This window comes from Gymnoscopelus microlampas (genome assembly GCF_963454915.1).
Source record: "Gymnoscopelus microlampas genome assembly, chromosome: 15".
Lineage (NCBI taxonomy): Eukaryota > Metazoa > Chordata > Actinopteri > Myctophiformes > Myctophidae > Gymnoscopelus > Gymnoscopelus microlampas.
This window is the reverse complement of record NC_139952.1, coordinates 456,292-525,000: the sequence shown is the minus strand read 5'-3', so window position 1 is coordinate 525,000 and position 68,709 is coordinate 456,292. Positions and strand designations below refer to the sequence as shown.

The 68,709-nt window shown below is 42.8% G+C and overlaps 3 protein-coding genes across 5 annotated transcripts in view; 2 read left to right on the top strand and 1 right to left on the bottom strand.

Moving 5' to 3' along the window:
- The window catches only part of smad10a (SMAD family member 10a), an 86,721-nt gene extending 85,549 nt beyond the window's left edge, over window positions 1-1,172 (top strand). For both annotated transcript variants that reach the window (XM_084080030.1, XM_084080029.1), the window contains one exon: window positions 1-1,172. This exon is cut by the window's left edge and continues 2,074 nt beyond it. The gene's annotated coding sequence lies outside the window, so the exon portion shown is untranslated.
- A 46,286-nt stretch (window positions 1,173-47,458) lies between these two features.
- Window positions 47,459-56,015, top strand: LOC311061347 (uncharacterized protein). Of its 2 annotated transcripts, XM_084079949.1 has the most exons (11): window positions 47,459-47,566; window positions 48,924-48,999; window positions 49,097-49,202; window positions 50,051-50,335; window positions 51,881-52,022; window positions 52,113-52,187; window positions 52,568-52,738; window positions 53,121-53,152; window positions 54,468-54,554; window positions 54,982-55,053; window positions 55,879-56,015. In XM_084079949.1, the coding sequence occupies exons 5-11, from the start codon at window positions 51,920-51,922 to the stop codon at window positions 55,975-55,977; spliced, it is 639 nt and encodes a 212-aa protein (XP_083936075.1). In that variant the 5' UTR covers window positions 47,459-47,566; window positions 48,924-48,999; window positions 49,097-49,202; window positions 50,051-50,335; window positions 51,881-51,919; the 3' UTR covers window positions 55,978-56,015. The 2 variants fall into 2 exon arrangements, with proteins under 2 accessions (XP_083936075.1, XP_083936074.1); XM_084079948.1 differs by lacking the exon at window positions 47,459-47,566 and having other exon boundaries at window positions 48,671-48,999.
- On the bottom strand, window positions 55,947-57,021 carry LOC311061348 (transmembrane emp24 domain-containing protein 4-like). The gene is given in 2 exon segments (XM_084079950.1): window positions 55,947-56,124; window positions 56,126-57,021. Coding segments are annotated over 2 exon segments (321 nt in total). The 5' UTR covers window positions 56,410-57,021; the 3' UTR covers window positions 55,947-56,087.
- Window positions 57,022-68,709: the final 11,688 nt, after the last annotated feature.

The window sequence follows — 68,709 nt, the reverse complement described above, 5'->3', positions numbered from 1 at the left end:
CAAAAACATTCAGCTTTAAAGTAGTGTTGTGGGTATTTGTGATGAAACAGTGCTGCCGTGTATGTAACCAAACCTTTTTGCCATACGGTGAGATCTCGCCAAAGCCAGAATACCTCATGATAACAGTGCAAAACTCACAGTTTTTTATCTTCTGATGCTAATCTTTAACGGGTTACACAATCTATACATGAACAGGCTGACGTTAGCAGTGGTGGACATAGTATATAGGCCTACTCAAGTACATACTCAAGTATTTAAAAATACAAATTAAGAGGTCATTTGTTTTTTACATGTATCAGTACACTGCTGTATTGAAATTTAGACACCCCCCCCAAAAAAGTTACCTCTTTTTTTTTTTTTTTTAATAGTGCAAATAACAGATGTGCAAGCTCACAACGCGGCAAACAGCACTTCATTTGTATTTTTAGACGTCAAGAGTAAAATTTGTTTTTATTTGAAATGTAAAAAAAGTACTCCAAAAATGTACTTAGGTACATTACTCAAGTAAATGCACTTAGTTACTGTCCACCACTGGACGTTAGAATATTAATGATTGCAGCGCTCTAGTTCTTTAGCTTTAAACTATCAAAAGTGTTTGTTAAAAGGTTTTGTCAAGGCAATCAGGCAGGTACTGAGACACTAGCAAAGTGGTCTGTAATACCTGTCGTGATGACCCTGAATATGTAATTTCACTATATCACTTCCACATTTCACACCATGGACGTACAGTAATCTACATAGCCACCACATTGGCCACTGGATCATACGTCAACATTGCCACCATATTCGTCCCAGCAATTTTACTCCACTGCAAGAAATATGCCTGAGTCGTGTGGATTTTGGGTTCCTGGAGTTTTATTCTTTTTAATTTTAAACATTTTTCATAACCATTACTGTTACTATCTATGTTAGAAATGTTATTTTGGTATGAAAATCCCCTGCTTCAACAGACATACATGCATTATGAGTTATGATGATTTTTATAGTGGAGAGACCTCCTGCTTCAATAGACATACATGCATTAGGAGGCGTGGCTTGCCCAGACCAATACGGCGGCCCGTTAATGCATAGAGCACCGAAGTCTGACGTAATTTACACATCCTAGGTTTGTCTACCTGGTTCGCGGTTTTACACCCCCATTCTAATCCCCATAGACGTATTTAATATTGTGTCAAATATGACAATATAACTGTGTTACAAAAATAAACAAATGACCCCGGCGGTTTTACTCTTATGGATATGAAGCATCAACTGACGGTGAGAAAACGCTAATGTTACTTCCGACAAATTAGTTAAATTTTCGCCAGAAACAGACTGTATCAAATATAAGTGACTGACTATCATAAACGATACAGAACCTCCTCCCTGACAATATCGCCAAGACAGTTTGTTTATTTTTGGACCACAATTCTTATATGAGACGATTCTATGATGACCCAATGTTATTCTCCATAGCAAAATTACTTTACGAACCTGGGGATGAACGAGTGACGTCAGGACTTCTGTACTCTATTGCTCCAGTGACACCCGTAATTACTCCCCTTCCTCAGGGGTGTGCACCAATTCCCACCAACCAGCATTGGTTTTCAAACGCTGTGTGGAGGCACACTGTTGTTCCATGAGACAAGTCCAGGTGTGACAACCACACAATTATTATTGTATACAACTATACAAAACGTTATGAATTATATTCGACTTTACTATATTAGTACTTTGTGCGCACTCATTTCCCAAAACAGAGACACATTAAACACGCTAAAAATATATTTGAATTACTTTCAACCTGGTGGCCCTGATTTGGGCAAAACATAAGCTCCCTCCTCCCCTTAAATAAATAAACAGTGAGTTTGTAGATCAGCAATGAATTTTCGCTATGAATACTGGTGTGCCTTGAGATTTTGACATGCACATAGGTGTGCCTTGCACACTAAACGTTTGGAAATCAGTGACATACTGTATGTATTAACATACACATTACATACAGTATTAGCATATGTAGCCTACAAAACAAATTCAAGGAAAATAAATGTACACCAATCAAACCACCAACAGGCCAATTAACAGCATGCGTGTTAAGTTTCTGTTTTCGTGTTGTTGCATTTCATTTTCACATGTCATAGATTGGCACACCTTCACAACCTTTCACGATCTGTGAGTAACTCTGTGAGTTATTTTGGGGGGGTGGTGGGGTGCCCAGATGACAGTGAAGTGACAATTTAATGACTTTTAAGAGCATTTTAATACCTAAAAAATGAAGAAAGAAATGACAAAAGACCATTACTGCATCAAAAGTAATCAACAAACTCTACTTTAAAAACTGGTCAAACATTGGCCAAATTGTCAAGTAATATAAGAAAGAGGCAATACTTGTGAAAATAGTTGATCTACAAGCTCACAATGTTGTGAGCTTGTAGATCAGCTATTTTCACAATATTTATCTGTGGAACCAAGTCAAACGAAATGTAATGCCTCAACTCCTACAATTCCAAGTGTTTGAGTGGAGGGGTCCCTAGTTCTACTATGTTTATTTTGGGAGGTTGCGGCCTGAAAAGGTTGAGAACCACTGCTCCACTGTATGACGGCATCATGCGCCAAAAATAGCTGATATACAAGTGCACAATGCTTGTTTGTGATGCATTGTGAGCGTGTAGGTCTGCTATTTTTGGCTATTTTCCGTCGTGCAATGAAGTATAGATCAGGTTTTGACCCCCCTGTACATTTGCAGTTTCCAGTGCCTTTCTGTAGTCTAGGCAGGCTGTTTAGGGTCAGGGTTGTACTGTATGTCTTCAATATAGGAGTGATTCTCTCTTTGCCGTGAGGAATTTACTACTATCGGCTTCATCTTGGCATAGAACAAGCTCTGGAGTGGCATGTTTTCAAAAGGATGAGTTGTCAAATATAAAACAAAAAATATCCCTCCCATCATTGAATCCCAAGTAGAATTAGAATGAATTCATTTCCAGGAGCATATGTTGCTGACATGCGAGCATTGTGGCATCTTGCAGTGTTGACAAAGTAACTTTAGGAAATTCTGCATACAAAGAGATTGTTGAGTCATTGGACAAATCAGCGTTGTTATACTTGGATCGCACATTCTTGCCGTGAAAGTGTGTTTTATTTGGAGCCAGGGTTTCTGGGATGACCCAGGTAAAAGGGATTATAACAAAGTGAGTAAACTGTGGTATGGCATCCCATTAAACTGCCATTAGACTGAGAGAACGAGAGGAATCCATGGTCTCGAAGGGCGGATCCAAAACCATGCGGCCGGAGCAGTGCGCGTCCTCCGATTGCTTCACCAATCTATGTCCCCGCCTCCCCTCCCCCCCCCCCCCCGTCTGTGCACGGAGCAGGCTGACGTCACCAAATTTAGAGCGACGCCCCTCTGCACTCTTGTTGGTCATCTCCATAGCATATAGGTCTTCACTAATGCTCACTATGGGCAGTTGTGGAAAAAGTATTCAAATGTTTTACTTATGTAAAAGTATCAATACTGCAATATAGAAATACTCTGTTATAAGTAAAAGTCCAGAATTCAAAATACACTTGAGTAAAAGTACAGAAGTATTGGCATCAAAATGTACTTAAAGTACCAAAAGTAAAAGTACTCATGCAGAATGTCCCATTTCAAGTTTTCAAATGTATTAAAATCTTTTGAAAATAGCCGATCTACAAGCTCACAATGCGATGCGATGCATTGTGAGCTTTTAGATCGCCTATTTTCAAATGGCCGAAATGTATATAGGGCTGAAGTGGGTGTTTTGTAATAACAATCAAAATCTACAAACGTAAGTTTTCAAATAATTGTAGTGGAGTAAAAGTACAATATTTGCCTCTGAGATGTAATGGAGTAGAAGTAAAATTATTGGAAATTGGAAATACTTAAGTAAAATGTACAAATTCCTAAAAATGTTACTTAAGTACAGTACTTGAGTACATGTAGTTACTTACCACTGACTAAGGGATGGTATTATTTCTGTCTAAACGCTCTGCGTGTCTCAGAGGTGGACTGTGGATCATTCAAACATTTGCCCACCATCTATCATCTGTGGTGATTTCAAGATATTGTTGCTGGGCAGAAAGTTTGTATCTCCATGTTTCACATTTTAATATTTTTTAGTTTGCTTACTTCATCATAAGACTGTGGCTCAAAAGTGTTGTGACGCGTTGTGAGCGTGTACATGAACTATTTTCACAATGTCTTTGTTTTGTTTGAATAGTAATAAAAAATCACACCCTGTGTGAAGGAAGCGGTGCCTTTGGGGCGGGGCTTAACTCATTTCAGTTCGTCCCTATTGGTGGTCCGAGTCCACGCATTAAATTGTTACTTGGTAGCATGCTGCAAACTGGAATGATGGCTGTTTAAAGCCCAGCCAATGGGCAGACAGAGGGGGCGGGGCTTAAGTAATTACAGTTCGTCTCTATTGGTGGTTTGAGGCCATGTACAAAATTTGAACTCCGTAGCATGCTGCGAACTTGAGTTATGGCTGTTTGAAGGCCAGCCAATGGGAAGACAGAGGGGGCGGGGCTTCAGCAATTCATGCTGGTCCCTATTGGTGGTCTAAGTCCACATACCAAATGTGGACTTGGTGGCATGCTGCAAACTGGAGTTATAGCTGTTTAAAATCCCGTGCTCATCCCGTGCTCATACGGGCGCTGGGGGTCCCTGGACCCCTCTTTGATAACTTCAGCAATTCATGCTCGTCCCTATTGGTGGTCTAAGTCCACATACCAAATTTGGCCTTGGTGGCATGCTGCAAACTGGAGTTATAGCTGTTTAAAATCCCGTGATCATCCCGTGCTTCCACGGACATAATGTGCTCATCCCGTGCTTCCACGGACATACGCTGGGGGTCCCTGCACCCCTCTTTGATAAGCAGTGGCACGTGTGGCCAATAAGAGGAGAGATGGCAGAGGCAAGCTCCATGTGTGTGTGTGTGTGTGTGTGTGTGTGTGTGTGTGTGTGTGTGTGTGTGTGTGTGCGTGTGTTTGTATGTGTTGCTTCTTTGCCGTGCTCATCCCGTGCTGATACGGACGGACGGACGGACGGACGGACGGACGGACGGACGGACGGACGGACGGACATACGGACAAAGTCAAGTGTAGAGCGGTTGGCACCGCTAAAAAAGGAACAGTTTTGGACATGCAAGGTTTCCACCCGACAGCAACGATATACAACATTTTACAGCATAGCTGTCGTCGAGAGGCTAGTCGTCCGTCTCTGAGAGTCAGTGTCAGTCTCTGTGTCCGGAGCTAATCTTGCAAACCATTGACTTTATGCACGCTGCCAGTAAGGCCACAGAAGTACCTCCACTACAGTACGTTTCATACCATAATTATTATGTAGTTAAATTTATTTAACTTCACGCTGAAAACCGTGGCCCAATTTGGAGTCATACGTCACAGCTATGTCATAGTTGACTGATGTCATTGCTGACCAACGTCACAGGTTGGTCACATGTCCGAGATCCACACCGTTCCCATGTCCATCTCGACGTCCAAATGACACATTTATTTATTTGTATTTTTTATGTTATTGACGCAAGAACAATAACTTCTATTTCAGCATGCTAACTTTCCAGGAAGAGAAAGTGTGTAGTTTCTATAAATGGATTCCCTCACAAACACAGGCAGGTTTCTGAACTGTCCACAGTCCACCAATGAGACACAGAGTGAGTAGACAGAAATGGTGCTTATAATGGATTGGTGAGGACCAATTATAAGATATAAGGTTGATTAACAACAAAGTAACAAGCTGTATAAAGTGTGGAATAAAATACAATCATCAGCATCAACATTCACACCTTTACAGACATAATAACAGACAAAAATAATTTGTTTCAATGATTCATATTATGGGATATCAGAGTGACTCCAGTTGCCCATCAGTTTGGAAATGTCATCGAAAAAGACAGAGGGGTTACAAATGGAGCCTTACAAGGCTGTAACACTGAGAATGTACAAATGGGTCTATTTGGTTCCATTTGTACACTCTGAGAGTTATGATGGTCCTTGAAATTAACCGGTGAGAACCACCGGTATAGTAATTGTATAGCAGACGTGAAGTCCACATAGCAGCTCTGACAGTGTGATAAAACCCACAGGAAACGGTTCCAAATGTGATGGAACCCATTCCGGTTCCTCAATTATTCCAATAATCTATTTACCATGCCACAATACCTGGGTCCTTGCTTCACAACACAATCCTTTTCTGTTTTATTTTATTTTATTGTATTTGATCCGCTGATCCGATGTGTCACTCTGGTGTACTCCGAGGTTACAATGAAAATATGACTTACATAAAATAATCCACTTTATTACAACAAATGTTGCCAGTTGTCCGATATGCTCCACTCCATAGGTCACTGATAAAACACATTGCATTATGATTTAAATGTGAACTGCTTCATAATTATAAACATGTAATATTTGCCATTTAAGTACATACCTGCATCAGTGGAATGCAGATCGGTAGGCTATGTACTCAAATTGTACATTTTAATGATCCATGGGCCGTTTCCGGCCCCCGGACCGAATGTTACCCATGTGTGTCCTGTAGCACTGGTCCTCAATTTCTGGTCCGGGTACCACCAGTGGTCCAAATGGATCCTTACAGGGCTGTACCTCTGAGAGTGTACAAATGGAACCAAATGGACCCTTTTACGGTCTATTTGGTTCCATTTGTACACTCTCAGAATTAAATAAACACTGAGGATTTTACAGTGTTCATTGCGGTCCCAAAGATTAAAAAAAAAAAGTATCACATTCACATGGAGGTCTGTAGCCTAATGTATATCAATGTGTGGGTCCTTGACATTAAAAATATTGAGAATCACTGCTCTATATTCTGACCCTAAGGCTCTATGCACAGCAGCCATATTGGAAAGAAATTGGGCCTCTTCTTACTTCCTTAACAGGTGTTACCAATAATACTAATTAAGGCTCTGTTCCATTCTGGTCAAACAGAGTCAGGGGGCTGATGTTGTGCATGTTGGCTGACTGGAAACACCAGTGAGTCTCAAAGTGTGGTCCAGGGACCCTCATGGTTCCTTGAGGGGGTTCCAAATGGCCCCTTACGGGTGTGTAACTCTGAGAGTGTACAAATGGAACCAAAATGGACCTGTTAGGGTCGATGTGGTTCCATTTGTACACTCTCAGAGTTATGGGGGTCCATGAAATTAAAAAGTTTGAGAACAACTGTGCTACACGAAATGGAACAGAGCCTTCATTAGTATCATTGGTAACACCTGTGAACGAAGAAAGGAAGAGGCCCAATTTCCTTCCAATATGGCTGCTGTGCATAGAGCCTATTCACTTACCACTGGAAACTGCTTTAGTCCTCTCTTGTGTTTTAGCAATGCTCTTTGGACAGCTCACCCCATACTGATGAATCTACAAACCATTCCACATGGGAAACCTTTTTCTTTTTCTGTTTGTTTCAAACATAAACTATATAGATAATATGTTATTGAGTGTGAAACCTAATCAATTTGGCTACTTTATGGGTATTGTTATTTCTATTAATGTTGTTATTCTGGTTATTTTATTGTAAAGATGTGCTGCTCTTGTAATGTTGGCTGTACATCAAAGTGAAATAAAAATACAGCATTGTCATTTTGATACAAACGTTTTGGAATGTGTTGCTGCTTTAATATATTATTGTGTATTGTTATGGAAAAAAAATATACATCTAGTCCAGGTGAAGCTGATAAGAAATATGTTTTTTTGTGGAATCCAACAGCTAACAAGCTATGGGGTGAATGATCAAACTGTGCATGCGTCAAATCCATAGACCCACTATGTTGCTGTCTGCCACAAGCACACAAAGAGAACGTGTGTGTGTGTGTGTGTGTGTGTGTGTGTGTGTGTGTGTGTGTGTGTGTGTGTGTGTGTGTGTGTGTGTGTGTGTGTGTGTGTGTGTGTGTGTGTGTGTGTGTTCGTGTGTGTGAGACTGGGCCCTTAATTTGGCTCTATATCAATAGAAAAAGAATATACAAATGATTTTTCACTTGATTGATTATATAGCTGTCATCGGAGGTTATGCGTTACAAACTCAGTCCTTTCCCTCCTGCCCTCTTTGAAGCTAGAAACGTTTTCTGCAAGGCTGAGAAACCACAACTAGCGTATGTGATCTGTGATCATGCAAGTGATGCAATCCTAGATTCTGTACCAGAAACAGAGCATTACGTGAAAAGGCTATTTTGACCCATGATTTTTTGAGTGTCAGTTTGGTCATTGTGCATTGGGGGTCAATTCATCCACTTTCAGACACCCCACACAGTCAGATTCCACTTAGAATACACTGGGAGCAAGTTACAGGGAAATGTCAAAAAAGTGCTTCTCTCAGCCTGAAAAGGCTTGTTACGACCCACCAGGTCTAGGGGAGTAGGAACGCAACAAGGTAAGATGGTTCAAGCCAAACTTAAACTTTTTTTTTTTTTAATTTATAATTTTTATCCCACGATTTTGTAACCCACATTTTTTTCACCCAGTGCCAATTGCCTATGTAATCCTGGGCACTACCTACCCTCTGCCAGCCGGTCACCAGACATGTCGACCCAAGACAGGTCGACCAGCCGCGATTTTGAGACAGCTCGACCCAGATCGACCGGGTCTGGTTGTCTGAAGTAGTAGCTCTGTGTAACCCCTAGAGGGTAGTAGAGTACAAGGTACAAGGTGACGGTGAGGGAGGTCCTGAGTATAAATATAGTATATTTAAGAGTAAATATTGTAAGCATGCTCCCCCAGTTGCATACTTTTTTTTAAGAAGTGTTATAGTATATTTAAGAGTAAATATTGTAAGCCTGTTTTGTCCTCCTCTCCTCTAAAATCATTTGAAAGTAGCAGATCTACACTAGTTGCCATCATTAAACACAACACAAGAGGTGAAATGAATTAAAGTAACTGTTCTTTTATTTGACAAAACAGGGCAGTGTGAAACAATTTCAATGATTGAAAAAAAGGTCAAAAATAGTAGTATATACAAAAAAATGTGAAATAAAATGTATATTACAAAAAGGCTGAGTCTTTGTGCACTATTTCAGTCATACTATCAAAACAATTTCAATGATTGAAAAAAAGGTCAAAAATAGTAGTATATACAAAAAAATGTGAAATAAAATGTATATTACAAAAAGGCTGAGTCTTTGTGCACTATTTCAGTCATACTATCAAAACAATTTCAATGATTGAAAAAAAGGTCAAAAATAGTAGTATATTACAAAAAGGCTGAGTCTGATCGAATGTGCACTATTTCAGTCATACTATCAAACTATCAAAAATAGTTATATACAAAAAATGGGGGAATAAAAAAGAGAAAGGAGACCAGGCTAGACCTCGCTGTCCGCTCTTGCCAGTCCGACCCCGTGTGGCATCGTGTTCACCTCAGCAACAGCTGCCAGCAGCTGGGTGATGTCCAACTCCTTCATTGCATAGGCATCCCATAGTTTCACCAGTTTGCCCTGTGTGTCCTTAGTTTTCTTTCGCTGGTAGCGTGCCACCATATCCATTGTGACGAGACGTTGTAGGTGTGAGATTGTACCAGCTTCTTTGTACAACAACGACACAAGCAGGTACAGATTCAAGCTTGGCCGCTGTGCTGCGTTGTTGAGTCTGTAGTGCCATCCCTCCACGTCGTTGTTGGTTCGGATGGCTTGTCGGTAAACGCACCACTGCTGTGGTTTCCACTGGCCATTCATCCAGGTGTCACGGATGTAGTCCACAAGAGGTTCTAGCCGTTCTGTCGACGTCGATGTGTGGCGATTGAATGCGTCTACTATCTCACCGGCCGGGATGTAGGGCAAAGCAAACAATTGCTTGATGAAACTTTTGACTTCTTCATCGTGTCTGTAGGCCACAGCTGTGTCCATTGGTATCGACTAGCAGTGGCCCCCCACGTTGCGTGCCTTGCGGTATGATCGTGTAAACAGTCTCAGTTGGTTGGCCAGCTGGCGCTGGTGGCACAAGCTCGGTTACAGGCTCGGTAGGCTCCGGTAAAGCAACGTCTGTCTCTGGAGGGGCTGCTGTGCGTGTTCTTTTCCGAGGCACAGGAACAGGTCGTGGTGGTGTAGTTAGGTCTATAATCTCCGGTAAAACAGCTTCTGTCCCTGGAGGGGCTGCTGTGCGTGTTCTTTTCCGAGGCACAGGAACAGGTCCTGGTGGTGACACCACTGCTGTAGTTACAGGCTCAGTTAAAGCAGCATCTGTCTCTGGAGGAGCTGTTGTGCGTGTTCTGTTCCGAGGCACAGGAACAGGCCCTGGTGGTCGTGGTGGTGACACCTGTGCTGTAGTTACAGGCTCAGGTGAAGCAGCATCTCTCTCTCTCCGAAGAATAGAATCAGGTGAAGTTGTAGTTGGTATAGGCACAGCTATTCTTTTCCGACCCTTCTTCTCCTTCTTCTCCTGGAGAACATAGTCATTATAGCGGCTAGGTTTTCCTGCGTTTCTCTGTCGAGACATGTTTACACCACACTGTCCAGAGATTGTGTGGCATAGCAGCAGACATGCTGTGCTTTTAAAGACGATTTCAGGAGACATTTGCATACCATTAATTGACCATTAGGTGAGAGGTGTGAGGTGTGAATCTATGTGTGTATCAAAGGTGCTGATGAAATGGGCCATTGGGGATGGTGCTGATGATGATGGCTGATAGCCTTAGGAATGTGATTGATGTTGTTGATGGCCAGTGTCTCTGTGTTTCTACATATTCACCTTGTAAACAAAATGTAAGTAAGATGAAATATGCAATAGAAATTAAATCCCAATTACTCAGTGTGAGTACTCAGTACGAAATGAAGTTGCTTTTTGGATATCTCACACAACACTATTTCAGAACAGGATTTACTTTGCAGGATTTATTCATTTGATTATGGATTTTTAGAACGAAAGAACCGTCCCACAAAGATTATTTTGGAGAGTGCTGGCAATGGCATTGGTTTGAATTCTATTCAGACATTGTGTCTTGTGAAAAACATCCCACTGTTGTTTGGTGACATTACTCCTGCAGGGAACAAAAACTGGAATTTGTTACTGTTGCTACCTCAAATAATGAACATAGTGTTTTCACCTTCTCTCACTCTAGGCATGACAACATATTTAAAGCATTTGATTTTGGAGCACCACACACTATTTAAGCATTTGTATCCACACAGAAATGTAATACTGAAGCATCACTTTATGATCCATTATCCATCTGCTATAAGGAAAATTGGCCCATTACTACATATGTGGTGTATGAGGTTTGAAGCTAAACACAAGATGTTTAAAGATTATTTTAAAAAATTCAAAAACATAACAAAATCACTGGCTAAAAAGCATCAGATGACCATTGCTCATCACTGGGAAACCTCCATTCTCAAGCACAATGAGTATGGGCCAATCAAACCTTTTTCCCTCAGTTGTGAAAATGTGGTTAACAATTCTAATCTTGAAATGATCTTGTCAAAAGAACTTTAAAGGGACATTAAGCATGTATACAAGTCTTACATCCATCAAGCTATGGGGATGAATGATGGTGCTGATGATGGCTGATAGCCTTAGGAATGTGATTGATGTTGTTGATGGCCTGTGTCTCTGTGTTTCTCTGCATATAGCTGCATTCTATATACAGTTTTAACTTTAAAGGGACATTAAGCATGTATACAAGTCTTACATCCATCAAGCTATGGGGATGAATGATGGTGCTGATGATGGGTGCTAGCCTTAGGAATATGATTGATGTTGTTGATGGCCAGTGTCTCTGTGTTTCTCTGCATATATCTGCATTCTATATACAGTTTTAACTTTAAAGGGACATTAAGCATGTATACAAGTCTTACATCCATCAGTGTTTGAGGTGATGAAAAGGAAATAGGCTGAAGCTAAACATTTATGATAGCCTATCCTTCCTTAAATGTATAGCTCTCATTATTAACATTAAAAAGATATGCCAATAATAGAAATACCAGATCCTTTAGATTGATTGAAGTTTGCACAGGAAAAGGTACCAGTACAGTACATGAGTTTACTGTTACAAGGTCAACTAAAATGATATAACCAACCAAATAATTGTCAGACAACACAGAGCTGCTGCTAATGTGTAGACTGAACGTCACTTTATGACTGAATGACAAAATAATCATTTCCATAACACATACAAATAATATAGTGTATTCAAAGCACAGCATACAATCAATAAAGGCATTACCATTATAACTATAACTTCTTATATATCAGACTTTTATACTTCATGTGATTATTCACAAAACCCCTAGGACAGGTCTTACTCTGCTATGCTGTGACAGTACAAGCATACATGTATACAAGTCTTACATCCATCAGTGTTTGAGGTGATCAAAAGGAAATAGGCTGAAGCTAAACATTTATGATAGCCTATCCTTCCTTAAACAAGGACACGGTCATATGCTGTGTAGCATACATATTCACCTTGTAAACAAAATGTAAGTAAGATGAAATATGCAATATAAATGAAATCCCAATTATAATATTTGCATCTCATATACGACAACACTGACTGAGCTGCTGCTAATGTGTAGACTGAACGTCACTTTATGATGTTCTGTAAACGGCCTCTGGGTGGCTCCCTTTAGCTTCCATTAGCCTCCATTAGCTTTGTAACGAGTGCAACAAAAACACCAACAGTCCCACACCAATACAGTCTTGAAGCTAAAGCATTCATAGAAACGTATTATAACATGGCAACTTTGCACTTTACCTGAAAAGGGGAGAATAAAGTGAGTGCAAGAATAATTGTCAGACAACACAGATTGAGGATCGCCAGGCTGAACCAATTGATAATAGACACACTGTAAGGATTTAGAGCTGAGGTAAGGAGGTGTCTAATGGCTGTGCTTGAAAGCCTTATCACATCAAGAAGACAATAGGGCTTGAGGTAAGGAGGTGTCTATCTCAATGGCTGTGCTTGCTTGAAAGCCTTGACAGACAAATAATAATTCTTTGGTAAATCAATGTACATGTGACGAGGGTGAAATGAGGGGTTCTTAAAAGTTTTGTAATTGTTTTATTGGTGGCTAATGTGTAACTATTTCCTCATTTAAACCCATCATCTTATTATTTGTGTGTCCTTATATTTGCACTGTATTATATGTTACAACCGTTTTCCCCCCGGCTCACTCATTGAGAGACATTCACTGGCCGAGCGGCAGTCACGTGGTCACGCCCAAGGCCACGGTCATGGCCAATGTCCCGAGACAGCACGTCGCCACGGGCGAATGACAGGCGAGGAGGAGTGGTTTTCCCAGGTACAAGAGAGGAGGCGGGACAGTTGAAGAGAGACGCAGAGCCCAAGAGAGAAAACAGTGTCACTAGGGAGAGGGACAGCAACGGGAGAGGTTGGGTACAGAGACACGGAGCAGTGAGACGAATAACCGAGCGTAGACACACCAGCCACCTGGGAGTTTGGAAGCCGAGGTGTGCCTACCTACGAGGAACAGAAGGAGCAGCGATTGAACCGAAGGGGAGGAAGAGAGCGAGACCAGACCATAAGCGGATGACCATATAAGGAGCGCTGAGACAAAAAGTGGCGATAACGTTGCACACGCAACCTACTCAGCGCCAGGTGTAAAAAGCCTGGCTGCTAGTAAGTACCGGTCCACGCAACGTATATCCTTGTATAAACCACTACCTGTGAACACGCGCATGTACATTGTAAATGCACAGTAAACTGGTCCAAGTTTCCATTGATTGCAGGCGGAGAGAAGAAGAACAGAAGACAAAGACGACTGGCCTCAAATCCGCTTCCCTTACCCCCATATATGGACATACAGAGTTTCCCCTGAACCAACCCGTGTTGAGTATCCCAAAAGCACTTTATGGGCACCGCACTTTACTGTGAAGTAGTTGCTGCATAGAACCCCTGGTGACCCAGCCTGCACATTTTGCACAACTTTATAATTCGTTTTATAGTTGTTGTGTAGATTGTTGTTTTGTGTTTTAGATAGGTTTTATTAGTATAGTTGTTTATTTTTGATTGTTTTTATGGCGCAGATGCCACCTGTTAGGGCTAATAAATGATTTACTTACCTTGATCCATTGTATCCGTGTCCAGTTCCTCAAGGGATTTCTAAGTGTGTGTTCTCAAAACCAAAGTATTGAACTTACCAGTAACTCGAACCTGTGAAGCCTGTGAAATAAGTAAAGTGTATTCAAAAGGGGACTTTCCCTCTATAACAAAAGTGGCGTAGTCGACAAACAAACAAATTTAGATTAGACTCACAATAATCACGCACCCAGCACTTTATTGTGTATTTATATTTTATTGTTGTGAGTTTGATTTGAATTATTTATTAAAGAGAAGAGTGCAACAGCGCAAGCTGATTGCAAGTCAAATGTGATACAATTACGGCCTTGTTCACATATTTGGCGTAGCGCGGCAGGACTGGTTGAGAACACACAGAAATTACCCTTGAGAACTGTACTGTTATTTTGTTTTTGTTTTTGCTTTTGCGGATTTAAATAATGATGATGCCTGTGTACCCTGGTGCCCCTTGGTTGCCCACTTTTGGTGGAACAGAAGGTGAGAGTAGATATAAGGAATGGAAAGAGCAGATCAAAGGATTATTAAGTACCCAGGAATTAACAGAAGCAAAAAAAGTTAACATTATAATCAAAACACTCACGAGTGAAGCTAAACGGCAAATTGGTGTGGTTGATGAGGGTGAACGCGACACAGTGGCAAAAATCTTCGCATACTTAGACACTTTATACAAAGAGACTGTTTCGGTCGCAGAAATGCGCTCTTTATTTTTTGGATGCGCCCAGCGCACAGGAGAAAATGTACAAGCTTACATCCTGAGACTTAGAGAGCTGTTTTGTGGGCTGCGGCGACACGACCCAAGCACCGCTCCCTCCGATGCCATGCTGCGTGATCAGTTTGTTATGGGCTTAGCTGAGGGCCCTCTGGGCCAAGCTCTAAAAGTATATGCTCGACGACATCCCGATGACGATTTTGCTGCTCTACGTGAAGAAGCCTGTCTGTTAGATGCTGAACATGGAAAGCCTGAAATACTATGCCACGCTGTTAATCCTATTTCTGTTCCCAAACCTTCTCAGGATCCTGCTTGGAGAGAAAAACTAAAACAGGAGATCATGGATGATGTTAAGACCCAAATGCAAGGAATCACACAGGAGCTCATGAAAGAGATCAGACCGTTCCTCCGCTCTGGCGCCGCGGACACACGACCGCGCACTCCGCCGCCACCTGAACGACGGTACACGGCCTCTCAACGATATGAATGGGACGAAGGAGGTAGGCCAATATGTAGGCAGTGTGGACAGGCTGGACATATAGCGAGGTTCTGTAGATCTGACCGCGCGCAGTTAAACTAATACACCCTGTCGCCGAGGTCCAGGGGGCAGAGGTGCAACGTTCACTGAAAAAGTTAAGGGCCAATGAAGTGTTTATTGGGGAATGTCCGGAGATTGGGATAATGATGGGAGGGGTCAAACTGAGGGGTTTATTAGATACGGGGTCCCAAGTAACGCTCATGCAGCAGAGTCTGTTTAATGAAAAGTTCTCGCAAAGAAAGATGGAAAATGGCCCTCTGTTGTTTAGCCTACGGGCAGCTAATGGACTTGATTTGCCCTACTCTGGCTATGCCATATTCGATTTAGAATTAGAAGGACTGAGGATACCTGGAAGAGGGATAGTAATTGTGAAAGATGAACATTGTATCCAGCCGTTGATCATTGGAATGAACGTGGTCCACGCAGTGTGGCACGCACTCTTTAAATTACCTGGGAGGTCTGTGTTTCCATGCCAACAGGAGAGGACGCCATGGAGAAAAGCCTTCGCCGCCTGTAGGAGAGTGGAGGCCGTAACCCACGAAGATGGAGCCTTGGGGTATGTGTGGCCTGTCGGCCGACGGAGAATCCGAGTCCCCGCCCGCAGTGAATTAGTAGTATGGGGCCGTGCCTGGAAAGGCCCAACTGGAGCAGAATACCAGGCCCTGATGGAGGCCATGCCAGAAGGGAAGGACCTGGGAGTGGCCCGAGCATTGGTCACCGTGCGTAATGGGCGAGTCCCGGTGCGCATCTGCAACCCCCATTCGTACAGCGTAGTCGTGGGCCGACATCAAAAACTAGGGAAGCTGTATGCGGTGGAGGAGGCCGACGTCCATGGGAGGCGAGACCTGAACCTGTCCCTGGGAGCCGATGGAGCAGTGGAAGTGTCCCTGGTGAGCATAGAAGACGATGGACCAGTGAAGACCTTACCTGAGGAGATGGAGGAGTTGACCCGACGTCATGACTTACCTGACCAGCAGAGGAAGGAACTGCATGCGATGATGTGTAAATGGAAAAAGGTGTTTGCAGTCCACGATGAAGACTTCGGGCAGACGGACGTTGTACAACACCAAGTACCGACTGGAGATGCGGCACCCATTCGTGAGAGGCACCGGCCGCTGCCGCCCTCCATGTATAGAGAAATGAAGACCTTATTGAGTGACATGCTGGACAAGGGAGTGATAAAAGAGAGTTGCAGTCCATGGGCGGCGCCCATTGTCCTAGTGAAGAAGAAAGATGGCAGCTGGCGGTTCTGCGTCGACTACCGCAAACTGAATGCAGTAACGCACAAAGATGCTTTCCCCTTACCTCGGATTGAAGAGACATTAACGAGCCTGACCAAGGCCCAGTGGTTCTCCACACTCGACCTGGCTAGCGGGTATTGGCAGGTGGGTATGGACCCTCGGGATCGAGAAAAGACAGCGTTTACCACCCCTTTAGGACTGTTCGAATTCCAGCGGATGCCGTTCGGATTATGTAATGCCCCCGCAACCTTTCAAAGATTAATGCAGCGCTGTTTGAGCGGTCAGGTGACGGAATCGTTATTAGTGTACCTTGATGACATTATTGTTTATTCACCTGATTTCTCCTCTCACATGCAGCACCTTGACCAGGTCTTCGAGCGGTTGTGGAGACACGGACTAAAGTTGCGCCTGGACAAATGCAAGCTCCTCCAAAAGGAGGTAAAATTCTTGGGTCATGTTGTAGACAAGGAGGGAGTGCGCCCGGACCCTGAGAAGTTGGCAGCGGTAAGAGACTGGACCCCACCCTCGACTGTTCGTGAGGTCCGCGCTTTTCTAGGGCTAGCCGGTTATTATCGCCGCTTCGTGTCCTCATTTGCTGCCATAGCCAGGCCTCTAAATAGTTTGTTAATCGGAATTCCAAATGATGTGAAGTCCCATCAGTGTAAAATAGAGTGGTCTCCTGAATGCCAAAATTCGTTTGATGCTCTTAAGACTGCCCTTACGCAGGCTCCAATACTGGCTTATGCAGACTATGATCAACCATTTGTAGTATATACCGACGCGAGTGGCCGTGGGCTCGGCGCGGTTCTGGCGCAGGTCCAAGATGGCCAGGAGCGAGTAATCGCCTACGCCAGCCGAAGTCTACACCCTACCGAACAAAATGATGCGAATTATAGCTCCTTTAAGTTAGAACTTTTGGCCCTTAAATGGGCCGTGACAGAAAAATTTAAGGACTATTTAACCGGTGCTCAGTTTACGATTTATACGGATAATAACCCCGTTGCGCATCTTCAAACAGCTCGACTGGGTGCGGTGGAACAACGCTGGGCGGCTCAGTTGGCCTCCTTCACGTATGATATAAAGTACCGACCTGGAAAAAACAATGCGAATGCAGATGCCCTGTCTAGGTTCCCTGTTCAACCTGTAGGAGTGGCCGTGGTGGAGTTGACGCCGGTGGCTAGAGAGGACGGGTGGGTTGGAGCTGAGTGGCGGGAGGCACAAGACCGGGATCCAGACATCCAAGTGGTGAGGGGTTGTGTAGAGCGGAGGCGGCTGCCTACCCTTATGGAAAAGAGAGGTTGGTCACGGGAAGCCAGACAGATGTTGCGACAGTGGGACCGGTTACGCATAAGAGACAATGTATTATATAGACAAGTGATTGATCAACATACACAAGAGCCATACTCACAACTTGTTTGTCCAGGAACACGAAGAAAGGAGGTGTGGAAAGGACTCCATGAGGCCGCGGCGCACGCCGGGTTGGACCGGACTTTGGCACAGCTTCGCCGCCGGTTCTACTGGCCGGGCATGGAGGGGGCGGTGCGACAGTTCCAGCGAGGTTGTGTCGCTTGCAGCCTACAGAGAGACAGGACAGAGCCAAGGGCCCCCTTACAGCCTTTTGAAGTATCGTATCCCATGGAGGTGGTAGCTATCGATTTTCTCACATTAGGTAGACCTAGTGACGCATGGCAGAATATTCTTGTAGCCACCGATTTATTCACCCGATATAGTTGGGCTATTCCAACGCGTGACCAAACTGCACCCACGACTGTCCGTGCACTTTGGACACATATCATTCAGCCATTTGGCTGCCCGGCTCGTTTCCATTCTGACCGAGGCCCAAATTTTGAATCCGAATTAATGCAGCAATTGTGTCATACTTACGGTATTACAAAGAGTCGCACCACCCCTTACCACCCAGCTGGAAATGGGGGGGTGGAGAGGTTTAACCAAACTCTGTTGAATATGTTGCGTTCTTTAGATACTGATCGCCAGGGGAGATGGAATGAACACCTACCTGAGTTGGTACATGCTTATAACAACACTGAACATAGTGCCACAGGCTATGCCCCTGCGTTCTTAATGTTCGGTCGTCACCTGAGGCGTCCGGTAGACGTAACATTAGGAGTACCACTGGCACAGAATCGAATGGGAGTGGGAGATTGGGTGCAGGATCACCAGAAGCGAATGGCCACAGCGTATAGGACAGCAGAGAAAAAAATGGTGAATATAGCAGCGCAGCGTAAACAGGTTTATGACCGCCGAGCTGGCATGCCGCCGCTATTACCAGGAGAGAGGGTATGGGTGCGAAACAGGAACCGTCAGGGACAAGGTAAACTGGGCCCATGGTGGGACCCAGAACCATTTGTGGTGTTGGAGAGAGTGGGGGACGCGGGGTTAGTATATAGGATCCGACCTGAAAAAGGAGGGCGAGATCGAACGATCCATAGGAATGCATTAAAAGTGTGTATAGCCCCCAGGTCCCCGATGGAGAGCCCCGCACCTGCCCCAGTGTCAGAACCGGTGGGACCAACATGGCCGCCTTATATAGGGTTTTTCCCCGGTCCTAGGGAACCTGAAGGTCCGCGACGCTCTGGGAGAGCGAACCTAGGACAGCCACCTGCGAGGTACGGGCATGACGATTAGAACCAGTTGCCAGGGACTGCCAACGAAAAAGTAGGGGGGAATGTGACGAGGGTGAAATGAGGGGTTCTTAAAAGTTTTGTAATTGTTTTATTGGTGGCTAATGTGTAACTATTTCCTCATTTAAACCCATCATCTTATTATTTGTGTGTCCTTATATTTGCACTGTATTATATGTTACAACCGTTTTCCCCCCGGCTCACTCATTGAGAGACATTCACTGGCCGAGCGGCAGTCACGTGGTCACGCCCAAGGCCACGGTCATGGCCAATGTCCCGAGACAGCACGTCGCCACGGGCGAATGACAGGCGAGGAGGAGTGGTTTTCCCAGGTACAAGAGAGGAGGCGGGACAGTTGAAGAGAGACGCAGAGCCCAAGAGAGAAAACAGTGTCACTAGGGAGAGGGACAGCAACGGGAGAGGTTGGGTACAGAGACACGGAGCAGTGAGACGAATAACCGAGCGTAGACACACCAGCCACCTGGGAGTTTGGAAGCCGAGGTGTGCCTACCTACGAGGAACAGAAGGAGCAGCGATTGAACCGAAGGGGAGGAAGAGAGCGAGACCAGACCATAAGCGGATGACCATATAAGGAGCGCTGAGACAAAAAGTGGCGATAACGTTGCACACGCAACCTACTCAGCGCCAGGTGTAAAAAGCCTGGCTGCTAGTAAGTACCGGTCCACGCAACGTATATCCTTGTATAAACCACTACCTGTGAACACGCGCATGTACATTGTAAATGCACAGTAAACTGGTCCAAGTTTCCATTGATTGCAGGCGGAGAGAAGAAGAACAGAAGACAAAGACGACTGGCCTCAAATCCGCTTCCCTTACCCCCATATATGGACATACAGAGTTTCCCCTGAACCAACCCGTGTTGAGTATCCCAAAAGCACTTTATGGGCACCGCACTTTACTGTGAAGTAGTTGCTGCATAGAACCCCTGGTGACCCAGCCTGCACATTTTGCACAACTTTATAATTCGTTTTATAGTTGTTGTGTAGATTGTTGTTTTGTGTTTTAGATAGGTTTTATTAGTATAGTTGTTTATTTTTGATTGTTTTTATGGCGCAAATGCCACCTGTTAGGGCTAATAAATGATTTACTTACCTTGATCCATTGTATCCGTGTCCAGTTCCTCAAGGGATTTCTAAGTGTGTGTTCTCAAAACCAAAGTATTGAACTTACCAGTAACTCGAACCTGTGAAGCCTGTGAAATAAGTAAAGTGTATTCAAAAGGGGACTTTCCCTCTATAACAAAAGTGGCGTAGTCGACAAACAAACAAATTTAGATTAGACTCACAATAATCACGCACCCAGCACTTTATTGTGTATTTATATTTTATTGTTGTGAGTTTGATTTGAATTATTTATTAAAGAGAAGAGTGCAACAGCGCAAGCTGATTGCAAGTCAAATGTGATACAATTACGGCCTTGTTCACATACATATTATTATTATTATGTCTCTTTCCCTCTCTCTCTCTCTCTCTCTCTCTCTGTCTCTCTCTCTCTCTCTGTCTGTCTGTCTGTCTGTCTGTGTCTGTCTGTGTCTGTCTGTGTGTCTGTCTCTGTCTGTGTCTCTCTCTCTCTCTCTCTCTCTCTCTCTCTCTCTCTCTCTCTCTCTCTCTCTCTCTCTCTCTCTCTCTCTCTCTCTCTCTCTCTCTCTCTCTCTCTCTCTCTCTCTCTCTCTCGGTCCGGGTCGAATTTGGGTCGAGTTGTCGGGTCCAAGCGGGTCGACAGCGGGTCGACCGGTCCGGGTCGACCTGTCTTGGGTCGACAGGTCTGGTGACCACTAAAAGACACCCACTTTCTTAAAAGTATCATGGGTCTAAATAGCCTTTTCAGGCTGAGAGAAGCACTTTGGTGACGTTTAACTGTAAATTGTTGCCAGTACATTCTGAGTGGCTGATGTGTGTTGTACCTAAAAGTGCCCAAATGCAATATACATGGGCCCAAATGCCTTCCTTATGACAAAACTGACACTCATTTTCTTTAAAAAATCATTGGTCAAAATAGCATTTTCAGGCTGAGAGAAGCACTTTGGTGACATTTGGCTGTAACTTGTTCCCAGTACATTCTGAGTGGCTGGTGACTGTGTGTTGTACCTAAAAGTGCCCAAATAGAATCCCAATGCACTATACATGGGCCCAAATGCCTTCCTTATGACAAAACTGACACTAATTTTCTTAAAAAAATCATTGGTCAAAATAGCATTTTCAGGCTGAGAGAAGCACTTTGGTGACGTTTAACTGTAACTTGTTCCCAGTACATTCTGAGTGGCTCTTGACTGTGTGTTGTACCTAAAAGTGCCCAAATAGAATCCCAATAAACTATACATGGGCCCAAATGCCTTCCTTATGACAATACTGACACTCATTTTCTTAAAAAAATCGTTGGTCAAAATAGCATGTTCAGGCTGAGAGAAGCACTTTGGTGACGTTTAACTGTAACTTGTTCCCATCACAGTCTAAGTGGCTGCTGACTGTGTGACTTGGCTAAAAGTGGCCAAATAGAAGCCCAATCCACAGTACATGAGCCCAAAGGCCTTCCTTATGACTAAACTGACACCCGCTTTCTTAAAAGTATCATGGGTCTAAATAGCCTTTTCAGGCTGAGAGAAGCACTTTGGTGACGTTTAACTGTAAACTTGTTCCCAGTACATTCTGAGTGGCTGGTGACTGTGTGTTGTACCTAAAAGTGCCCAAATAGAATCCCAATGCACTATACATGGGCCCAAATGCCTTCCTTATGACAGAACTGACACTCATTTTCTTAAAAAAATCATTGGTCAAAATAGCCTTTTCAGGCTGAGAGAAGCACTTTGGTGACGTTTAACTATAACTTGTTCCCAGTACAGTCTAAGTGGCTGCGAACTGTGTGACTTGGCTAAAAGTGCCCAAATAGAAGCCCAATCCACAATACATGAGCCCAGAGGCCTTCCTTATGACTGAACTGACACCCACTTTCTTAAAAGTATCATGGGTCTAAATAGCCTTTTCAGGATGAGAGAAGCACTTTGGTGACGTTTAACTGTAACTTGTTCCCAGTACATTCTGAGTGGCTGGTGACTGTGTGTTGTACCTAAAAGTGCCCAAATAGAATCCCAATAAACTATACATGGGCCCAAATGCCTTCCTTATGACAATACTGACACTCATTTTCTTTAGAAAATCGTTGGTCAAATTAGCATGTTCAGGCTGAGAGAAGCACTTTGGTGACGTTTAACTGTAACTTGTTCCCATCACAGTCTAAGTGGCTGCTGATGTGTGACTTGGCTAAAAGTGGCCAAATAGAAGCCCAATCCACAGTACATGAGCCCAAAGGCCTTCCTTATGACTAAACTGACACCCGCTTTCTTAAAAGTATCATGGGTCTAAATAGCCTTTTCAGGCTGAGAGAAGCACTTTGGTGACGTTTAACTGTAAACTTGTTCCCAGTACATTCTGAGTGGCTGGTGACTGTGTGTTGTACCTAAAAGTGCCCAAATAGAATCCCAATGCACTATACATGGGCCCAAATGCCTTCCTTATGACAGAACTGACACTCATTTTCTTAAAAAAATCATTGGTCAAAATAGCCTTTTCAGGCTGAGAGAAGCACTTTGGTGACGTTTAACTATAACTTGTTCCCAGTACAGTCTAAGTGGCTGCGAACTGTGTGACTTGGCTAAAAGTGCCCAAATAGAAGCCCAATCCACAATACATGAGCCCAGAGGCCTTCCTTATGACTGAACTGACACCCACTTTCTTAAAAGTATCATGGGTCTAAATAGCCTTTTCAGGATGAGAGAAGCACTTTGGTGACGTTTAACTGTAACTTGTTCCCAGTACATTCTGAGTGGCTGGTGACTGTGTGTTTTACCTAAAAGTGCCCAAATAGAATCCCAATGCACTATACATGGGCCCAAATGCCTTCCTTATGACAAAACTGACACTCATTTTCTTAAAAAAATCATTGGTCAAAATAGCCTTTTCAGGCTGAGAGAAGCACTTTGGTGACGTTTAACTATAACTTCTTCCCAGTACAGTCTAAGTGGCTGCTGACTGTGTGACTTGGCTAAAAGTGGCCAAATAGAAGCCCAATCCACAATACATGAGCCCAAAGGCCTTCCTTATGACTAAACTGACACCCACTTTCTTAAAAGTATCATGGGTCTAAATAGCATTTTCAGGCTGAGAGAAGCACTTTGGTGACATTTGGCTGTAAATTGTTGCCAGTACATTCTGAGTGGCTGGTGTGTGTTGTACCTAAAAGTGCCCAAATGCACTATACATGGGCCCAAATGCCTTCCTTATGACAAAACTGACACTCATTTTCTTTAAAAAATCATTGGTCAAAATAGCATTTTCAGGCTGAGAGAAGCACTTTGGTGACATTTGGCTGTAACTTGTTCCCAGTACATTCCGAGTGGCTGGTGACTGTGTGTTGTACCTAAAAGTGCCCAAATAGAATCCCAATGCACTATACATGGGCCCAAATGCCTTCCTTATGACAAAACTGATACCCATTCTCTTAAAAAAAATCATTGGTCAAGATAGGCCGAGAGAAGCACTTTGGTGACGTTTAACTGTAACTTGTTCCCAGTACATTCTGAGTGACTGTGTTTTGTACCTAAAAGTGCCCAAATAGAATCCCAATGCACTATACACTGGCCCAAATGCCTTCCTTATGACAAAACTGATACCCATTTTCTTAAAAAAATCATTGGTCAAGATAGGCCGAGAGAAGCACTTTGGTGACGTTTAACTGTAACTTGTTCCCAGTACATTCTGAGTGGCTGCTGACTGTGTGTTGTGGCTAAAAGTGCCCAAATAGAATCCCGATGCACTATACATGGGCCTATATGCCTTCCTTATGACAAAACTGACACCCATTTTCCTACAAAAAATCATTGGTCAAAATAGCCTTTTCAGGCTGAGAGAAGCACTTTGGTGACATCTGGCTGTAACTTGTTCCCAGTACATTCTGAGTGGCTCTTGACTGTGTGTTGTACCTAAAAGTGCCCAAATAGAATCCCAATAAACTATACATGGGCCCAAATGCCTTCCTTATGACAATACTGACACTCATTTTCTTAAAAAAATCATTGGTCAAAATAGCATGTTCAGGCTGAGAGAAGCACTTTGGTGACGTTTAACTGTAACTTGTTCCCATCACAGTCTAAGTGGCTGCTGATGTGTGACTTGGCTAAAAGTGGCCAAATAGAAGCCCAATCCACAGTACATGAGCCCAAAGGCCTTCCTTATGACTAAACTGACACCCGCTTTCTTAAAAGTATCATGGGTCTAAATAGCCTTTTCAGGCTGAGAGAAGCACTTTGGTGACGTTTAACTGTAAACTTGTTCCCAGTACATTCTGAGTGGCTGGTGACTGTGTGTTGTACCTAAAAGTGCCCAAATAGAATCCCAATGCACTATACATGGGCCCAAATGCCTTCCTTATGACAGAACTGACACTCATTTTCTTAAAAAAATCATTGGTCAAAATAGCCTTTTCAGGCTGAGAGAAGCACTTTGGTGACGTTTAACTATAACTTGTTCCCAGTACAGTCTAAGTGGCTGCGAACTGTGTGACTTGGCTAAAAGTGCCCAAATAGAAGCCCAATCCACAATACATGAGCCCAGAGGCCTTCCTTATGACTGAACTGACACCCACTTTCTTAAAAGTATCATGGGTCTAAATAGCCTTTTCAGGATGAGAGAAGCACTTTGGTGACGTTTAACTGTAACTTGTTCCCAGTACATTCTGAGTGGCTGGTGACTGTGTGTTTTACCTAAAAGTGCCCAAATAGAATCCCAATGCACTATACATGGGCCCAAATGCCTTCCTTATGACAAAACTGACACTCATTTTCTTAAAAAAATCATTGGTCAAAATAGCCTTTTCAGGCTGAGAGAAGCACTTTGGTGACGTTTAACTATAACTTCTTCCCAGTACAGTCTAAGTGGCTGCTGACTGTGTGACTTGGCTAAAAGTGGCCAAATAGAAGCCCAATCCACAATACATGAGCCCAAAGGCCTTCCTTATGACTAAACTGACACCCACTTTCTTTAAAGTATCATGGGTCTAAATAGCATTTTCAGGCTGAGAGAAGCACTTTGGTGACATTTGGCTGTAAATTGTTGCCAGTACATTCTGAGTGGCTGGTGTGTGTTGTACCTAAAAGTGCCCAAATGCACTATACATGGGCCCAAATGCCTTCCTTATGACAAAACTGACACTCATTTTCTTTAAAAAATCATTGGTCAAAATAGCCTTTTCAGGCTGAGAGAAGCACTTTGGTGACGTTTAACTATAACTTCTTCCCAGTACAGTCTAAGTGGCTGCTGACTGTGTGACTTGGCTAAAAGTGGCCAAATAGAAGCCCAATCCACAATACATGAGCCCAAAGGCCTTCCTTATGACTAAACTGACACCCACTTTCTTAAAAGTATCATGGGTCTAAATAGCATTTTCAGGCTGAGAGAAGCACTTTGGTGACATTTGGCTGTAACTTGTTCCCAGTACATTCCGAGTGGCTGGTGACTGTGTGTTGTACCTAAAAGTGCCCAAATAGAATCCCAATGCACTATACATGGGCCCAAATGCCTTCCTTATGACAAAACTGATACCCATTTTCTTAAAAAAAATCATTGGTCAAGATAGGCCGAGAGAAGCACTTTGGTGACGTTTAACTGTAACTTGTTCCCAGTACATTCTGAGTGGCTGCTGACTGTGTGTTGTGGCTAAAAGTGCCCAAATAGAATCCCAATGCACTATACATGGGCCTATATGCCTTCCTTATGACAAAACTGACACCCATTTTCCTAAAAAAATCATTGGTCAAAATAGCCTTTTCAGGCTGAGAGAAGCACTTTGGTGACATTTGGCTTTAACTTGTTCCCAGTACATTCTGAGTGGCTGGTGACTGTGTGTTGTACCTAAAAGTGCCCAAATAGAATCCCAATGCACTATACATGGGCCCAAATGCCTTCCTTATGACAATACTGACACTCATTTTCTTAAAAAAATCATTGGTCAAAATAGCCTTTTCAGGCTGAGAGAAGCACTTTGGTGACGTTTAACTATAACTTGTTCCCAGTACAGTCTAAGTGGCTGCTGACTGTGTGACTTGGCTAAAAGTGGCCAAATAGAAGCCCAATCCACAATACATGAGCCCAAAGGCCTTTCTTATGACTAAACTGACACCCACTTTCTTAAAAGTATCATGGGTCTAAATAGCATTTTCAGGCTGAGAGAAGCACTTTGGTGACATTTGGCTGTAAATTGTTGCCAGTACATTCTGAGTGGCTGGTGTGTGTTGTACCTAAAAGTGCCCAAATGCACTATACATGGGCCCAAATGCCTTCCTTATGACAAAACTGACACTCATTTTCTTTAAAAAATCATTGGTCAAAATAGCATTTTCAGGCTGAGAGAAGCACTTTGGTGACATTTGGCTGTAACTTGTTCCCAGTACATTCCGAGTGGCTGGTGACTGTGTGTTGTACCTAAAAGTGCCCAAATAGAATCCCAATGCACTATACATGGGCCCAAATGCCTTCCTTATGACAAAACTGACACTCATTTTCTTAAAAAAATCATTGGTCAAAATAGCCTTTTCAGGCTGAGAGAAGCACTTTGGTGACATTTGGCTGTAACTTGTTCCCAGTACATTCTGAGTGGCTGCTGACTGTGTGTTGTGGCTAAAAGTGCCCAAATAGAATCCCAATGCACTATACATGGGCCTATATGCCTTCCTTATGACAAAACTGACACCCATTTTCCTAAAAAAATCATTGGTCTAAATAGCCTTTTCAGGCTGAGAGAAGCACTTTGGTGACATTTGGCTGTAACTTGTTCCCAGTACATTCTGAGTGGCTGGTGACTGTGTGTTGTACCTAAAAGTGCCCAAATAGAATCCCAATGCACTAAACATGGGCCCAAATGCCTTCCTTATGACAAAACTGACACTCATTTTCTTTAAAAAATCATTGGTCAAACTAGCCTGTTCAGGCTGAGAGAAGCACTTTGGTGACGTTTAACTATAACTTGTTCCCAGTACAGTCTAAGTGGCGGCTGACTGTGTGACTTGGCTAAAAGTGGCCAAATAGAAGCCCAATCCACAATACATGAGCCCAAAGGCCTTCCTTATGACTAAACTGACACCCACTTTCTTAAAAGTATCATGGGTCTAAATAGCATTTTCAGGCTGAGAGAAGCACTTTGGTGACATTTGGCTGTAGATTGTTGCCAGTACATTCTGAGTGCCTGGTGTGTGTTGTACCTAAAAGTGCCCAAATGCACTATACATGGGCCCAAATGCCTTCCTTATGACAAAACTGACACTCATTTTCTTTAAAAAATCATTGGTCAAAATAGCATTTTCAGGCTGAGAGAAGCACTTTGGTGACATTTGGCTGTAACTTGTTCCCAGTACATTCCGAGTGGCTGGTGACTGTGTGTTGTACCTAAAAGTGCCCAAATAGAATCCCAATGCACTATACATGGGCCCAAATGCCTTCCTTATGACAAAACTGACACTCATTTTCTTAAAAAAATCATTGGTCAAAATAGCATTTTCAGGCTGAGAGAAGCACTTTGGCGACATTTAACTGTAACTTGTTCCCAGTACATTCTGAGTGGCTGGTGACTGTGTTTTGTACCTAAAATTGCCCAAATAGAATCCCAATGCACTATACACTGGCCCAAATGCCTTCCTTATAAATCATTGGTCAAAATAGCCTTTTCAGGCTGAGAGAAGCACTTTGGTGACATTTGGCTTTAACTTGTTCCCAGTACATTCTGAGTTGGCCGGTGACTGTGTGTTGTACCTAAAAGTGCCCAAATAGAATCCCAATGCACTATACATGGGCCCAAATGCCTTCCTTATGACAATACTGACACTCATTTTCTTAAAAAAATCATTGGTCAAAATAGCCTTTTCAGGCTGAGAGAAGCACTTTGGTGACGTTTAACTGTAACTTGTTCCCAGTACAGTCTAAGTGGCTGCTGACTGTGTGACTTGGCTAAAAGTGGCCAAATAGAAGCCCAATCCACAATACATGAGCCCAAAGGCCTTCCTTATGACTAAACTGACACCCACTTTCTTAAAAGTATCATGGGTCTAAATAGCATTTTCAGGCTGAGAGAAGCACTTTGGTGACATTTGGCTGTAACTTGTTCCCAGTACATTCTGAGTGGCTGGTGACTGTGTGTTGTACCTAAAAGTGCCCAAATAGAATCCCAATGCACTATACATGGGCCCAAATGCCTTCCTTATGACAATACTGACACTCATTTTCTTAAAAAAATCATTGGTCAAAATAGCCTTTTCAGGCTGAGAGAAGCACTTTGGTGACGTTTAACTATAACTTGTTCCCAGTACAGTCTAAGTGGCTGCTGACTGTGTGACTTGGCTAAAAGTGGCCAAATAGAAGCCCAATCCACAATACATGAGCCCAAAGGCCTTCCTTATGACTAAACTGACACCCACTTTCTTAAAAGTATCATGGGTCTAAATAGCATTTTCAGGCTGAGAGAAGCACTTTGGTGACATTTGGCTGTAACTTGTTCCCAGTACATTCTGAGTGGCTGGTGACTGTGTGTTGTACCTAAAAGTGCCCAAATAGAATCCCAATGCACTATACATGGGCCCAAATGCCTTCCTTATGACAAAACTGACACTCATTTTCTGTAAAAAATCATTGGTCAAAATAGCATGTTCAGGCTGAGAGAAGCACTTTGGTGACGTTTAACTGTAACTTGTTCCCATCACAGTCTAAGTGGCTGCTGATGTGTGACTTGGCTAAAAGTGGCCAAATAGAAGCCCAATCCACAGTACATGAGCCCAAAGGCCTTCCTTATGACTAAACTGACACCCACTTTCTTAAAAGTATCATGGGTCTAAATAGCATTTTCAGGCTGAGAGAAGCACTTTGGTGACATTTGGCTATAACTTGTCCCAGTACATTCTGAGTGGATGGTGACTGTGTGTTGTACCTAAAAGTGCCCAAATAGAATCCCAATGCACTATACATGGGCCCAAATGCCTTCCTTATGACAGAACTGACACTCATTTTCTTTAAAAAATCATTGGTCAAAATAGCCTTTTCAGGCTGAGAGAAGCACTTTGGTGACGTTTAACTATAACTTGTTCCCAGTACAGTCTATGTAGCTGCTGACTGTGTGACTTGGCTAAAAGTGCCCAAATAGAAGCCCAATCCACAATACATGAGCCCAGAGGCCTTCCTTATGACTGAACTGACACCCACTTACTTAAAAATATCATGGGTCTAAATAGCCTTTTCAAGCTGAGAGAAGCACTTTGGTGACATTTGGCTATAACTTGTCCCAGTACATTCTGAGTGGCTGGTGACTGTGTGTTGTACCTAAAAGTGCCCAAATAGAATCCCAATGCACTATACACTGGCCCAAATGCCTTCCTTATGACAAAACTGATACCCATTTTCTTAAAAAAAATCATTGGTCAAGATAGGCCGAGAGAAGCACTGACGTTTAACTGTAACTTGTTCCCAGTACATTCTGAGTGGCTGGTGACTGTGTGTTGAGCTCCGTTCCGTGAGCAGAAATTGGACTTCCGGTTTTCGAGCTAGCAGAAATAAGGTTTCCGGTTGCCTTCAAAATAAGATCGTACATTTTTTATGTTTTCTAAAAGACACAAATCTAATTTAAAAATACATTTATGATGTATGCCTTTTAAATGGCTCATACTAAAACACTTCTAAGTGGCAAGTTTTTAAAAAAAGACGCAATTGTATTTAAAAAATAACTTTATGATGTACAGTATGTCTTTTTAAATGGCTTATACTAGATCACTTCTGAGTGCCAGGTTGTTCCAGTTTGAAATTGGCTATTGACCCCCATTAAATGTGCACTTAGCACTGTTTTGCACTTTAACTGGATATTGATTCGTGTGTGTTACATATATGTATTGTTTTTGTATTGTTTGTCCATTGTTGTAATAATGCTCTAGGCCAGGTCACTCTTGGAAAATGATGATGATATAATATTGTTTATTGCAGAAGCAAATAAACAATGATAAAAGAGACCACAATTATGTTACAAATAATAATAGTATATAGTGCAGGTGAGAAAAAAAAGAAGAAGAATTTGGGGTTTATAAAGTTGATCTCACCTATTTAAAAACTAAAATACAATACAAATACAAATGTAATCAGAAAAACATAATTAAAAATGTATATTATTTAACAACATATATACAACATGGAAAAACAGCATAAAAAAAGATAGAGGACAGAAATATTAGTAAATTTGTAGTTTGTGTGTGTGTGTGTGTGTGTGTGTGTGTGTGTGTGTGTGTGTGTGTGTGTGTGTGTGTGTGTGTGTGTGTGTGTGTGTGTGTGTGTGTGTGTGTGTGTGTGTGTACTTCTCCATAACTGAGCGCCCCTAAACTTGATAGAAAATGGATACAGACCAGTACAGAATGTTGGTGAACATTTGAGAGATGATTTGTAAAAAAAAAAAGGAAAGTGGCAGGCCGCCCAGTGCGGCCTGAGGTAAGAAAAGGGCCATTTTCAGACAATACTGGACACTGGACAGGAGACGGCTGTTGGCGCCAGCACTTTTGACGTACGCACACGTTCAGGGAGACCCCCTCTACAACGCCACACTCTCCGCTAAGCGGGAGAGGTGTATTTGGAAAAGTGGCGGGCCGTCCAGTGAGGTCAGGGGTCAGAAAAGGTCAATTTTCAGTGCATAGACTTCACAAATTGGGCGCTGGACACGAGACAGCTATTTGCGGCGGCACGTGTGACATACGCACGCGTTCAGGGAGACCCCCTCTACAATGCCACACTCTCCGCTAAGCCAGACAGGTGTATTTGGAAAAATGTCGGGGCCGTCCAGTGAGGTCAGGGGTCAGAAAACAGCCATTTTCAGTGCATAGACTTCACAAATTGGGCGCTGGACACGAGACAGCTATTTGCGGGGGCACGTGTGACATACGCACACGTTCAGGGAGACCCCCTCTACAACGCCACACTCTCCGCTAAGCCAGACAGGTGTATTTGGAAAAGTGGCGGACCGTCCAGTGAAGTCAGGGGTCAGAAAAGGGCCTTTTTCAGTGCATAGACTTCACAAATTGGGCGCTGGACACAAGACAGCTATTTGCGGGGGCACGTGTGACATACGTACGTGTTCAGGGAGACCCCCTCTACAACGCCACACTCTCCGCTAAGCCAGACAGGTGTATTTGGAAAAGTGGCGGGCCGTCCAGTGAGGTCAGGGGTCAGAAAACAGCCATTTTCAGTGCATAGACTTCACAAATTGGGCGCTGGACACGAGACAGCTATTTGCGGGGGCACGTGTGACATACGCACGCGTTCAGGGAGACCCCCTCTACAACGCCACTCTCTCCGCTAAGCGGGAGAGGTGTATTTGGAAAAGTGGCGGGCCGTCCAGTGAGGTCAGGGGTCAGAAAACGGTCCATTTTCAGTGCATAGACTTCACAAATTGGGCGCTGGACACGAGACAGCTATTTGCCGTGGCACTTACTATTACTTACTTACAATTATAACAATCTGTTCTTGCTTACAATTGACCGCTGATCATTCAGGCTACAGTCACAATTTAACACAAAAAAATTGTAGATTAATATCACAGACTGAGGTTACCTGTTGTTGTCATGTCACTGTGACACAGTGTTAATTTTTATTTAGTTTTAGTCATAGTCTTTTGAATAACATTTAATTTAGTTTTAGTCATATTTTATTCACCTTAAATGTTTGTTTTAGTGTAGTTTTAGTCGACTAAATATAATACGATTTTAGTCGACTAAATCTACAGTTGATTTTGTCGTCAAAAATGTATTTTGGCGGGCCTTGATGGCGTCGTAATGCTACATTTTACACTTGGTTGCATGCTGAAATTAGCCAATCTACTGCTGTGACTTCACGTATCAAATTAAATAAAATACCTTTTAAAAAGTTCTATTGATGTCACTTCCTTATGACTCAAACCTACTCATTGGCTTTTTGGAAGAGGATGCAAGTCCCAGGAAGTGCCACAGAATATCATCAGGAAGTTTTAAAGCATCTTCTGTGTATACAGTACTGTTGCGTTGACCAGTTATTGATAGATATGTGTGGATACTCCCACAAAACAGACATGGCTATGGACAAGCCTTGCTTCTATTTCAGTTTCCCAGTTTGACATCAGTATAACATTTCAATACCATTAATAAAGGCACACACCAACATTTCGTTCTGTGTCTCTCTCCGTTCCTGAGATATGACTGATGTAACATTGACTGTGACTATGATTGTGACCTTGAGCCATTTTTATAGGGCAGCCTAGAGAACTCTGAACAAGAATCAAGAGGGATTTATTTGTCACTTACTCAATACAGGTACAAGCACTGAAATGTTGGGAGCTGTTTCTACAGAGACTGTGCTAACACAACCAATGTCTTTTTAAAATTATAGATAACAGAAATAAAATGAAAGTACAGATGGAATGGCATGTAAGATAAACCTCTTAAAACATGTATGATAATCTGTAGCAGCAGTGCCAAATGTGCAAAAATAGAAGATAGCAACGCATTGCAGGCTTGCAGGCTTATGCAAAGGCTAAAATGTAATTAGATACCATGTTATGTAGACAGATGCCAGGCCATTGTTGACCTGGCATCCTATAGTTTGAATAGTTTCAATGTAGATATTATAGATTTTTTGGGGGGATAGGGGGCTGTTAGACTGATGATTCTTGGTTTACATATGATCCTAGATTACTATTTCTATGCATTTGATGTATTACCTTGCTTACTGTAAATCGCTCTGGATTAAGAGCGTCTGCTAAATACCTAAATTGTAAATTGCATTGTGAGCTTGTACTGTATATCGCCTATTTTAACTATTTTAAAATAGTCCCAGTCCCACACGTACAGTCCCAGTCGGCAAAGTGTCACCTGGTACTACCAGGCCAATTGACACTTATTTGCACAATGTTATTTACTGTCTCGTGTCCAGCGTCCAATTTGTGAAGTCTATGCACTAAAAATGGCTGTTTTCTGACCCCTGACTTCACTGGACGGCCCGCCATTTTTCCAAATACACCTGTCTGGCTTAGCGGAGAGTGTGGCGTTGTAGAGGGGGTCTCCCTGAACGCGTGCGTATGTCACAAGTGCCGCCACAAATAGCTGTCTCGTGTCCAACGCCCAATTTGTGAAGTCTATGCACTAAAAATGGCTGTTTTCTGACCCCTGACCTCACTGGACGGCCCGCCATTTTTCCAAATACACCTGTCTGGCTTAGCGGAGAGTGTGGCGTTGTAGAGGGGGTCTCCCTGAACGCGTGCGTATGTCACAAGTGCCGCCACAAATAGCTGTCTCGTGTCCAGCGTCTAATTTGTGAAGTCTATGCACTAAAAATGGCTGTTTTCTGACCCCTGACCTCACTGGACGGCCCGCCATTTTTCCAAATACACCTGTCTGGGTTAGCGGAGAGTGTGGCGTTGTAGAGGGGGTCTCCCTGAACGCGTGCGTATGTCACAAGTGCCGCCACAAATAGCTGTCTCGTGTCCAGCGTCCAATTTGTGAAGTCTATGCACTAAAAATGGCTGTTTTCTGACCCCTGACCTCACTGGACGGCCCGCCATTTTTCCAAATACACCTGTCTGGCTTAGCGGAGAGTGTGGCGTTGTAGAGGGGGTCTCCCTGAACGCGTGCGTATGTCACAAGTGCCGCCACAAATAGCTGTCTCGTGTCCAGCGTCCAATTTGTGAAGTCTATGCACTAAAAATGGCTGTTTTCTGACCCCTGACCTCACTGGACGGCCCGCCATTTTTCCAAATACACCTGTCTGGGTTAGCGGAGAGTGTGGCGTTGTAGAGGGGGTCTCCCTGAACGCGTGCGTATGTCACAAGTGCCGCCACAAATAGCTGTCTCGTGTCCAGCGTCCAATTTGTGAAGTCTATGCACTAAAAATGGCTGTTTTCTGACCCCTGACCTCACTGGACGGCCCGCCATTTTTCCAAATACACCTGTCTGGCTTAGCGGAGAGTGTGGCGTTGTAGAGGGGGTCTCCCTGAACGCGTGCGTATGTCACAAGTGCCGCCACAAATAGCTGTCTCGTGTCCAGCACCCAATTTGTGAAGTCTATGCACTCCAGTGAACAGCATTTATCCATTTAGATACATTTTTTATGTTATTAAAACAGTTAAACACTTTTTTTATTACAAATATACATAATATGTGTTTTCTAGCTTCGTTTAAATGCTTAATTTATAGTTTTGATGTGCAAATGAACCGTTTTTCAATGGTTTTCAATGGTTTCTTTTTACTCTAGAGGGTACTCTTATTCTGAAGAGATCGTCAACCGGAAGTCTTATTTCTGCTCCGTTATTTCTGCTCACGGAACACAGCTGCGTGGAAGACTGTTACCGCTCAGATAACCTGGTAGCTCCGTTCCGTCAGCAGAAATTGGACTTCCGGTTTTCGACCTAGCAGAAATAAGGGTTCCGGTTGCCTTCAAAATAAGATCATGAATTTTTTATGTTTTTTAAAAGACACAAATCTAATTTAAAAATACATTTATGATGTATGCCTTTTAAATAGCTCATACTAAAACACTTCTAAGTGGCAAGTTTAAAAAAAAAGACACAATTGTATTTAAAAAATACATTTATGATGTACAGTATGTCTTTTTAAATGGTTGTTCCAGTTTGAAATTGGCTATTGACCCCCATTAAATGTGCACTTAGCACTGTTTTGCACTTTAACTGGATATTGATTTGTGTGTGTTATATATATATGTATTGTTTTTGTATTGTTTGTCCATTGTTGTAATAATGCTGACTCTAGGCCAGGTCACTCTTGGAAAATGATGATGATATAATATTGTTTATTGCAGAAGCAAATAAACAATGATAAAAGAGACCACAAAATATGCTACAAATAATAATAGTAGATAGTGCAGGTGAGATTAAAAAAAAAGAAGAATTTGGGGTTTATAAAGTTGATCTCACCTATTTAAAAACTAAAATACAATACAAATACAAATGTAATCAGAAAAAAATCATTAAAAATGTATATTATTTAACAACATATATACAACATGGAAACACAGCATAAAAAAGATAGAGGACAGAAATATTAGTAAATTTGTAGTTTGTTTGCGTGTGTGTGTGTGTGTGTGTGTGTGTGTGTGTGTGTGTGTGTGTGTGTGTGTGTGTGTGTGTGTGTGTGTGTGTGTGTGTGTGTGTGTGTGTGTGTGTGTGTGTGTGTGTGTACTTCTCCATAACTGAGCGCCCATAAACTTGATAGAAAATGGATACAGACCAGTACAGAATGCTGGTGAACATTTGAGAGATATTTTGTAAAAAAAGGAAAGTGGCAGGCCGCCCAGTGCGGCCTGAGGTACGAAAAGTGCCATTTTCAGACAATACTGGACACTGGACAGGAGACGGCTGTTGGCGCTAGCACTTTTGACATACGCACACGTTCGGGGAGACCCCCTCTACAACGCCACACTCGGCGCTAAGCGGAAGAGGTGTATTTGGAAAAGTGGCGGGCCGTCCAGTGAGGTCAGGGGTCAGAAAAGGTCAATTTTCAGTGCATATAGACTTCACAAATTGGGCGCTGGACACGAGATAGCTATTTGCGGGGGCACGTGTGACATACGCACGCGTTCAGGGAGACCCCCTCTACAACGCCACACTCTCCGCTAAGCGGGAGAGGTGTAAAAAAAAGTGTGGCGGGCCGTCCAGTGAGGTCAGAGGTCAGAAAAGTGCCGTTTACAGTACATAGCCTATACAAATTGGACACTGGACCGGAGACGGACACGTGTGCCAACACTTGTGACATACTCACGCGTTCGGGGAAACCCCCTCTACAACGCCACACTCTCCGCTAAGCGGCACAGGTGTAAAAAAAAGTGTGGCGGACCGTCCAGTGAGGTCAGAGGTCAGAAAAGTGCCGTTTTCAGTGCGTAGCCTATACCAATTGGACACTGGACCGGAGACGGACACGTGTGCCAACACTTGTGACATACTCACGCGTTCGGGGAGACCCCCTCTACAACGCCACACTCTCCGCTAAGCGGCACAGGTGTAAAAAAAAGTGTGGCGGACCGTCCAGTGAGGTCAGAGGTCAGAAAAGTGCCGTTTACAGTACATAGCCTATACAAATTGGACACTGGACCGGAGACGGACACGTGTGCCAACACTTGTGACATACTCACGCGTTCGGGGAGACCCCCTCTACAACGCCACACTCTCCGCTAAGCGGCACAGGTGTAAAAAAAAGTGTGGCGGACCGTCCAGTGAGGTCAGAGGTCAGAAAAGTGCCGTTTTCAGTGCGTAGCCTATACCAATTGGACACTGGACCGGAGACGGACACGTGTGCCAACACTTGTGACATACTCACGCGTTCGGGGAAACCCCCTCTACAACGCCACACTCTCCGCTAAGCGGCACAGGTGTAAAAAAAAGTGTGGCGGACCGTCCAGTGAGGTCAGAGGTCAGAAAAGTGCCGTTTTCAGTGCGTAGCCTATACCAATTGGACACTGGACCGGAGATGGACACGTGTGCCAACACTTGTGACATACTCACGCGTTCGGGGAAACCCCCTCTACAACGCCACACTCTCCGCTAAGCGGCACAGGTGTAAAAAAAAGTGTGGCGGACCGTCCAGTGAGGTCAGAGGTCAGAAAAGTGCCGTTTTCAGTGCGTAGCCTATACCAATTGGACACTGGACCGGAGACGGACACGTGTGCCAACACTTGTGACATACTCACGCGTTCGGGGAGACCCCCTCTACAACGCCACACTCTCCGCTAAGCGGGAGAGGTGTAAAAAAAAGTGTGGCGGGCCGTCCAGTGAGGTCAGAGGTCAGAAAAGTGCCGTTTACAGTACATAGCCTATACAAATTGGACACTGGACCGGAGACGGACACGTGTGCCAACACTTGTGACATACTCACGCGTTCGGGGAAACCCCCTCTACAACGCCACACTCTCCGCTAAGCGGCACAGGTGTAAAAAAAAGTGTGGCGGACCGTCCAGTGAGGTCAGAGGTCAGAAAAGTGCCGTTTTCAGTGCGTAGCCTATACCAATTGGACACTGGACCGGAGACGGACACGTGTGCCAACACTTGTGACATACTCACGCGTTCGGGGAGACCCCCTCTACAACGCCACACTCTCCGCTAAGCGGCACAGGTGTAAAAAAAAGTGTGGCGGACCGTCCAGTGAGGTCAGAGGTCAGAAAAGTGCCGTTTACAGTACATAGCCTATACAAATTGGACACTGGACCGGAGACGGACACGTGTGCCAACACTTGTGACATACTCACGCGTTCGGGGAGACCCCCTCTACAACGCCACACTCTCCGCTAAGCGGCACAGGTGTAAAAAAAAGTGTGGCGGACCGTCCAGTGAGGTCAGAGGTCAGAAAAGTGCCGTTTTCAGTGCGTAGCCTATACCAATTGGACACTGGACCGGAGACGGACACGTGTGCCAACACTTGTGACATACTCACGCGTTCGGGGAAACCCCCTCTACAACGCCACACTCTCCGCTAAGCGGCACAGGTGTAAAAAAAAGTGTGGCGGACCGTCCAGTGAGGTCAGAGGTCAGAAAAGTGCCGTTTACAGTACATAGCCTATACAAATTGGACACTGGACCGGAGACGGACACGTGTGCCAACACTTGTGACATACTCACGCGTTCGGGGAGACCCCCTCTACAACGCCACACTCTCCGCTAAGCGGCACAGGTGTAAAAAAAAGTGTGGCGGACCGTCCAGTGAGGTCAGAGGTCAGAAAAGTGCCGTTTTCAGTGCGTAGCCTATACCAATTGGACACTGGACCGGAGACGGACACGTGTGCCAACACTTGTGACATACTCACGCGTTCGGGGAAACCCCCTCTACAACGCCACACTCTCCGCTAAGCGGCACAGGTGTAAAAAAAAGTGTGGCGGACCGTCCAGTGAGGTCAGAGGTCAGAAAAGTGCCGTTTTCAGTGCGTAGCCTATACCAATTGGACACTGGACCGGAGATGGACACGTGTGCCAACACTTGTGACATACTCACGCGTTCGGGGAAACCCCCTCTACAACGCCACACTCTCCGCTAAGCGGCACAGGTGTAAAAAAAAGTGTGGCGGACCGTCCAGTGAGGTCAGAGGTCAGAAAAGTGCCGTTTACAGTACATAGCCTATACAAATTGGACACTGGACCGGAGACGGACACGTGTGCCAACACTTGTGACATACTCACGCGTTCGGGGAGACCCCCTCTACAACGCCACACTCTCCGCTAAGCGGCACAGGTGTAAAAAAAAGTGTGGCGGACCGTCCAGTGAGGTCAGAGGTCAGAAAAGTGCCGTTTTCAGTGCGTAGCCTATACCAATTGGACACTGGACCGGAGACGGACACGTGTGCCAACACTTGTGACATACTCACGCGTTCGGGGAAACCCCCTCTACAACGCCACACTCTCCGCTAAGCGGCACAGGTGTAAAAAAAAGTGTGGCGGACCGTCCAGTGAGGTCAGAGGTCAGAAAAGTGCCGTTTTCAGTGCGTAGCCTATACCAATTGGACACTGGACCGGAGATGGACACGTGTGCCAACACTTGTGACATACTCACGCGTTCGGGGAAACCCCCTCTACAACGCCACACTCTCCGCTAAGCGGCACAGGTGTAAAAAAAAGTGTGGCGGACCGTCCAGTGAGGTCAGAGGTCAGAAAAGTGCCGTTTTCAGTGCGTAGCCTATACCAATTGGACACTGGACCGGAGACGGACACGTGTGCCAACACTTGTGACATACTCACGCGTTCGGGGAGACCCCCTCTACAACGCCACACTCTCCGCTAAGCGGGAGAGGTGTAAAAAAAAGTGTGGCGGGCCGTCCAGTGAGGTCAGAGGTCAGAAAAGTGCCGTTTACAGTACATAGCCTATACAAATTGGACACTGGACCGGAGACGGACACGTGTGCCAACACTTGTGACATACTCACGCGTTCGGGGAAACCCCCTCTACAACGCCACACTCTCCGCTAAGCGGCACAGGTGTAAAAAAAAGTGTGGCGGACCGTCCAGTGAGGTCAGAGGTCAGAAAAGTGCCGTTTTCAGTGCGTAGCCTATACCAATTGGACACTGGACCGGAGACGGACACGTGTGCCAACACTTGTGACATACTCACGCGTTCGGGGAGACCCCCTCTACAACGCCACACTCTCCGCTAAGCGGCACAGGTGTAAAAAAAAGTGTGGCGGACCGTCCAGTGAGGTCAGAGGTCAGAAAAGTGCCGTTTACAGTACATAGCCTATACAAATTGGACACTGGACCGGAGACGGACACGTGTGCCAACACTTGTGACATACTCACGCGTTCGGGGAGACCCCCTCTACAACGCCACACTCTCCGCTAAGCGGCACAGGTGTAAAAAAAAGTGTGGCGGACCGTCCAGTGAGGTCAGAGGTCAGAAAAGTGCCGTTTTCAGTGCGTAGCCTATACCAATTGGACACTGGACCGGAGACGGACACGTGTGCCAACACTTGTGACATACTCACGCGTTCGGGGAAACCCCCTCTACAACGCCACACTCTCCGCTAAGCGGCACAGGTGTAAAAAAAAGTGTGGCGGACCGTCCAGTGAGGTCAGAGGTCAGAAAAGTGCCGTTTTCAGTGCGTAGCCTATACCAATTGGACACTGGACCGGAGACGGACACGTGTGCCAACACTTGTGACATACTCACGCGTTCGGGGAGACCCCCTCTACAACGCCACACTCTCCGCTAAGCGGCACAGGTGTAAAAAAAAGTGTGGCGGACCGTCCAGTGAGGTCAGAGGTCAGAAAAGTGCCCTTTTCTGCCATTTTCAGACAATAGTGGACACTGGACCGGAGACGGCTGCCGATGCCAGCACTTGTGACATACACACGCGTTCGGGGAGACCCCCTCTACACTGCCACACTCTCCGCTAAGCGGGAGAGGTGTAAAAAAAAGTGTGGCGGGCCGTCCAGTGAGGTCAGAGGTCAGAAAAGTGCAAATAAGTGTCAATTGGTCACCTGGTAGTACCAGGTGACACTTTGCCGACTGGGACTGTACGTGTGGGACTGGGACTATTTTAAAATAGTTAAAATAGGCGATATACAAGCTCACAATGCGATTTACAATTTAGGCATTTAGGCATTTAGCAGACGCTCTTAATTGCATAAGCCTGCAAGCCTGCAATGCGTTGCTATCTTCTATTTTTGCACATTTGGCACTGCTGCTACAGATTATTACACATGTTTTAAGAGGTTTATCAATTATCATACACGCCATTCCATCTGTACTTTAATTTTTTTCCTGTTATCTATAATTTTAAAAAGACATTGGTTGTGTTAGCACAGTCTCTGTAGAAACAGCTCCCAACATTTCACTGCTTGTACCTGTATTGAGTAAGTGACAAATAAATCCCTCTTGATTCTTGTTCAGATTAGTTCCAGAGTTCTCTTTGAAAATGTCACACATTTTGAAATGGCTCCACATCCATTACCTGATAGAAGAGAGTTGCAGATTTTCATGGAACTTGGTAGAAATGATCTCTGGGCTGCCCTATAAAAATGGCTCAAGGTCACAATCATAGTCACAGTCAATGTTACATCAGTCATATCTCAGGAACGGAGAGAGACACAGAACGAGATGTTGGTGTGTGCCTTTATTAATGGTATTGAAATGTTTTACTGATGTCAAACTGGGAAACTGAAATAGAAGCAAGGCTTGTCCATAGCCATGTCTGTTTTGTGGGAGTATCCACACATATCAATCAATAACTGGTCAACGCAACAGTACTGTATACACAGAAGATGCTTTAAAACTTCCTGATTATATTCTGTGGCACTTCCTGGGACTTGCATCCTCTTCCAAAAAGCCAATGAATAGGTTTGATTTATTATGGAGTCACAAGGAGGTGACATCAATAGAACTTTTTAAAAGGTATTTTATTTAATTTGATACGTGAAGTCACAGCAGTAGATTCACTAGATTGGCTAATTTCAGCATGCAACCAAGTGTAAAATGTAGCATTACGACGCCATCAAGGCCCGCCAAAATACATTTTTGACGACAAAATCAACTGTAGATTTAGTCGACTAAAATCGTATTATATTTAGTCGACTAAAACTACTCTAAAACAAACATTTAAGGTGAATAAAATATGACTAAAACTAAATTAAATGTTATTCAAAAGACTATGACTAAAACTAAATAAAAATTAACACTGCGTCACAGTGACATGACAACAACAGGTAACCTCAGTCTGTGATATTAATCTACAATTTTTTGTGTTCAATTGTGATTGTAGCCTGAATGATCAGCGGTCAATTGTAAGCAAGAACAGATTGTTATAATTGTAAGTAAGTAATAGTAAGTGCCACGGCAAATAGCTGTCTCATGTCCAGCGTCCAATTTCTCCGGTCCAGTGTCCACTATTGTCTGAAAATGGCAGAAAAGGGCACTTTTCTGACCTCTGACCTCACTGGACGGCCCGCCACACTTTTTTTTACACCTCTCCCGCTTAGCGGACAGTGTGGCAGTGTAGAGGGGGTCTCCCCGAACGCGTGTGTATGTCACAAGTGTTGGCACACGTGTCCGTCTCCGGTCCAGTGTCCAATTTGTATAGGCTATGTACTGTAAACGGCACTTTTCTGACCTCTGACCTCACTGGACGGTCCGCCACACTTTTTTTTACACCTGTGCCGCTTAGCGGAGAGTGTGGCGTTGTAGAGGGGGTCTCCCCGAACGCGTGAGTATGTCACAAGTGTTGGCACACGTGTCCGTCTCCGGTCCAGTGTCCAATTTGTATAGGCTATGTACTGTAAACGGCACTTTTCTGACCTCTGACCTCACTGGACGGTCCGCCACACTTTTTTTTACACCTGTGCCGCTTAGCGGAGAGTGTGGCGTTGTAGAGGGGGTCTCCCCGAACGCGTGAGTATGTCACAAGTGTTGGCACACGTGTCCGTCTCCGGTCCAGTGTCCAATTGGTATAGGCTACGCACTGAAAACGGCACTTTTCTGACCTCTGACCTCACTGGACGGTCCGCCACACTTTTTTTTACACCTGTGCCGCTTAGCGGAGAGTGTGGCGTTGTAGAGGGGGTTTCCCCGAACGCGTGAGTATGTCACAAGTGTTGGCACACGTGTCCGTCTCCGGTCCAGTGTCCAATTGGTATAGGCTACGCACTGAAAACGGCACTTTTCTGACCTCTGACCTCACTGGACGGTCCGCCACACTTTTTTTTACACCTGTGCCGCTTAGCGGAGAGTGTGGCGTTGTAGAGGGGGTTTCCCCGAACGCGTGAGTATGTCACAAGTGTTGGCACACGTGTCCGTCTCCGGTCCAGTGTCCAATTGGTATAGGCTACGCACTGAAAACGGCACTTTTCTGACCTCTGACCTCACTGGACGGTCCGCCACACTTTTTTTTACACCTGTGCCGCTTAGCGGAGAGTGTGGCGTTGTAGAGGGGGTCTCCCCGAACGCGTGAGTATGTCACAAGTGTTGGCACACGTGTCCGTCTCCGGTCCAGTGTCCAATTTGTATAGGCTATGTACTGTAAACGGCACTTTTCTGACCTCTGACCTCACTGGACGGTCCGCCACACTTTTTTTTACACCTGTGCCGCTTAGCGGAGAGTGTGGCGTTGTAGAGGGGGTCTCCCCGAACGCGTGAGTATGTCACAAGTGTTGGCACACGTGTCCGTCTCCGGTCCAGTGTCCAATTGGTATAGGCTACGCACTGAAAACGGCACTTTTCTGACCTCTGACCTCACTGGACGGTCCGCCACACTTTTTTTTACACCTGTGCCGCTTAGCGGAGAGTGTGGCGTTGTAGAGGGGGTCTCCCCGAACGCGTGAGTATGTCACAAGTGTTGGCACACGTGTCCGTCTCCGGTCCAGTGTCCAATTGGTATAGGCTACGCACTGAAAACGGCACTTTTCTGACCTCTGACCTCACTGGACGGTCCGCCACACTTTTTTTTACACCTGTGCCGCTTAGCGGAGAGTGTGGCGTTGTAGAGGGGGTCTCCCCGAACGCGTGAGTATGTCACAAGTGTTGGCACACGTGTCCGTCTCCGGTCCAGTGTCCAATTTCTATAGGCTATGTACTGTAAACGGCACTTTTCTGACCTCTGACCTCACTGGACGGTCCGCCACACTTTTTTTTACACCTGTGCCGCTTAGCGGAGAGTGTGGCGTTGTAGAGGGGGTCTCCCCGAACGCGTGAGTATGTCACAAGTGTTGGCACACGTGTCCGTCTCCGGTCCAGTGTCCAATTGGTATAGGCTACGCACTGAAAACGGCACTTTTCTGACCTCTGACCTCACTGGACGGTCCGCCACACTTTTTTTTACACCTGTGCCGCTTAGCGGAGAGTGTGGCGTTGTAGAGGGGGTCTCCCCGAACGCGTGAGTATGTCACAAGTGTTGGCACACGTGTCCGTCTCCGGTCCAGTGTCCAATTTCTATAGGCTATGCACTCCATTGAACAACATTTATCCATTTAGATACATTTTTTATCTTTTAAAAAACGTTTTTGTTACACAGAAACATAATATGTGTTGTATAGCTTCGTTTAAATGCTTAATTTATAGTTTTAATGTGCAAATGAACCGTTTTTCAATGGTTTTCAATGGTTTCTTTTTACTCTAGAGGGTACTCTTATTCTGAAGGGATCGTCAACCGGAAGTCTTATTTCTGCTCCGTTATTTCTGCTGACGGAACACAGCTCTGGTGAGCTGGTGGATTTACAGTGGATTCATTATGAGATCAATCTGGGATGTTATAAGTGTGTATTTGGCTGTATGTAACCTGCAGTTTAAGGGCTATTTTCATATAGCTGATGCAGGCTTTATTATAGTGGGCTGAAAGCTGATTAAATCTAACAAACAGTCCATGCTAGACACATATCTAGTCCCCGATTTGATATTTAATATGATTTTAAATATATTTAGCTTAGTTTAAGGGGCTTATTTGTTGAAAGGAGGAGATGCTAGCGAGATTAGCGCGTTAGCATCGTCTATTTAAAGAGGGGTTTAAATGCTCTATGGGACAGTTTATAACATAGTAAAGCAAACAAATGTATGCTCAGATAACCTGATGAGTTGGTGGATTTACAGTGGATTCATTATTGGATCAATCTGGGATGCTATAAGTGTGTATTGGGCTGTATGTAACCTGCAGTTTAAAGATAACAGTCCATATTAGACACATATGATATCATTATTCATAGAACATCACTGTGATCACCATTGAAGCCTCGATTTTACATTTCATATTATTTAAAATATTTTTAGCTTGGTTATTATATAGCAGTTTGAGGGAAAGAGCTCTAGCTCCGTTTTTGTACTGTTATTTAACATGACAATATGTTTTGTGGTCATGGGTCAATGTGTGTTGTTGGTCAACACATGTTTACCCTATGGTCTTGTTTATTGTACATTATAGGGCACTGAGGGTGTACAAAAGGAATCAAATGTACCCTCAGGGGTCCATTTGGTTCCATTTGTACACTCTGAGAGATAGGATGTTATAATATAGATTGAGGTCCCAGAGATTATAATATAGATTGAGGTCCCAGAGATATAAAATGTTATCAAAAGGGGGTCCGTGGTCTAATGCATATCAAACTGGGGGTCCTTGAAATTAAAAGGTTTGAGAACCACTGACAGGGGATACTGTGTGTTCCTATTTGAGACAGATATGCAAATATTCCAAAACGTTCCCTTCATTAATGTTTTTAAATAGCCGATCTACAAGCTTGTAGATTGGCTATTTTCAAATGGCTGATGTGTATAGAAGCTTGCTGATTTTGATGCTATAGATATTAACACATTTTTCTGGAGACCCCCGGGACCCCTGGGGGTCCCCTGACCACAGGCCTTTTTAATATTTTTTGTATCCACATGCAAGTAAGGACATGGTGGTGTCACAAAGCAAACAAGCACTGGTAGCAAGTACTTCTAGCTTATGCTGGCTTCAGGGTGCAACTCCCTGCAGTGCTGTACCCTGCTGACTGTCTCAACTTTGTCCTGTATGTTAACATAATAACATGAAATGTTATCACTCAATTAGTTGTCACACTGTCCAGTTAACACATTTGGTTCCATTTGTGCACTCTCAGAGTCAGGATTTTATAGTATAGATTGTGGTCCCAGAGATATGTTAAAAAATAAAATGTTATCAAATGGGGGTCCGTGGTCTAATGCATATCAAACTGGGGGTCCTTGAAATTAAAAGGTTTGAGAACCACTGACAGGGGATACTGTGTGTTCCTATTTGAGACAGAACGTATGCAAATATTCCAAAACGTTCACTTCATGTTTTTAAATAGCCGATCTACAAGCTTGTAGATTGGCTATTTTCAAATGGCTGGTGTGGCTTGCTGATTTTGATGTTATAGATATTAACACGTTTTTTTCTGGGGACCCTGTACAGTTAATCAGTACAGTTATTTAACATGACAGTGTAGTGCTAAAGCTGAAGTTGAAATCCAGCTCTTAGAGAACCACTCCCCTGGTGTGTGTTCACATTATTCGAGATATTAAATTATGTGCAGGCCTATTGGCTTAGGACTGACAGAGACAGAAAGCTGTTCAATTATGTATTTTTAATTATGTACATTTAATTATGTGTAGGCCGTTATGTATAGTCTACATGATTGTGGATGTTGTGTGTGCATTATGCTCCCAAATAGAGTTGAGGCTTTGGACAGAGAGAGACTCAAAGCTGTTTATGTGAATAAAATGTTCATCCAATACATGTGCTATTACAGTAGTTCTCAAACGTTTTCATGTGAAGGACCCCCAAATTAATATGCATTTTACTATAGGGTTTATTGATGATTTTGATGTTATTATAACACATTTTTCTGGAAACCCCCGGGAACCCCCTTAAGGACCCCTGGGTGCTGTACCCTGCTGACTGTCTCACCTTTGTCCTGTATGTTAAATTAGCCAATCTACAAGCTTGCATGTTAAGTAAATTGGTTTTCAGGATTCAAAAATGGCAAAAAGCTTGCAGATATGCCACTTTTGTGACGCTGTAGCATGCTCAAGTAGGGCGTTAATTTACAAAAGTGAAAATATGGAGATTAGGTGTCCCCCCCCCCCCCCCTGCTGTTTGTTAACCTTTGTGTTTCTTCTTCCTCTCCAGGGTGTGATGGTGGGCATGGGCCAGAAGGACAGCTACGTGGGCGACGAGGCCCAGAGCAAGACAGGCATCCTGACCCTGAAGTACCCCATCGAGCAAGGCATCGTCACCAACTGGGACGACATGGAGAAGATCTGGCATCACACCTTCTACAACGAGCTGCGTGTGGCCCCCGAGGAGCACCCCGTCCTGCTCACTGAGGCCCCCCTCAACCCCAAGGCCAACAGGGAGAAGATGACCCAGGTAAGAAAACAAAAACTGGGGACTTGCAGGAAGATGTGGGGCTGGGTTGTGAACGAGAATGTTTTTCGAAACCCGACATTTAGAAAAAACAATAACCGACTTAGTCTGGCTCATGTAGTTTAATTAAATAGCTGCAGGGTTGAATCTTTTATATCAATGAATCGACATTAACATGATTTTATTTGTAAATAATCAAATCAATTAGTCTGACTATTTCACCCTGTGGTGTGCTTTGTTGTACTTTGAATCACCCCATTCAATGGAAAGGAATTGCTCCAAATGTTCCCATTCTATGGGGTGGAATTGTACAATCTCTGCAACCCCGCTCACCCAGGTTACCGAAATTACTGCTAAAACCCCATTTAATGGAAAGTCTTCTCCATTGGCTGTTCTCTCAGACACCCCGCCCACCTCTTTCAGACTCGGGTTACAAAAATTACTGCAGAAGTCCCATTTAATGGTATTGAGAGGTTGCCATGGCAACATGGGCTAAAAATGAACGGTGGTCACGTGACCGTTTCAATATTACGGTGGTTTTAAATGCATTTTGATTATATAACATTTATATTGTTGTCACATTTCTAATTTATTTTTTATTTTCCCTTCCTTCAGTGAATTTATATGATTTTTTTTAAATAATGTATTTGTCTATTCATTCTTTAATTTATTTTTTGCTGACCGAAATTGCGTTGCCATTGTGTTTAATTATTAATTATTTAATGATATTGATAATGTAATTTGGGCCATCGTGTTTATTCATTATTAAATGATAAAAATCTGTTTATTTGTTAAGTTTACCAAGGACCCCCTTGGTAAGCCCCCCCCCCCCCCCCCCCCCCCCCCCATTGTCGGAAGTTCAACGGGGCGGAAGTTACGTCTCTCTGAAGTAGTAGCAGCTACCAGCGTTAATTCCATTGAGTTAGTAAACAGATTAAACATTGCCAATTACACTTGGACTTGGACTTGGACTCTTAGAAGCTAAGAGGTAAGTTTGTTTACCTTCTGTTCTGTAAGTGGATGACATGCTATGACATGCTAACGTTATTTTAGACGCAAAGTTAATGTTTTGTTTACCTTTGCTGCAGCCAGGTTAGCTAGAATGCTAATGAACGTGGGCCACGTTACTTCAGATCAAATATCAAAGCTAATGTTAGATACTGGTGTTAGCTGAAGATCTAATCTTGTTAACTATAGCTGCGTCATTGCGTGCACTCGCATATGTGGGATAACATTTACAAACGTCTTAAGTGTTAAAGGCATTAGCTAACACTAGCTCCATTTTCTTATCCAAGAAATACTAATCAAACATGAGAACATCATTAAAATGTTTTTACTGTATGAAAGACAGCCTGAATTGGCTCTGTTTTGGTGTGGATTGCTTGCTTTTCTATATAGCCTGGAATGATATAGGTTCAGGTTGATATACCTAAACGTTAGAATGTAAGGTACAAGCAACACAAAGCTATGAAGAGATTATTACGTTCATCCAATGTACTATACTATGTAAAAATGCTCATATTCTTCATTTGGTGTAATGTCCCCTTTACATGTGAAGTATTTGATTTGTATGTGCTCACAGATGTCTCAAATCCAGCTAGCCCCTTTCGGGACCCTGTTTACCTTTTTTGTATTTGGGAAGACGGTAACCAGGGTCCCTTGACGCTCAAAGCACTCTCTCTCATATTCGCGGCTACCACTGTCTCGTCTCGGGCTAATAGCTCGTCGCTGGGAAGTTGCAGAGATTTCTCAAAGGTACCAAAAAGAGCAATACTAAACCGCGCGTAATCTGCATTAATGCGCTCGGATCGGCGCTGCCGTTTAACATTTTTAATCATTTAGTAAAGCTAAATTTCCTCTCTCAAACAATGCTCCACTTCCCATGTCCCGCCTCCCCGCGTTGTGATTGTCATGCAAGCATGTAGGAGCTCGCCAATCAGAGGCAGTACCGTAGGACCATAGAGTTATGCGTAGGACGCGCAGCTTGTCAGTCACAACGCGGGGAGGCGGGACATGGGAAGTGGAGCATTGTTTGAGAGAGGAAATTTAGCTTTACTAAATGATTAAAAATGTTAAACGGCAGCGCCGATCCGAGCGCATTAATGCAGATTACGCGCGGTTTAGTATTGCTCTTTTTGGTACCTTTGAGAAATCTCTGCAACTTCCAAGCGACGAGCTATTAGCCCGAGACGAGACAGTGGTACCCGCGAATATGAGAGAGAGTGCTTTGAGCGTCAAGGGACCCTGGTTACCGTCTTCCCAAATACAAAAAAGGTAAACAGGGTCCCGAAAGGGGCTAAAATCCAGCCAGAAAGAACAGAGATCCTCATGTCATTTTATGACAGAGGGATGACCACAAAGAGGTCATCGCTCATCACCCCTGCTGCTGTGGCTGCTGGACTCCCAGAAAAAACTGTTAAGGTAACAAAGTAAATTAGCTGCAGGTGTGGGAGCTTGTGGGGACATCTTAAGAGCTTTTCATATACAGTAGCCATAAACTTTGCTTTTTCAACTGTAGAACTGGGTGGCAAACACATCCAGGAATCCTGTGAGGAAGACGCCGGGCATGGGATTTAGAAACCTGTCGGGGTACAACATCTTCTGCAGTGACCACATGAAAACAGGTATATTCTGTCACGTTATGTACTGCTTAATCAGCCGTGCTAGCAGAGAGTTTTGACTGACGATAAAAGTCGAGACGATAAATAACATTTCTCTCTATAAATAACATTTCTCTCTATAAATAACATTTCTCTCTATAAAGAATGATCCACTGTAAATTTAGATTGAGTAGCCCTTTTTTCATTGTTTATCAAACATGACAGAAGTTTGCTTTACTTATTTAGCAACATTAATACTAGTGGGATTAATGATGAATCTATTTAGTAGACTTTTTAGCTCTACTGGGCTGGCAAAATAGGCCTACTAACCCACCCATAGATGGTCGTGGCAACCCTTATTAAAGGGATATTTCACTTTCAAAAAAACTTTGGGTCATTTTATCTTCTACTCAGGCTTTTGTGAGCCCCCCAGACAGTATTTAGTTCTGGTGACTGATATTGTCCTAATAATACGTGAGGAGACCTTGTTTTTTCAATTACCTTTTTCATCTTTTTTTTTAAATATTTTTTTTTGAAAATTAAAAGAAATTAATATAGCAAAATAATAATACAATAAATGTAAAAGTAGTCAAAAAAACACAGCCCCCTCACGTATTAGGAGGGCAGGATGGGTCACCAGAACCAAGGATGGGTGTTTTTGATGAATGTAAGTTTGACGTTATGATGGGTTTGTATAGGAAGGGGGTGTGTCTGATAAAATGAATATCAAATATCTAAATACTGAATCAAGCAACTTAAAACTGCCTGGGGGGCTCACAAAAGACTTTTGAAAGTGAAATATCCCTTTAAGTTCCATAGGCTGTCAACAGAGTGATGCCTATAATAATGCTGCATGATCCTTTTTTCATTAGGGGACATTGAACATGCTGGTGCTGCTTGGGCAGTCATGCCAGAGGAGGAGAAGGCTAAGTACAGAGAGAAGGCAGATAGCTTGGTTGGTGGAGAAAGCGAGGAGAGTAAGCTGCTTCGGAGGAAGAGGCTGCTCAAGCAGCTTAAAATTCAGGTTGGATGTAATGGTTAAGGTGTTCGGCATCTGTTCAGATGGCCTCATGTTCTGGAGTTCCAGTGTCCCCATGTTCCGGGGCTTTGATGTTGAGCTGTCGATCCGCAGTTGGCGATCTTGATCTGCTCTTTCGGTAACACTTTTATTTATTAGTTGGCCCATGTTTATATAAACTTGGTAGTGTCTAAAGCCCATATCCAGAAGGACGGCTGTACATGTATTATTTTATTTTACTTCTTAAATCGTGTGAATGATTGAAGTCCCAAATTCAGAGATTTGTTTATAAATCAGTTGCTGAAAACATGTATAACATGTACAAAGAAAGCACAATCTCAAAATGTTTTGGTCTTTTTCACCATTTCTGTGATCAGGATGTCTTAGGTGGACCTTAAGCGAAGTGTCTTTATGACATCTTGGAGAGACTTAGCATGGCCGCTCCTTTAACACAATACAAAGATTGAAGTCAGAGCAGAGAATGCTGCTTAGTTCTTTCATGATAATTGAAACCTAACCATATACTTAACATGTATCGTAAAAAATTGACAGGGTGCTTAATGCATTTTATGTGACGTCCTTCTGGGTAACAGGATCTAGACACTAACTATAAACTTGGGACCATATTTATTTTCTAAGGTGCATGTGTATGTATATACTGTTTTGCTCAATGCCTGTACTCTGATTGAGCATACTGCTGCATGTTACTGCATGTTACTGCATGTGCATGTCTGTATCTGTATTATGGGTTTTGTCTCCATATGAATTTTGTTACTTGGGGTTGAACCGGTGGGGAGGGAGTGGCTAGCTTTGGGAGAGCTCTTGTCTTGTCTGTTTGCATGAATGTACTTGTTGTGTTGTTTTTAAATTGTATGTCCTGTTCATTTGTGCTACGGACCCCCTCGAAAATGAGATGGTGCATCTCAAGGGGTTTATCCTTCTAATAAAGGTACTATATATTTACAGTTTTATATTTTAGGTTATTTTGAAATGGTCTTCACAGTCCTACACTTACAGTATAAATGGTAACACTTTCAGTCTAAGATGATGATTGATCACAAAATGGACATAGAATAAGTAAGCGACTATTGCTGTCTGTGGGTCCCTAATGGCACATTTGCAGAAACAACAGCTTTGCACTCATGGTGAGTGCAAAGCTCAGTATTCAGTTCTATAAAGTTAATACTCTCCTAAATGTCCATCAAAATGGACACAGATCTGATGCCTCAGACCTATCCAGTAAACGGACCCTTGTCATTGCAAAATGCTTAAAAACAGATATAGTAGATGGGCAGTCCGTAGTGTCTAAAGAGATACAGGTATTGGACACAATGGTTTGGTGTGGCTGAGCCCTAAAAATCACATTTATGGCTGAAAATGTTCAAATTGTTCAAGTGGTATGTAATAACATTGTGTTAATGTCAAATCATACAAAGACATATGTTTGTCATTGATGTACACTGTACAGTTAGTTTTTTTGTTTGTCCAAGGTACTGCTGCATTGTGTGGGGGATTTTGTTGTTTAAATGTTTTATTTGTTTGTTCTTTATTCTTAACAAAAGCCACCCTCATGCTGCAGTGCAGAAGCCAAGTGTCTAAATTTAATGACAAACAATCAACTACCTGTAAGTCAGTAACACAAATGCCTCTTTTATGTCTGCTTTTTTTTAATGTGTGTTAATAGGTGACACTGCTTGAGAAAGAGGGGGTGGATGTTGGGGTTATGATTAATGACCCATTCAGCAAAACCCAGAGCATGATGTGCACTGGAAGTGTTGAGGGGTTCATTAATCAGTCCATGATTGGGTTCACACAGCTATTTGAAGGTAATGTTATCCTTAACAAGTACACAGTTTTGAATTAAGTAAATTACAGTATGATCTTTGCCACAGGGTGTAATGTATTATTTCTTATAGGGGAAAAGCAGAACCCGGCAATAGCAAAACGTGAGCTTTTGAAGAAAGTCCAGGACCTGTTCAACAAGAAGTATGGTATGTTTGTCATTTACGGTACAAAATTAACATTGCATCAAAATGTATATCTACCCTTATTCCTGATCCACTCATCATAATCATGATAATGCTTACGGTAAGTCGCTCTGGATTAAGAGTGTCTGCTAAATGTCTAAATTGTATGTATACTGTCTATCTGTAAAAAATGCATAATGTATAGTACTTTAAGAATTTTGTACATTTGTTGTGCTGTAGCATGCCACAGACTTAAAGGCTAAAGAGGGTTCCAAAGAGATGCTTGTTCACTCTTTGAGATGGTCAACATATAATTGTAAAAAAAATAATAATCAAGGAATCCAGTCAGATTCAGCAGAGAATGCCATCCCCAACATAATACTTTGCTGTGTTCTTGTTCTTAGGAGAAGCAGGAGGAAAGGGGCGCTTCCCATACGAAGCAGTGTTGAAGAAAACGAGGAACATTAGGGTTTCTGGCCTCCCTCACCCCTTCAAAAAGCCATCAGCACATGGCGCAAAGCAGCTGAAGGAGATACTGGACAGCAGTGAAGCAATCACGGTCCACATTGATGAAGGTGGGTAGTAACGCATTACTGCAGGAATTTCCATAGTCATACGCCCCAAAATGCATTGTTATCAGTTAACTGCTAAAAATGGCTACCCTGGCTAGAGCAAGGCTAAAGCTAACCTTGGCTGGTTTCCTGACTGCTTACATGGAACGTTGACAACTGGCTGTGACGGCACTCAACCGTGAAATCCTTTGCTCCCAGTTTTAAAGGAACGGGCTATTATCTTCCACTTGAGTAATTAATGTGAAGTAACTGTATTTTTACTCGAGTACTGCTTTTGTTTACTCTACCCTCCACAAATGATTAAAGATTTGTCTAACTGAATAACCGTAGTCTCTCTACTGTATAGACATGACAATGTTTTCTTTTCTCCCTTTACCTAATCTAGAAGCTGCACCAGAGGTGTTTGTACAAAATGTGGTAAGCATCAGCTGTTCTAACAATGAATGTGGCAAAACGGTGATTTTGTGCATACATGTTAACCGTTTAATCTGCACATTCTCCTATGACTTTACAAATGTGACATTTACCCATGATTAAGGGTGTATTTCATTTTCATGCATTTGTGAAACACACAAAGGACCCAGTGGAGTGTGTCACACACACTCAACACACAGTCCCTCTCTCTGTAGACCTCTAATCAAGATACAATTTTACCCCCCCCCCCTCCACACACACACACACACACACACACACACACACACACACACACACACACACACCCCCACACACCCCCCCACACACACACACACACACACACACACACACACACACACACACACACACACACACACACACACACACACACACACACACACACACACACTAGTAGCCTATTCAGTGTTGTCAGGTCAGAAAATGAGCAACCTCTCACTCAACACATTCTGGAAACACACACCATAGTGTATTGTGATCTCTATTTTTCGGTTAGGCTTTGGTCTCTAGTGAATAACAGATGTGTGGCCTCATAGTGTGCATTATTAGCCAAGCTCCAGACCTTCGAAGCCAAATCCACTCAACAGTTGTGGAATTGTCATCTTGTGAAGTGGAAAGTTTATGAAATGACGATTCTGTCTGAATATCAGGCTAGTGAATTATAGGAACCCCTTCAGCCCCATGGGGAAAATTCTATAGTCTAGAGCTCAAGAGTCGTCTCTTGCACTAGAAATGAATTCCCTGTTCATTTTCTCAGATATTTGGTGGTTGATATCCTAATCAAGTTGGAACTTTAGGGTGGGTAGGGGGAGTGGCTCGCTTTGTGTGGTATGGTGATTGATTGATATCTTTATTGATCATGAAAAAAAACATACTGTACATCTGGCCCACCATAATCAAAAGGGCAACGCTAAAAAGCTTACAGCTTGTTTCCATTACGGTCCTTAGTATGAGGTGTGTATGAGGTCATGTAGTTTGGTGCTGTTGAGTTCATGAATGTATAGTGTTCATGATGTGCTAATGTGTCCCTGGGCATGTTCAGGAAACATTGTGGGATTATGAGAAAGGAAAGGCAAGTCATGCAGAGTCGAGGAGTGGGTCAGGGTTCAGCTTCCGATCCGACAAAACTAGGATATTATAGCAGACTGTACATGGTGTAGCAGACATGTATTTGCAAGAAACACAAGCAAGCTTTGCCCCACTGTTAAACACTGAAAATGTGTGATTGGTGCTTTTTTCTTTTTATACAGAAAGCTTTTTAAATGCACTACCGTGTTGCTGGTGTCTTTTTGTTCCACAGATCTCAATGGACCAGGATGACATGGACCAGGGGGACATGGACCAGGAGGATATTTTGGATTTAAGCATGCCTCAACACACAGTACAGGTCAGTCGTGTGTGTGTGTGTGTGTGTGTGTGTGTGTGTGTGTGTGTGTGTGTGTGTGTGTGTGTGTGTGTGTGTGTGTGTGTGTGTGTGTGTGTGTGTGTGTGTGTGTGTGTGTGTGTGTGTGTGTGTGTGTGTGTGTGTGTGTGCGTGCGTGCGTGCGTGCGTGCGTGCGTGCGTGCGTGTAGAAGCCCATGTATTAGCGTGTATAAGCATTAAGAGAAATGTCTGACTTCCTCCACATCTGACAATAAACCTCATGGTATTCACTCACTGTCATAGATAACAGTGTATTCATAAACATTTATTTATTGGTTATTCCCCAAAAAATATTGGACTTAAGTATGGCAACCAAGGTTAACTAAAGTCCTGTCAAAGAAAGGAAAAGCATCATTCAAAGAGGTAATCCTGAATCCTTGTATACTTATAGGAGACCCTTCCCTGCACATCCTCCTCTCACTCCATGGGCACTTGGGAAACTGCGCCTCTACAAACTGCACAGGTCAGTCATCATCATTTAAGTTGTGTCCGTGTGTCTCTCAATATATAGATAGATCTACACCAGTGTGCAGTGCCGAAGGGAATGCAAATCTAAGGTCTATTATACAGGTAGTTCCGACCAAGCAATCTGATTGGTTGAAATAGCTATCTAGCCGTGCTTCAAACCAGCATGATAGCACGGGCCTAATCACATTAATAAATCACTCCGCACATCACTCTGCACTGCAGTCCTCACCTGATTAGACCATATATGGCACAGCTGTGCTGTGACGTCACGCTGTCCCACGGTAGGAAAACAAACGGCGAATATAGCCGATCTACAAGTTCACAACGCGTCGCCATCGCAACGCGTTGTCAGCTTGTAGATCAGTTATTTTGGCCACGTGACACGGTCGTACGACAGAGCATGTAGCCTACTTGAATCAGCTGTGTTGAGACGGTGCCTCAGAGTGCTGCTACAGGGACTATTTAATGTGTCAGTCAAATAAACTCTTCTCTTTACAGGGAAACGGATAATAGCAAAACATTTTTTTATGAATTGCCCCACAATATGCATACATTTGAATGTGTTTTGTTGGTAACTGTTGTATAATTGCAATATTACACTCGAGGGTGTGCTTTGCCTACATTATTGGCGGTATAATGACGGTAAAGCACACCCTCGAGTGTAATATTGCTTAATTCAGCCACACCCGACACTGTACCAAAAGTAGTACAATCCCCATCCAGAGCGCGACTCCATAGTCTCTCGAGACTGACGGATGCCAATGAATATGTATATATAAACGGTATATAATGTGTTTTTAAAATACATCTTTACTTACAGGAACCCCTCCCCTGCAACTCTACCAGCATCGCCACCATCAACATGCAGTCGTGGCAAGACATGGGTCAGATGTCGTTTCTGGATTTGTTGAATAATTGACAATGGGAGCCCACAACACCAGGCATGGCTTCCCAAAGGCACCTGGACCGTGAAATCATCTTTGTTCCTTTGCCAGCGAATGGGATTAAGTTGATCCTAAAGCAAGGAAATTACACCAACTTCTTGGCCTCAAAAAAGCTCTTAAGGTTTCATCTGCCAGATTCCGGTGACAATGAGGATGAGCGTCTGGGCGATGGACCACCACAGCACACGCTGGTTGGTGCTCTCGCTCGTCATACGGAAGCGCTCCTCTCGATACCGCTGATAGTTTTGCTCCTTCTGGATCTGTTCAACTTGGTCCAGCAGCTGCCGCACTCTCAGCTGTAGCTCAGTGAGTTTGTCTTTTGCCACAATCTCAGGGTAGTTGTTGGTATGTTCTCCAACCTGAATATCTAGATGCACTCTCAACTTTCCTCCTGCAAACAGAGCCATCTTGGTGGAGTTTGAGTGCAGACAAATCTGATGCTCTCCAGGGGTGTGGGAGGTGAAGGTGAACCGCCCATCTGATCAGTTAGACCATTGACTTGCATTGGAACGATGATCTTGTAAAAAGATAACTTTTCTTAAAAATCAGTTTCTGATCAAAGAGAGACCCTCCTACCCGCGGCTGTTTTCGGGCCTCTTTGGAATATGGTGCACACGTTCAAAACAGTTTTGTTTCTTTTATGTACGAGCCAATTATTGTTTACTACATCTACAGGATCACACTACGGTCTTGAGCTCACACAAAAAGAAACCTGGCCTTAATTTTGATTCTGATGTTGAGAAGCACCTTTTGAAAGTCATGCTCCAACATCAAGTGTATTCTTTTTTTGCAATGAAGATCTGTGTGTGTGTGTGTGTGTGTGTGTGTGTGTGTGTGTGTGTGTGTGTTTACCTCCACATTGACTGACACTTGCTAATTGCTCGGACTAGAATTCGGTCAGGCAATTTGTTTTTTCCTTTTTTTTCTCTCTCTCCTTTTAGATTTATGTTTGTTTTTGTACAGACGTGTTGAGATGCAAATGAACAGCAACCAGAGAGGTTTTGTTTTGAGTATATATATTAAGAGTCCTGCTGTTTAAAAATGTTTGAATTAAAAAATTGCAAATGGTTTCCTTCCATGTCTATTTCTTTCACAAAATATCAACACCGTGTTTGGAATACTCTTCAGTCACTATTTCTCATGTTGTGTTTATATAGTGAATTATATGGGCAAGGATCAAGTTTCAGACACTACCTCACTCCTCTTCTTTCTATTGTCTATATGAGCAAATGTAGCGTAGATACTCTGTTCACTTAAAATTGTGGCTATTTTATTGTTGACTACATTGTGATTCTAATTATCAGTTGACAATTCTGTCACTTTAACACAACGTAGTCCACTATTTGCGTAATGGGGACCGATTTCTAAGAGGGCTAATGAGATTTAAATGAAGCACATTGGGCATATAAAGACAAAGTGGGAAAATAGAACCGTATGGTATTTTTTCATCACTATTGTAATGCAGCCTTTAAAACCAAGATTTTTTTTTTCTGCATCACCATATTCCCACATTGTAAATCTAAGATCATATGCATTATATCCAGTTTTATACCACCATTATCGAACATTAAGTTCATATCCAGTCTCATATCACCACATTACCTATCCTTTCCATATCTTTGAGCCCAACTGACTGGGCTGTTGTGTGTGCATTAGGCCTGTTCATGTCCTCCTTGTTATCAGATGTGTTCATAAAGATATTTATATAATATGGGTTTATTGAAAATATATATGCTCAATTAAATGTAATGATTTTTTATTTAGCTAATAACTGCCTGAAGGTTTTGTGACGGCTAACATTTGAAGTAGATTGAGTACTTATAAATTATCATTATAAATGGCATTGATGTTTGATTGCGCTATGCATGTTCGGTTTATGAGCCGAATATTCAATCATTTAATTTGCTTTATACAGTAGGCATTAGGCAATGGCAATGCGACATTTTGGTTTCTTTCATTTTGTATCCAATTCATTAATATTGCGGTGTTTAGCAGAATTATTAGGAAGAGTTTGTTGTATAATTAGCCTTTGCATTCAGGATTTATTTTATATATATATATATATATATATATATATTATAGGCATATCTTTTTTTGATTTGTCTCACAATTATATCGAAATATATCTGATTTAGGCTATTGTGGAAGGCAAAGTAATGCTGTTTTGTATAATGTAAAATATAATCACTCTTATTTTGGGTGCATTAGGATATAACGCACTGAGCGCAAATGGTCCAATACAACCCAATACATGAGTGCGCTCCCGATGCGCATATACAAACGCATCATAACTCCTAAATTTAACTCCTATAATGTCTGCATGAACTTCCTGTTCTAACTCAACATTTAATGTTTCACAGTTAAACAAGGCTATGCGATGCTATACATAGTGTTGTAGTTATTAACAAGAACAGAACAACCCATTAATTATCCATATTGCGTATACTGTGTGTGTGTGTGTGTGTGTGTGTGTGTGTGTGTGTGTGTGTGTGTGTGTGTGTGTGTGTGTGTGTGTGTGTGTGTGTGTGTGTACTATTTTGGAGCAAAACACGAAGTAAAATAAACGCCTGGAGATCAAGGCTGTGTCTACTAACACACATACAGTACAAACATGCCTAATGACACACACGCACAGACACACGGCGCACCATCATTCATTCAATATTTGATCTGAGCAGACAGACTCTTTGTTATATTGGCAGGTTGTATGGTGCCTATTGTAAGTTATACAGTAGGCCTACTTATTCATATTAAATTTAGATAACGGTACTATGTATTATAATCTATGATTATCATTAACAACTCATTTATGAATAGGAGATTGGTGATGATCGGCTTGGATCATTTTACCCCTCTTGAACGTGGTGCCCTACGCTACGCGCAGTGCCTGTTGTAAGCCACTGAACGTGGATTAATTTTTTTTTTCCCGATCAAGTTATAAGACACCAAATTATGACATTTTAAATGTGGTTTATTACAGTATTATTACACATAATGTGCAATGTGTACTACATCAAAATATGGACTTGAAGGTATAGGCCTACTGGCATGCATGAACTCAACTTCCATTGAAATCCTTTGAAAGAAAGTAGCATTCATACATATACATAATAGCCTACATAATTGACTGTCTCTTTGGACTGATGCAGATGCATCATCAAATAGTTCAGATTGTGTTTGGTTGTTGTGATAGCCTATATCTGTTATATGATCAGTAACCTACAGTTGGGCCAAATCGTCTGTTGTATGAGCTGCTGCTGGGGGGATAAGACTTGAATACTCTCTGATGAGTGGTTGCTTCTTTCTCTTTCAGGAAAGTAAGCTACGTATAAGCCTCACCCAAGGCTATCTCCATGAAATGTTGAAATTAAAACTTGGTTGTTGAACATAAAAACGAATTGGAAAGGTGTCAACCTGGATAGTAACATACAGTATACGTCTGGATAGCTTCTGCTTTGAAATACTGACCTCAGAGTCAGTGCATGCAGGACACAGCATGAGCTCTTAATCCAGCAAGGCTAATGTGAGAGCACTGTCCCCCGACTAAGAATTCCAAAGTGAAATCAGAACGGTGAAGTCATGCTGTTATATTACTGAAATGATATTGGTAATAAACGATATTACTGAGTTAATGCTATGTAATATGCTACTTTTCTAATGAGTTACACTCAACACTGCCTATCATCGCGTACTATTACAGTACTTTGCATATGGGTAGCCATTTGCTGCTACTTTATGAATGAATCCCCTAGCCCAGTCAGCAGTGGTTGACATATTGCAGCCTATACTAGAACTGAACTATAGGGGACTTTTAACTTATATCAGTCATGTTGCTTTGAACAAATAACCCATATTTTGTCTTGCACTTTATAGACAAACCTCATGATCAAAAAGCAGGGCCCACATATGCCCCAATAGTCAAAGGTTCAAACCTATTTACAGTTATTGTACCCTCAGCAGTAATCTTTATCAGGCCAGATTTGACCATTTTAACATGTGTTAAGTATGTTTCAAAGCTCCAATCTAGCTCAGAAATTCACCAAGTAATTGGCCTCAATTGAATGGCCTCACTTCTCATTATCTCTACACCATGGGTTGTGGAATTGTATACATTTGCACATGGAAAGGAGCACTCTGCTAAAATGAGTCCCCTCCACTGAATCATACAAGGCCACACAATTGTCAAACTTTCACCTTGATTTATTTTTTAAATAGCAGTTTGAAAAACCAAACATGTTTTAAACTGAAAGATCACACACACAAGCACTTGTTCCTTCAAATAGGCACCATTTATTTACATGACACTTACATTCAATCCGGGAAAGCATCCATGTCATTTTAGCATAGATATAATATCACTTCTGCAAGATCTGGTTCTCAGGTCATGTGTGTGTGTGTGTGTGTGTGTGTGTGTGTGTGTGTGTGTGTGTGTGTGTGTGTGTGTGTGTGTGTGTGTGTGTGTGTGTGTGTGTGTGTGTGTGTGTGTGTGTGTGTGTGTGTGTGTGTGTGTGTAAAGCTAGCTTGCCTTCCTGCTGCAGATCACACAGTCTCTCATACAATATTCAAAACTCAAGCAGTTGATGTTATAGTCACCTTTACAGTCAAAGCCAGATTACAGGTCCTTCCAACCAGGCTCAAGCTTTTTCTGTGGTACCCTAATACGTATTCTGAATGGCTGCTATGTATATAAGGGGAATACACATTGCTAGGCAGACTTATTTACTTATTAGTCAAGGACATAAGGACATACGTTTCATAATCTGCCAAAACATATAAGCACTCTTGTGTTTCAACTGCCATGTTCATGTGCAATAATGAAAATGATGCCTTTTCCGATGTCACAGCTAATATACCAGATGTTGTTATTGTTGAAGAGGACAGTAGAGCAGTGACCATTTTGGAAGTGGCATGTACATCCGACTACAGCCTGGAAGAGGCATTCCTTACAAAGGTGCTTAAGTACCAACGTCTTAAAGATGATATTATACAGCTTGGTTACAAATGTAAACTGCTTGTGTTCCTATTTGGAAGGCTCGGTAATGTCCACAAATCAGTTGTGAGAGGCCTGCAGATTGCAGGAATGCCTGAGCCAAGAGCGAAGGCATTGGCAAAATTCAGTTCAGTGTCTGTGATAATTGGCAGTCGCCATATATGGAGGAGGCGATGCTTCCTGTACCCGTGATCTGCATCCTGAAATACTTGTTGTTGAGTTTGTGCATCTACAGTTTGTGTTCAAGAATTTCTTGTAAAAATACAACTCTAATCTTTGTTTCTGGGGGTCCCTGGGCTGGAACAACATATTTTGAGAAGGGGGTCCGCAGCCATAATTGTGAGGGTCCTTGACATGGAAAAGTCAGTAGCAACATGCGTCGACATCACCAAACAGACCTTTTTGGTCATACAGTCACAGGCAAAAGGGTGTGTGTATGTCCACGCTTGTCGCACCCTCCTCCTCATAGTCATCTTCACCATCTTCTTCGTTGTCGTCGTCTTCTTCTTCTTCATCATCATCCTCATCACTGTCGTCGCAATCTGAATCTTCCACTATTCCCACAGAGTCAGTCTGAAAATGTTGGGACATGGTGTCACAGATGTCAAGCTGGTGTTGAAAATGCTTGACCTTTGCAGAGAGAGCTGTGACTGCCCCATGGTCAAAGCGTGAGGAGCTTGAGTAGTTCAGGAGGGCTTCTTGTGCTTTTGCCATCTCTTGGTGGAAGAAGGCCTTGATTGTCTTGAGGTCCTCTTTGATGATGTTTCTCTCCTCAGACGCTCTATCACTGAGAGAGAAAAGCACAAATAGCCTTTGCTTGAGGTAAAATGCTGGATCGTCACCCTTCCCCTGTTGGCTCCACACACCAGCGTCCATGTCGATTGCCAATTCAAAGGTCAAAGAAGGGAGGTTTGTGGATGGGATGGCTTGCCTCTTCATGTTGTAGAGCTTTGTCGACGCTTTGATTTTGCTGTTGAGCTTCGTGATCTGTCTGGAAAGCCTTGCAGCAATTGTTTGTCCCTCTGTGAATAAAAAACAAAAAGATGTAAGTTTCCAAAAATAAAATAAATAACCTCATTAAAATTCCATCTCGTCTAGCATGGATACAGAATGCACATTAGTTTGGTATAGAAGTGTTATTTAACCAGGTGAGTCCCATTTATATCTAAATCTCTTTTTCAAGGGATCCCTGGGACAAGTCAAAAGCAGTAGCCAGTATAAGATTAGACAAAGAAACAACAATAAACAACACTAATATAGCAGCAACCGTATCACATTTTGCAAAATCCATTTAGCATGACATATGAAAGAAGAAAATTAGGCCTGGGGGGTGGGCATAAGGGGGATAGGAAAACTCCCACTGAGAACAGGATCGAGTCAAAATAATTATGCCTTCAAATCAGCTTAAGAAGAAGCCGATTGTGGTACTGTATGTGGGCTGATATCACGATTGTCTTTATGTGGTAGGTTATAGCATCGTCAATATCTGGAGCATATATCAAAAGGAGCATGGATCAATGCTGTTTGGAAGCCATTATGGCCTAAATAATTGATTGATTGAATATGTTATTAGACAGAAATGCAAACAGCACAAGTACAGTCAAACACTTGGTCTTAAAGGATAACACCAAAAAAGTCCTTGCGGTCTGGTTCCATTGTAATACATGCTTATAGTGTGTAGTTCCATAGTATAACTATTTATGAACATTTACTCTTTTTCAAGTAATTATCCTTGTCACAAGGGCAGACATTTCATGTGTTGTTCTGGGTTTCGTGAAAAAAATGCATCCATATTGGGAGAAACAGAAAGATGTGAATCATCTCACCTGCATATTTCCTGACCAGGCCACACATGAACTTGCGCTCCACAGTGAGGTTAAAGATGTTATTTAACACCTCCTTGGCTCGCTTCTCCATTGCTGACGAGAGGAAGGTCTGGGCCTGAGGGGAGGTGAGTGACCACCTCTGCTTCACATGGTTCTTCTTTTCTAGACCACAGAGCTTTCTCTGAGCCCTACCCCCCCCCCCCCCACACACACACACACACACACACACACACACACACACACACACACACACACACACACACACACACACACACACACACACACACACACACACACACACACACACACACACACACACACACAGTTAGATACAAGGTAGAAGAGGGCTGCAGACAAGTCAAATAATTAAAATCAGATGTAGACTTGTTAATATGCAAAACATATAAAAGCAGGCATGCAAACAGCCCTGAGGTGAAAAAGGTGACAACATGTTGTTTTCTTTTGGGTCAGGTGTCACACAATTGCCCTATTTGGGTTCAAAAAGGTGACTGTAGCTGAAAAGTGCACTTTTGCATGTCTGTAAAAGACATGTTCCAACAATTCAAGTAAGTCATTTTAAGTGTGTGTCAAGATTTTTCCAAAATAGCAGATCTAAACATTTTTGCAAATCTTTGAATCTATATTTTTAAAGCTAAAAGTTTTCACTCAAATCTTTGCTTCTGAGGTACCTGGAAAAACATATTTTGAGGAGGGAGGGTCCACAGCCAAATACATATAATTTTGGGGGTCCTTGACATGAAACATGCATGAAAGTTTGCGCACCAATGATACGACATATGTTTTTCAGAAAAACATAAATTTAGAAGACATTTTGTAGAATCAGCCTCAGGTCTTAATGGGTTAAATACAGTCACCTTGACAAGACACGTATTAAAAGGCTGAGCACCATTTTATTTAATTTGGGTGCCCCTCTACCCCACACCCAAGAGTTCACTTTTTTTTTTTTTTACAAACTGGGTAATAGCTAGCCTGGTAAACCCTCCCTCCGGAAATCTCATTTCCATTTGATTTCAGGAGAGAGTCTGGTCTCAACCGCCTTTCTGCAATATTCGCTCTGTGCGCCGAACTGACGAGCCTATCAGCGTCGTCGCACATCGTTCTGTGATTGACAGCGACAGTTGGCCAATCAGGTGGCGAGTTCGAGTGAGCCCGAATGATGCCGAGTGCAGCCTGAGTGCCGCCGAGAAAAGACGAAGGGCAGCCATTGTTGTTGTCCGAGTGCCGTCACTTCTTAGTTTCGTTCTTAAAACGGTCTCAAACTTCTCTTTTGAGGCACGGAATTTACTATTAAGATATCGTTTGGATAGAATTTAGTTGTTTAACTTAATATATGTGGTCAATTAATCATGACAGAGCCTATTTAAAAATATAAATTCAGAGAACCGGGAGGGGCGGGCTGTGACACGCATGTATCCCAATAAGGCAACCTATTTTGGGCATGGGGATCTCAAAAGTCCCGTTGCGTCATATTAGTGACGGAGGTGGTAAAAATCCACTGCAATTGGCTGAAGGGGAAAAACGATCATTGGTTGAAGGGGTTGTCAGTCAACGGTATTACTCTCGCCCAACTCCAGCCCACAGCGAATATTGCAGAAAGGCGGTTGAGACCAGACTCTCTCCTGAAATCAAATGGAAATGAGATTTCCGGAGGGAGGGTTTACCAGGCTAGGCAATAGCAGGTTTCCTGGCTACTAAAAGCACATTTGTTTTGACATTATGACAACACTTACTTTTCTGTTTTTGAGATCAAATCCACAACTTGAGCTCCTCCTTGAGATGTTTCAAGTTGTGACCTAAGACAAAGGAGAAAGAAAGGGGGGGGGGGGGGGGGGGGTTGGGGTTAGCATACTGTAGGTTCACTCACCCGATCTACTATGAATCACCCCATTCAATGGAAAGGAATTGCTCCAAATGTTCCCATTCTATGGGGTGGAATTGTACAATCTCTGCAACCCCGCTCACCCAGGTTACCGAAATTACTCCTAAAACCCCATTTAATGGAAAGTCTTCTCCATTGGCTGTTCTCTCGGACACCCCGCCCACCTCTTTCAGACTCGGGTTACAAAAATTACTGCAGAAGTCCCATTTAATGGTATTGAGAGGTTGCCATGGCAACATGGGCTAATATTGCGGTGGTTTTAAATGCATTTTGATTATATAACATTTATATTGTCACATTTATAATTTCTTTTTTATTTTCCCGTCCTTCAGTGAATTGATATGATTTTTTTTTTATAATGTATTTATTTATTCATTCTTTAATTTATTTTTTGCTGACCGAAATTGCGTTGCCATTGTGTTTAATTATTAATTATTTAATGATATTGATAATGTAATTTGGGCCATCGTGTTTATTCATTATTAAATGATAAAAATCAGTTTATTTGTTAAGTTTGGTAAGGGAGGGGTGTGGTGGATTGCTCCATTTACAACGCTAACATAAACGATCAGATTTCAAATATGAAGTGCTTAACTAAAGGCCACGGATGTTACAATTGTGTACGTTCCAGCTTGAGTACCCATATCTTCCGTATTGTTCAATAAAAAGCCTTTTAATCCGATCGACGGCCATTTTCTCCGTCTTTTCATCAGCTTTCAACTATGCGATCCTATCGGTTGGGAGGTATATTGCACATTATAACTCTATGCGAAAATGGCCGACGATCGGATTAAAATGCTTTTTATCCAACAATACGGAAGATATGGGTACTCATGCTGAAACGTCGGCATGTATAACATCCTGGGCATTTAGGTAAGCACTTCATATTTGAAATCTGTACGTTTGTGTAGACGTTACAGTTGTAAATTGAGCAATTCATCACACCAGGTTGAAGAATGTCCATGACCGTCATCTTTCAGGCCTACCGCTGATAACCATTAGCACATTGTCTCAAAGTGGGGTCCGGGGACCCCCAGGGGTACTTGAGGGGGTTCCAGGGGGTCCCCAGCTAAATGATGGACAGGGACCAAATGGACCCTTATGGGTCTGTAACTCTGAGAGTGTACAAATGTAACCAAATGGTGGTTCCATTTGTACACTCTCAGAGTTAAATGAACATTGATTTTACAATATGAAAGTGGGTCCCAGAGACCTACATGCCATTAAATGGGGGTCCGTAGCCTAATGCATGTCAAACTGGGGGTCCTTGAAATTAAAATGGTTGAAATCACTGCTAGAGAGCCGTAAAAATCTTCTCTTATGGGGGTCCCTGGCTTATCATTTCAAATGGGGGTCCGCGGTCTAATAAGTGTCTATTTGGGGGTCCTTGGCACGAAAAAGTTTGAGAACCATTGCATTAGCACATGAAGTCAATTCATTGTTTAATTTCAAATAAGTTTAATTTCACTTATACCACTTCATTCTGTTGATGTTTCTATTTTACTGCTACAGCAATTCATCACAAGGCTTTTTCTTTACTATTTAGCATAAATATAGTCCTGGTTATTTCTCCCTAACGCCCTAAAAAGTCCAAACGGGACTATGTGGTTTGCGCATGTGCAAAGGAACGTTCAACATGGTGTGGTGGGTGTGGTGGGGATTGCTCCATTTACAACGCTAACGTCCAGGTCATAAACGATCAGATTTCAAATATGAAGTGCTTAACTAAAGGCCATGGATGTTAAAATGGTGTACGTTCCAGCTTGAGTACCCATATCTTCAGTATTGTTCAATAAAAAGCCTTTTAATCCGATCGACGGCCATTTTCTCCGTCTTTTCATCAGCTTTCAACTATGCGATCCTATCGGTTGGGAGGTGTATTGCACATTATAACTCTATACGAAAATGGCAGCCAATCGGATTAAAATGCTTTTTATTGAACAACACGGAATATACGGGTATTTTTTGAGGGATCGTACATAATTGTAACGTCCGTGGCCATGGGGTAAGCACTTTATAGTTGAAATCTAGACGTTTATGTAGATGTACGGGCCGTAAATGGAAAAAGTGAAAACATCAGGTTGAAGTGTCATGATATGAAACCTATCTATCTATCTATCTACATTGGACTGACACAACGTGAGCTAAGAGACGTGGTTTAAATGCAACATAACACACATCACCACCCAAACAAACCTGGAAATATTCTGTGCATTTTCATATTTTGTTGATCATTTTTCGATAAGTGTTTGTTGAGAACGAGAGATTTGTTTAACTTTTCCAACCCTGTGACGTCACGTCAGATTACTTCCGCATTCCGCGTGTTCGTACTCATGTCTCTGTCAGTGTCAATAAAGATCTGACAAAACAAATGTTTTATGATCTATCTAAACGTTCAAATGTTTTAAAAAGGTGCTGACCCTATGGCCACGGATGTTACAATTATGTGCGGGCCCTTAAAAGTACCCGTATCTTCCGTATTGTTTAATAAAAAGCATTTTAATCTGATTGGTGGCCATTTTATCAGAGAGTTGTAATGTTGCGTGAGTGCAGTACACCTTTCAACCCATAGGGTCAGGTGAAAACATATGGAGAAAATGGCCAGCAATTGGATTAAAAGGCTTTTTATTGAACATTACAAAAGATAGAGGTACTTTTGAGAACCCATACATGATTTTAACATCTGTGGCCATGAGTTAATAATTTTATATTTAAAGTGTGAAGATTTATGTTGATGTACAGGCTGTAAATGCAGAAGTGCAAACACCAGGTTAAAGTTTCGCCATGACTGCCATAATGTATTATGGTTTCCAAGTGCTATACTGCCACCGGACATAAACATTAAAACATTAAAACAGATCAAATAATTGCTGTTTGTGGTTCTATAGGGCGTTGGTGTAAAGTAACTAAGTACATTTACTCAAGTACTGTACTTAAGTACAATTTTGAGGTATTTTTACTTTACTGGAGTATTTCCCAATTCTCAGTACTTTAAACGAAATGATGCAACGCTGATATCGCTTTTGTAATGCATTTTATAATATTTAAGGAACCCCGTGTGTATTGTATTCCAATAATAATAATAATAATAATAAGGGTAATAATAATCATAATAATAATAATGTAATTATAGAGCAGTAACACACTGAAATAATAAGGGTAATAATAATAATAATAAGGGTAATAATTGAATGTAGAGCAGTAACACACTGGAATAATAATGTAATGTATAGAGCAGTAACACACTGGAATAATAATAATAATAATAATAATAATAATAATAATAAGGGTAATAATAATAATAAGGGTAATAATAACAATAGTTAAGCCGTACACGATAGGGAGTTCCAATAGAAAAATATAAGCCTCGTGTACAATATAGGCTCGAAGTACTTGCGAGCGTACACGCCCCCATAGTTATAATGGGGCGTGTACGCTTGCATATGGGTGTCGTGTACGGCACCTGTGCTGACTACAATTTCCCAATGGAGGGCAGCAGTGAGCCATTTGTTGAGATCTAATAGGCCCATCCACATGTTTTACAGATCTAATTAGCCCATCTACATGTTTTACAATTCTAATTGCTCCATCCACATGTTTTACAGATCTAATTGCTCCATCCACATGTTTTACAGATCTAATTGCTCCATCCACATGTTTTACAGATTTAATTGGCCCATCCACATGTTTTACATATCTAATTATCCCATCCACATGTTCTACAGATCTAATAGGCCCATCCACATGTTTTACAGATCTAATTGCTCCATCCACATGTTTTACAGATTTAATTGGCCCATCCACATGTTGTACATGTCTAATTAGCCCATCCATATATTTTACATATCTATTTAGCCCATCCACATGTTCTACAGATCTAATAGGCCCATCCACATGTTTTACATATCTAATTAGCCCATCCACATGTTTTACAGATCTAATTTCTCCATCCACATGTTCTACAGATCTAATTTCTCCATCCACATGTTCT

What these genes read in the sequence shown, in the direction of transcription:
- LOC311061347 (XM_084079949.1), top strand. Translation starts at nt 51,920, where the DNA reads ATGATTAATGACCCATTCAGCAAAACCCAGAGCATGATGTGCACTGGA. An exon ending in GTTCACACAGCTATTTGAAG is followed by an intron (nt 52,023 to 52,112) that starts GTAATGTTATCC and finishes TATTTCTTATAG; the next exon opens with GGGAAAAGCAGAACCCGGCA. An exon ending in CCTGTTCAACAAGAAGTATG is followed by an intron (nt 52,188 to 52,567) that starts GTATGTTTGTCA and finishes TCTTGTTCTTAG; the next exon opens with GAGAAGCAGGAGGAAAGGGG.